We start from the raw sequence: 71147 nt of genomic DNA, 5'->3' as shown, positions 1-71147 counted from the left end.
TTTTTTTTAAAGTGTGTCTTGGGATAAACCGATACTGAAATGCTGATGAATTTTCATGAGGACATGGCCGGAAAATTGCAAGCTGCTACAGAAATAAATTTAAGAATGCAGGGAAAGAGAAATGGGGACAAGCCAGAACATACAGATTTGCACATCCCAAAATTATACCTGATGGTTCTTTATTAGTAGCCCACATTGCTTATGGGTTGATTGCATTTATTTCCCAACTTTTTTCTCCAAGGAGCTCAAGGTGGCAACAAAAACCCTGTGAGGTGGGTCATGCTGAGAAGCCATGACTGGCCCAAGGCCGTTCAGTCGGCTGTAGAGATTTGAACCCTGGTCTCCCAGGTCTTACTCTGATGCTGTCACGACTGTGCCACACTGTCTCTTGCCAACCCACTTTGCCCAAAATGGCCAGGTGCATATTAGATGCATTTCCAGTACCTACAATACATGAGCACGCATACAAAGTGTGGTCCTCTGCCCACATAACACCGGGCTTGAAAGACCTACATTGGCTCCCAGTACGTTTCCGAGCACAATTCAAAGCGTTGGTGCTGACCTTTAAAGCCCTAAAAGGCCTCGGTCCAGCATACCTGAAGGAGCGTCTCCACCCCCATCGTTCTGCCGGACACTGAGGTCCAGTGCTGAGGGCTTTCTGGCGGTTCCCTCGCTGCGAGAAGCCAAGTTACAGGGAACCAGGAGGAGGGCCTTCTCGGTAGTGGCACCCGCCCTGTGGAACGCCCTCCCACCAGATGTCAAAGAGAAAAACGACTACCACACTTTTGGAAGACATCTGAAGGCAGCCCTGTTTAGGGAAGCTTTTAATGTTTAATAGATTATTGTATTTTAATATTCTGTTGGAAGCCGCCCAGAGTGGGCGGAGTATAAATTTATTATTATTATTATTATTATTATTATTATTATTATTATTATTATTATTATTTCCCACAGAGATTGCAAGGCCCCATAGCTCAATGGAGAAGCATCTGCTATGCTTGAAGAAAGTTTCAATCCCCAATGGCTGCCTGGAACCCTGGAGAGCTGCTACCAGTCAGTGCAGACAATACTGAATGAGGTGGGGCAACCTTCTAACTCTGCACAAGGCAGCCTCCAAAGCCCGATGTGTCTGCGTGCCTTAATTTCCAGTAACCAAAAGCTCCTCTTCCTTTCCCCCTTCTTCTTTTTAAAGCTTTGGACACGACTGAATAAGCAACCTTTGCCTGGGCCCGGTGCCTGGCGGGTTAAGAAGCGGCGTAGCTATTAAGGGCTCCCCGGTGGTTGCGGTGCAGCCACGTGACTCAGGGAGCACCATGTTGTTGCCTGTTCCCTGACCCCAGGCATGTAAACACAACCGCATTCTCGCAAGATGCTGAATGTCCCTGATTATGTAGAAGTTCTGGGCCAGCTGCCAGCCGGGAAGACCCTGGTCTTCTGCTTCCCTTGGCAAGGCGCCCAGGTCTGCGCTAACACGCCCGAGGTGGCAGGGGAGACGCACAGCAGGGGCAACAGCAGAGCCCTGTAAGGGATTCCTCCCGCCTCCCCTCCCTCTCTCCAGTCCCAGCAGGCAGGAGCAGCAGATGTGTAAAAGCCGCTGGTCTCTGCATCCCTGCAAAGGATGGAGCGTTGCATGGCCTGTCCCCAGAGGCTGCCACATTCCAGCACAAGGCTGAGACTTCGCCAGGAACGGAGGCTGTGTCCCCACCGGTCAAGCAGGTCCGGCACATTCCAAGCAACTTCCCTTCCTTTTAATAACGGGGAGCAACAGAACAGCCCCAAGCACATCTGCATATACGTCTTTCTGTTTTTACCTGCCGGGCAACATCCAGGCAGGTATTGTGAATGGGTAGCAGATGGTCAAGTTTTTCAGGCCACATTTAAAGTGCGGCAATGCCACCTGAACACTCACGGCTTCCCCTAAAGAATGATTGCTACTTATTAAACTTACTAGGGACGCGGGTGGCGCTGTGGGTTAAACCACAGAGCCTAGGGCTTGCCGATCACAAGGTTGGCGGTTTGAATCCCCACGACGGGGTGAGCTCCCGTTGCTCGGTCCCAGCTCCTGCCAACCTAGCAGTTCAAGAGCACGTCAAAAGTGCAAGTAGATAAATAGGTACTGCTCCGGCGGGAAGGTAAACGGCGTTTCCGTGCGCTGCTCTGGTTCGCCAGAAGCGGTTTAGTCATGCTGGCCACATGACCCAGAAGCTGTACGCCGGCTCCCTCGGCCAGTAAAGCGAGATGAGCGCCGCAACCCCAGAGTCGTCCGTGGCTGGACCTAATGGTCAGGGGTCTCTTTATCTATTAAACTTACTAGTCACTATTTATTTTTTAGTATTTTTATTTTTTGGCACTTGCAACATTTTGCAACACATTTATTTGGTTGTGTGTTTTGTGGGCTCTGTATCCAATCTTCCTCTCCAAGGAGCTCAAGGTGGCTGGCGTGCACAGGAGACCCTCCAAGTGTCTATATTTTCGAGGGATGTCCCAGAGTGGCTGGCGAAACCCAGCCAGATGGGTGGGGTATAAATAATAAAGAATTATTATGATTATGATTTAGAGAAGCCATCCCGGTTTCTGATTTGATCCTGGAATGCCCCACTTTTCCTTAGGATGTCCCTATTTTCACCCGAGAAACGTTGGAGGGTATGGAGTTATCCGTCCCCCAAGCCGTCTGAAGGCAATCCTGTATAGGGAAGTTTTTTTAAAAAAATGTGCAATGTTTTATTATGTTTTTATATATGTTGGAAGCTGCCCCGAGTGGCTGGGGCAACCCAGTCAGATGTGTGGGGTATAAATAGTAAAATTATCAGTTTGAAATGGGGCGTTTCTTAATTGGAGAAATGTTGGAGGGTATGACATGGTTCTCCCTGTTCCTTGTTTAATCCCCACAACAAACCCTTAGACTAGCTCTGCTTTTTTCTGGTTAAAAGGTTAAAGGTTTAAAACTATTTTTAAGCATGTGTCAGAATCCCTCATGACAATTTTGGAAGACGTGACCCCAAACTCATGGAAACGTGAAATGCAATCTGCTGGCCTGAGGTTGGGACTCTCTGCCTCCTTCCTTGTGATGCAGGATTTTGAGAGAGCTAAAGAATTAATACTCCAAAGGCTTAATTAAAGACACCGAGATGCAATCAGAAACTGCTGATATCAAGATCTGCCAATTGAACAAATTGTATGGTTGTTGTTTTTTTATTCCATTGCATCCATCCCTGCCAAGATACCTGGTAGACTTGCCAAATGTTAAAATGAGGGTAGCTTTTACTCAGGCAAGGCTAAATGTCCTTCCCTGGGCAGGCTGCAGGTTGTCCTCTTATATACCTGCTGGGATTGACAAGGCATCTGACCCTCACCTGAATCTCATAGCTCTCCTGACAAGTGCTTTGGTTCCCTTTTCAATTAAGTATCCCATTCTCAATTAAGTAATCAATTTAGAATTTAAATTATCAAAACTTTCTTATTTGTTAATTTGAGCAAGTAAACTACTGCTCTCGCTTCATTACAAACAGTATTTCTACCTGAAACACACTCGCAATTAACCAACTAGAAGGATTACTTTTAATAGCACCAGCTTTCCTATAACTTGATATTGCTGTGAGCTTTCGTGTGCATGGACATGAAAGCTCATACCAAGAACTAACTTAGTTGGTCTCTAAGGTGCTACTGGAAGGAATTTTTATTTTTTTATTTTGTTTTGACTATGGCAGACCAACACGGCTACCTACCTGTAATTGATATTGCTGGATAGTTTTGATGAACTGCAAAAGCATTTTTAGTTTGCTTTCTGTTGCCACCCTGGAACTTTTCTTTATTAGTGCCACTTTGTTTTGTATGATTCCTTGCAAATGAAGGAAAACAACTTTTCTGCTTGTATATGTTGATAATATAATTTTGGTTACTGAGGACAAACAAGATTGTACAAAAACAAGATTGGGTGCAGGCCTGGCCAGGACATAGGCGCCCTGACTGTGACAAAGGTGCAGGGGCGGAGGGAGCCAATCTGCAGCCTGGGGCGGCAAACTTGAAAGGCACCCCACCCCGCGTGCGCGTCGTGACGTCACGACGCATGCTGTCATGGGTCGTAGATCATAGCTGTCATGGGCTGTAGCCATTGACAACCCTCTCCTTCATAAATTTGGCTGTTCCTCTTTTAAGTTGATGGTCACCACTGCTTCCTGCGGGAATGAGTTCCATAGTTTAACCAGGTGTTGCACGAAGTTCTTTTTAAAAATCACCTGTGCTGAATCCACTGGCAGAGGAAGGGGGGTGCAGTGGGTGCAGTCCACCCCTGGTGTCATCCCTGAGGGGGGTGACATCACCCCCTCCCCCCTGAGATGCTCGCTCTGGGACGCTCGCCACTCAACCTGCCCCCACAGGCGGCTAGCCCCACCCCCGGGTGCACAGCATGTGCGCCACTCCGGGTCATAGCTGTCAACTTTTCCCTTTTTTTAAGGGAAATTCCCTTATTCCGAATAGGATTCCTCGCAAGAAAAGGGAAACATTGACAGCTATGCTCCAGGTGCCGGAGCAGCTAGCTCCGCCTCTGCTTGAATCTTCAAACATCTGGCTTCATTGGGTGTCCATGAGCACGAGAAGGCATTCAGATAAGTGGGGCACTGGCCCACCAACCTCAGGCCGCCTCCGCGAGCCCCCACCTGCCTCCCCTCTTAGGTGCACCCATTCCAGAGGCGGCGGCTGCTTCTCAGCTTCATCCTCAACCTCAGAATTGCCCTTGTAGAACTTAGTAGAGAGGAGGATAGGGAGAGAACTAGAATTAATTGGCTCTGCCTGTCATGGGCTCTGGTGCCCTCTACTGTTGGCATTTCTGTCTCCTGCCCTACCAGCTGCCACTGCATACGATGCCAAGCTACCCTCAGCAAGCCCCAGAGAGAGACACACTCCAATTTCAGGGAGCCCAGGTGAGGCAGAGAAGTGGGGGTGGAGGTAGCTGGCTAGCTGACTGCTGCAGATGTGAGCCAGGCATGGCAGTGAGTGACTGGAAGACAGGTTGGACTGATGGGGGGCCCTTCTGTATCCTGGGATCCTTGGCCAGTGCCCAAGTCATGGTTTGTAAACCTACTTCAAACTATTTTTTTTTTGTCGTAGCTAGCTGGTACCAAACCATGGTTTACCAGCTCAGACACGATGCTGAGCCATAAATAAGCCTCCTACAACCATGGTTTGCTGCGAGGTTTGAATTGGGCCGGAATAGTAGGCAGATCCTGAAGTTGAGGCTCCAGTACTTTGGCCACCTCATGAGAAGAGAAGACTCCCTAGAAAAAGACCCTGATGTTGGGAAAGATGGAGAGCACAAGGAGAAGGGGACGACAGAGGATGAGATGGTTGGACAGTGTCCTCAAAGCTACTAACATGAGTTTGGCCAAACTGCGAGAGGCAGTGGAAGACAGGATTGCCTGGCATGCTCTGGTCCATGGGGTCACGAAGAGTCGGACACGACTGAACAACAACAAAAGTAGGCAGAAGAGAAAGTCATTTGAATATTGAATGCTTTCGAACCTTCCTCCAGCCGTGGGTTTCCTGCTGAACTGCGGTGGTTTCCTTTGGAGGGGAGAACATTGAAATCCTGAAGAATGTCGCCGTTGGAAACCGCCACTAACGGAACGGCACCAAACCACCTCTCTAAAAACTAGGGTGGGTACCAGAAAAGAAGGGGGTTGTCCTTGGTAAATCGGGAAGTTTGGTGCATCCCAGATGAGTTGCCACTTCCAGGAAGCTTTCAACTTCCCAGTGAAATACCAACTGCAAGTCCTGGATTCCCTCTGCCACAAAATGTAACTCCTTCTGTAAACTCCCAACGAGCACTCATTTCCTTTCCACCATTCTCTCTCCTTGCTGGACAAACACCTTTTTGTATATTCTTGAGTAAGAGAGAGAGAGGTTTCAGCTTTTACAGAAGAACTGTCCCATAAATATACCTAGTGTATAATTACATGTATTTTAGATTTCTTGCTTTATTTCGACAGCTGTCATTATAGCATGTAATTGCACTATTCAAAAGAGAGGGCAAATTACAGCCCCATTTTATGCCCTCCATAAATGAAACGAGATCTGGAACACCCTCGTCCTTGCATCCGTTTAACATCAGTGACGGGGAGCCTTTGCCTGGTGGGGGGGGCAATGCAGCTGTCTATCCACCCCCCTCCTCTGGACTCTCCCCCAAGCCACACCCCTCACAGGCCCTACTTTGCACCCTCCTTGGGTGGCTTTGCCTGGCTGGAATATGCCCTTTAACACTGGCCATGCCTCTTGCTTGTCTGAGTGGAGGATGGAGAAGGGCGTGTGAAATGTATTTCTTTGTATTTGTATTTGACCTATTAAAAAAGGGGACCCTGGTGGCACTGTGGTCTAAATCACAGAGCCTCTTGGGCTTGCTGGTCAGAAAGTTGGAGGTTCGAATCCCTGCGACGGGGTGAGCTCCCATTGCTCTGTCCCAGCTCCTGCCAACCTAGCAGTCTGAAAGCATGCCAGTGCAAGTAGATAAATAGGTACTGCTGCAGCGGGAAGGTAAACGGCGTTTCCTTGCATTCTGGTTTCCATCACGGTGTCCTGTTGCGCCAGAAGTGGTTTAGTCCTGCTGGCCACATGACCCGTAGAGCTGTCTGTGGACAAACGCTGGCTCCCTTGACCTGAAAGCGAGAGGAGCACCACAACCCCATAGTCACATTTGACTGAACTACCTGATAAAAAATTTATCAGCAGCAATTATCCCCCCACAAGGAAAGTTATTGTTGAGTTCTGAGGAACAAGAGAGCCTCTGATACAATAAAGGACCATAACAGATTTCATAGCAACATCAAAAAACTGCTTTAAAGGTAAAGGTAAAGGGACCCCTGACCATTAGGTCCAGTCGTGTCTGATTCTGGGGTTGCGGTGCTCATCTCGCTTTACTGGCTGAGGGAACCAGTGTGCAGCTTCTGGGTCATGTGGCCAGCATGACTAAGCCATTTCTGGCGAATCAGAGCAGCGCACGGAAACGCCGTTTACCTTCCCACCAGAGCGGTACCTATTTATCTACTTGCACTTTGTGTGCTTTCGAACTGCTAGATGGGCAGGAGCTGGGACCGAACAATGGGAGCTCACCCCCTCGCGGGTATTCAAACCGCCGACCTTCTGATCGTCAAGCCCTAGGCTCTGTGGTTTAGACCACAGCACCACCCGCATCTCTCTGGGTCAAACCATGGGTAAACTTCTAATGCATCACTGGCGGGTTGGGGTTTTCCAGAGTTTTCTGCAGAGGATGTTCCCAGCCATAGGAGCTGGCTCCTAGGGGCCGAGGTCTCCCATAAAATATTTGAGGGGACTGGGCCACCCCCAAAGTTTACGGGCATTTCCATTCATACAATGTGTGTGTGCCGCGTCTTGGAATCAAGTATGTGGGGTCGGGCTTACCTGACCCCCCCCACCTCCAATATTTTATTCAAGTTGGCACCCCAGTTCCCAGCCTTTCCTGGAGATGCTAAGGACCTGCTAGGGACCTTCTGCATGCAAAGCAAATGCTCTATCACTGAGCTATGTGACCCTCCCTTTTCACTAGCTTGTGACAAGCTAAGCATGCATCCCTGTGGGAAAATTTGTGCTTGGCTGAAGCCCGTTGCGATTTGGCCCCGATCCGCTACGGTGGTGCATATCTCCAGACACACCACCACTGGAAACCAAGTAATAATATAAATACGATGTCACAGATGTGCTGGTGGACTGTTCTGCCTAGGTTAGACTGACAGCGTGAAGTTTGTTTCAGTGGATTCCTTTGGTTTTACCGCCATCTAGTGGTGTACTCCAGCATTGCTTAAATAAATAAATAAACAAGTTATTTTAGACACCACTTCTTATGAAGAGTGTGAGATTGTAGTTGGGGAGTGGGGAGGTTTGTATTTTGACCAGCAATTAAATCAAAGGAATTTACGTGCACACTTAAATCTCATAATCCAGCAGACAAAGGGGAAGGCATGGTTGGAATGATTTGTATTTCACCGGATCTGGCCAAGCAGTCTGTTCCCCAAGGATCACTATTCATGGATCACAAACTAGGACACATGAAGCTTCCACAATTTATGCAATGGCTCAAAACGAGTCCCTAAATATAGAGTCAGTGGACAGAAAGGGCTGCTTAGTACATGATCTTGCAGCTTGCAGCATCCCTGGCAGATGGTCACCTAGGCCCCGTTGGCGATATAGCGTAGTTTTCCATGTATAAGACTAGGTTTATCCCCCCCAAAAAACACGTAAAAAACAGGTCTTATAAATGGGTGCAAACTGCGAGCAGGCAGACGATTGGTGGCTTTGGCAATCGCACATGTCGGTCTGGTGGGTAATTGCACTATCCCCCCCAAAAAAGCTCAACAACTCTGCGAAATTTTTCCTCATTTTCTTTTATTTGAGTCCCCAGAAACAGGGGGCATGTTATACATGGAAAAATACGGTAAATATAAAGGTAAAGGTAAAGGGAAGGGGAAGGCAGCCCTTCCGCGCGCATGGAAGGGACAGAAAAGGGCTGCCGGGCAGTGGCTTGGGAGTCGCACTCACGGGGGGGCGGCTGGGCGGTGGCTTGGGAGTCTGGGCGAACTATGCATGTCTGCAGCAGCACGGGCTGCGCTCCATAGCGCATGCGTCATGACACACACACTACAGAGTGAGGCCCCGTCCCCGGGGATGCCGCTTGGCTTGCCGCCCCTGGCAGCCAAGCGGCTCGGTACGCCTCTGGTAATGTGCAATATACAAATGTGACACTGGATAGCAAAATCGAGCTATGGAAGATTCAATGTATTTTCCGAAACTTTTTTTTTAAGCACTTGCACAGCGTTTTTTTATGCATGTGTAGATTCCGCCCTGGAGTGATGGATTTTGCAAAGCGGTCCCAAATGGCACAGTGTCCCGCTGCATGCAGCTCTGCCTTTAGGGGGCGCTCCCAGCCCACGCGCAGCTCCACCTCCTCATCCTCCTAGCTGCTGCCGATGCCGCAGTTGCTGCTCCTGTTGCTCCTCCCAGCTGGGGCGGAGCTTGTCAGGCAACAGCAGCAGACTCTGCCTTGCTCCTCAGCGTTCCTGGGGGCTCAAGGGCCAGCAGCTCCCATCAGCCAGTCCCAGGAAGGATGCAAGGGGTCAGCGTGGGCAGGCAAACAGAGCGCATGCCCAGAGGAAGGGCTCAACTTACGCCACTTCTTTCTGTGGGTCTGTGGCAGCAGCTGGGAACATGTTTTATTACATGTTCATGATGTTCCCCTGTTAACTTCTACATTTTTATAGATAGGTTAAAAATGTAAAGTGATAGAGAAATGAAATGAATTGTATATATGATTCAATACATCTCTGTACAACTTTATATTTTTAAGTGGGAGGGGGTTAAAAGGTAAAGATTCGAACTGCCAACCTTCTGATCGGCAAGCCCTAGGCTCTGTGGTTTAACCTACACGCCACCCGCTACATTAAACTGCATTAAATAATAAAACAAAACATTCCAAAATAAAACACTGCAGAAGAAAACCAAATATAAAACATACATTTAAAGCACATGAGCATAGCCAGGATTTTTGTTGTTGCGGGTGTGTGTGTGTGTGTAGCCAAAGTTGTTGAGTTTTTTTAGAAAATAAAGTTGAGAAATCACAACGGGGGTGGGGGGACGCAGGCTTCTTCTGAGAGGGGCGGAACCTCAAATAATTGAGTACTTTCAATGCTTTTCAATAATGTTTGTGGATCGGGGGGCGGGGCAACCCTTGGCTATGCCCATGACAAAGCAGAATAATTAACAGGAAACCTAGAACGGTTTAAAAATAAAACAGATATAGAATACACATTTAAAAGAGCATAATTGGTGAGAGAATAAGGTATTGTGAAACATATAATACGTGCTGCTGTTGCTGTCAGTGGGGGTTCATGTGGAAGCTCAGACTCGATGACCTTGGTTGTAGGCAGAGAGCATTAAAAAATACAAGTGGTCCATGCAGCATTGCACATTTTGGATATGTCATGTGACAGCTCAGATACAATGTGGAACTGAACAGTTGGGGGAAGTTGTACAAAAATGGAGTAAACTGCAATATGAATACAGCCTGTCTTTTGGCCACGGCGGCAGAGACCTGGGTTTTGGATCTGGTTGGCCACTGTGAGAACAGGATTAGATGACTTCTGAAAAGAAAATGTCAATGTATAACAAACATAAACACACCCCTTGACTCTACAGATAGCACCCCAGATGGATAGCAACCAGAGTGCTAAAGATACACACAAATGTTACTAAAACCGTATAATAATAAGATTTTTTTTATCTCGGTAGTGGCGCCCGCCCTGTGGAACTCCCTCCCTTCAGATGTCAAAGAGACAGACAACTACCAGACATTTAGAGGACATCTGAAGGCAGCCCTGTTTAGGGAAGCTTTTAATGTGTGATATTTTAATGTATTTGATTTTTTTTTTAGAAGCCGCCCAGAGTGGCTGGGGAAATCCAGCCAGATGGGCAGGGTACAAATAATAATAATAATAATAATAATAATAATAATAATAATAATAATAATAATAACAACAACAACAACAACAACAACAATAATAATAATATTTAAGTGTACATGAAAGCAACAGTGATCAAATGCCAAACAGTGGCCCCATGATCAATGCAAATGTAAGTTGTGCTTTAAAAAATCAGGGTGAGACTGCACAAGGATTCTCTTCACTTTAGCCTTTCATGATTCTGTTCACATCCTGTTCAAAACCAAATTTGTACTCTGGTGCCACTCAAACCACTTCCCCTTTCTCTCACTTTCCAGATAAGCTGGCTTTATGAAATGCAGTTATTTTCTGTGTGCATTTAAATCTGCATTCATTAAAGATAACCAGCAGAGGGCACCACTTCCAGTGGGTGACAAACCAATGCTAATTTTCAGCAATTGAATTTGAAATACTAAACAGCTGAATCAATATTCTCTAAAGTGTGTTGAACACATTTTCTGGTTACCTGAATTAATATTCTTTAGCCCATTCCATCCCCAGGCCAGCTCCAATAGCGCCATGTCACAGCGTAAGTTTGAACCCCTTGCAATGCCCTCCAACTTAGGTAAATAAGAAAAATCCAATTTCAAAGGGGCACTTTTGTCATCGTATTTGTTATTAATACAATTATCGTTGTTGTTACTAATATCACAAGGACTGAAACACAACCCCTGCCTTCAAGCTTGCAATCAGACAAAGCACAAAAGGGGGGTGGGGTGGAGAGAGACTGGTATTGGATGGTGACGTTTTATCTCCATGCTGAATATTTGTTGCCCGAAAGTTACAAAGGATGAAATAACGGTGTCAGACCTGAGTTAAAAAGAAAGTTCTGCATGTAACAGTTTCTTCATCTCTGAATTAAAGCTTATCTTTTGGTAAGTACCAGTGAATTTGATGCATAGGTTTTCAAATGTAATTCCTAATACGTAAATGAATAATATCCCAGCCCACAGTAAAGTAAAGATAAAGGGACCCCTGACCGTTAGGTCCAGTTGCGGACGACTCTGGGGTTGCGGCGCTCATCTCGCTTTACTGGCCAGTATGACTAAGCCACTTCTGGTGAACCAGAGCAGCACACGGAAACGCCGTTTACCTTTCCGCTGGAGTGGTACCTATTTATCTACTTGCACTTGACGTGCTTTTGAACTGCTAGGTTGGCAGGAGCAGGGACTGAGCAACGGGAGCTCACCCTGTCACGGGGATTCGAACTGCCGACCTTGTGATTGGCAAGCCCTAGGCTCTGTGGTTTAACCCACAGCGCCACCCGTGTCCCACGGTACATATGTTCAAAAGAGCACAGCCTCCATTTCTCCTTTTTCTGAAAGAAGCTTTGGGTGCCCTGCATTCCTCACATCAGAAAGCGGTGTGTGCTTTTTATTTAAAACTACAAATACTAGTATTTATTTAATACTGTTTGCACAAATTTGTAAACTGCTTAACATAAATAAATACCCAAAAGGGCAAAGAATATAAAATCATGGAAATTACACTAAATGCAAAACAAACATCAGAATAATAAGTTCAAATATCAATGGTACATGTTTGGGTCAGAGTTCAGGTGAAGCCTGTTTAAACACAAAACTTTTTCAGCTTTGAAAACTTTTCACTGTTGATTATAACAAAACTTTTTCTTTTTCTTTTTAATGAATCTTTATTTGTGTCAGCCATCGGCCATAGCAATAAAACAGCAATACGATATACAAAGAATAGAAATAAAAAGTCAATTATATAAAATACATTTTAGGGTTTTGAATCAATAGTCAAATAGTGGATCTTATTCTGATTGCCCCAGCTAAAAACCTTGCAACCTTTGCTATCACCTGCTCATCTTGATCTGCCAAGAGAAAGGACACTGTGGCAGTGGCTGGGTGACCCGGAATGGACAATAAAAGAAGGGTGATAATCTCATTCCTCAAGTCTTTATAAAGAGTGTAAGCCAGAAGGGCATGTGCCACCAATTCAGTACTGCCATTTCCACAGGGACGTAAACGTTTTTCGTGTGGAATCTGTTGGAATCGTCCCTCAAGTACAGCCGAGGGCAATACATTCAATCTTGCGAGGGTAAAAGCGTGTCTATATTTTGGTTACAGGTGGGTAGCCGTGTTGGTCTGCCATAGTCGAAACAAAATAGAAAATTCTTTCCAGTAGCACCTTAGAGACCAACTGAGTTTGTTCTTGGTATGAGCTTTCGTGTGCATGCACACTTCTTCAGATACACTGAAACAGAAGTCACCAGATCCTTAAATATAGTGAGGGAGTGGGGAGGGGTATTATTCAGAAGGGTGGTGGGAATGGGTGATCAGCTGATAGGTGTGGAAAACCTGTTGACAACTCTTAACGGCTGCAATTAGTCTTGCAGGGAAAGGCAAGGGGTGAGGTGGCTAAAGATAGCTTTGTTATGTATAATGAGATAAGAATCCAATGTCTTTGTTCAGACCAGGTTTCTCCATGGTTTTAAGTTTGGTGATTAGTTGCAATTCAGCCACTTCTCTTTCCAGTCTATTTCTGAAATTTCTTTGTATTAAGACAGCTACTTTGAGATCTTTTATAGAATGTCCTGGGAGATTGAAGTGTTCTCCTACTGGTTTCTCTGTCTTGTGATTCCTGATATCAGATTTATGTCCATTTATCCTTTGGCGTAGGGTTTGGCCTGTTTGTCCAATATAGAGAGCTGAAGGGCACTGTTGGCATTTGATTGCATACACAATGTTGGAAGATGAGCAATTAAATACTTATATACTTGAGTATAAGCCTAGTTTTTCAGCACATTTTTTGTGCTGAAAAAGCTGCCCTCGGCTTATACTTGAGTGAGGCGGGCGGTGGGGGGAAGCCCTTTCTCTCCGCTCGTGCCGCCACCTGCTCTCCTCAGTCAACCATTCCTTAAGAAGCGTACAAGAACGGTGGTTCTTTACTCTCCCCAGGCAGCTTGTTCCATTCCTGAACTGCTCGCATAAATGCAAACTTGGCAAAGGAGGAAGAGGAAGGAGCAGCCCAAAGGGCTGCTCGTTCTTCCTCCTCCTCCACAGCGGCAAAGGTGAACCGGCTTATACTCAAGTCAATAAGCTTTCCCAGGTTTTTGTAGGAAAATTAGGTGCCTCGGTTTATATTCGGGTCGGCTTATATTCGGGTATATACGGGTGAGATGGTATGTTTGATGTTGTTAGGACCAGTAATGGTGTAGTCCGGGTTTATGTGGCAGCAAAGTTGGCATCTGGGTTTATTGCAGGCTCTGGTACCAGTGTCGATGGACTTTTGGAACGGATTCCATTTGACCTCCGAAGTATGACTGTATTTATTTGCTCAATAAAACGTCTACACTGCTTGTTAAAAAAGGGAAATCCTCAAAAGCAGTTTGCAAAACTGGGGGGGGGGGGAGATATCGCAGCCATGCTTTGAAACATACAAAACGTTTTGAGAATTATAGGGACAGAACTACACAAACAGTATAGAAATTTATTCATGTATGCTACTACAGCGGCAAGAATGTTACTTGCCCAAAAATGGAAAGAAGTCCCAGTGAAAGAAGAACGGATACCAAAACTTATGGAATATGCAGAAATGGCGAAACTTACCGGAAAAAAAGAAATCAATATAACTTTTTTTAATAAATAAAAGAATGGAAACGGTTTATTGAGTATTTACAAACTGTAAACAGATAAGAACATCTGCGGGATTATTGCAATAACCTGCAGTTTTATAAGAGGATACATTTAAAGTAGACGAATCCCTGAGAAATTAAGTTGATTTGGATTCCATGTGTGTGATGTCAAATGATATGTTGTTAGTGTTTAGTTGTTATGAGGGTATGGTATTGCTTTGTTTTATGTAGTACGTTTTTTATGTAGTATGTAAATTGTACCGCAATAAAGCTTTAATAAAATTTTTTAAAAAACGACTGTAAAATTATGGAAACGTATAAAATTGAAAATCACGAATAAAATTATGATGAGGATGATGAAACATACATAAAGTTGAAATTCCCCAAACTGGAAATTCCAAAATCATGTGCGTGCGTTGTCTATCGGCAGGAGGTGCCTGCCCCCATTATAACCCCATAGCGGAGCGCGGTGGGGTGTGTGGGGGGGCGGCTCCCCCCACCCCAAATGACGCCTCCCCCCCCCCCGCGCGCCGCCGCCGCCGCCGCCGCCGCCGCCTCCTCCTCCCTCCCTCCCTCCTTCCCGCCCGGCGCGTGTCAACTCCAGGAAGCGCAGGGTCTATGTAGCCGCCTCGTCCGCAGCCGCCGCCGCCATGCATTGTGGGGCAGCGGCAGCAGATCCAAGATGGCGGCCAGCAGGAGGCTGATGAAGGTAACATCCGAGAGCTCGCCCGCCGGGCAGGGCCGGGGCGGGGTGGGGAGCGGCGGGAGGCGCTGCGCGGGCCGGGCCGGGTCGAGCGGCGGAGGAGAGTGGTCCCTTCCCGGCTTCCGAAGGCGCCGCTGTCCCGTTTTCCCCTTTCCCCCCCGCCCCGGCTCGGGCCGCCGGAGCCGCTTCCGCTTCGCTCTTTTCTCTCTCTCTTCTTTTCGCCTCCTCCGCCGGCGCCTGAGGGAAGCGTAGGCCTCGGCTCTCGAGAGCGCCTCGGGAAGGGGCTGGGGGCCGGCGGCGGCGGCGTCTTCCCCTCCGCCTCTCCCCTCCTCACGCCGGCGGCCCTGGCCCGAGAAGGGGCTCCCGCGGTGACTAAGCAAAGGGCGGGATGGCGGCGGCGGCGCCAGTGGCCTCCTCCTCCTCGCCGCTCCGGGCAACCCGCGTCCATTGGGGCGTCTCCGGGTTGGGGGAGCTCGGGGGGCCCCTCCGTCCCAGCAAACCCACCCCGCTCGCCGGATTCGGGGAGGAGGGAAGGCGGCGAGCCGATACCCCGCTTCGGATTCGGGGCGGAGTGTCGCCGGGAGTGGGAGGAGGTGGGTGGTGGCTTCCGACGCTACAAAAGAGGAGACTCTTTCGAAGTCGGTCCTTTGTGGGAACTGTGGGGGGGGGGGGAGGGAAAGAAATAAAAAATAAATTGTTATTTTTGCTCAAGTAGGCCGTGTGGGGTGGATGTCTCTTTCCCTTTTTATAATAATAATAAATAAAAAAATCCACGTTTCTCGCCATCTGAGTAAGCTGAAAACGGGTTCAAAAGTCACTTCAGGTGGGGATGGCTTTGCTGCCGCCTTCCTTTTTTTTTTTCTTTCCCCGCGGCCTTCTTTCAAAAAGCCTTCAGATCTTCCAAAGTTACTTCTTCAGGCACGGGATTAAAGCGCTGGCTTTTTATTCAGTTCTGGGGTTATGTAAGGAAGGAGATCCCCCCCCCCCCACCGGCAAGGATGGGCAACAAAAGAGGCTGGGTGGGAGCTTTGAAAAACATGTGCCACAATAACGGCGGCGCGGATCTTGTTGGCGTATACTTGGGAGTAAATGTGACTTCGTTCAGTGAATTTGCAGCCCAAATCGGTTAGGCGTTTTAAGATGACACATATCCTGTGAATTAGTTTCGTTTTGCCCAACAACGGATTAACACTGTACAGTACTAGTCCAGAGGAGGCTGTGTTACTCCCCTGGAGTGATACAGTCATATCTAGGATGAGAGAGTGACGTTTGCTCCACAGCCTTCATAAACACAGATTAAAAGCTGTTCTGCATATGCATCATCAGTTTTTGCATCACTGTTAGCGCATTCCTTTCGCTAACTCGTATAGTTTACATACAGATATGGCTTTTGCAGCTGCTGTAGCATGACAGATTGTATTATAATTGCGCGACAGTATTTGATGGAAAAGGTGCCCCTGATGAATTTATCACAAGTTCATCAAATTCCCGTTAGTGGCAAGCTTCATCATAGAAGAGGCATTTCTCATTTTGTTTTTCACAAGAGGGAATGCCTCTTCTAAGATACCTGTCATGAATAAAAGTTGGTTTTGTTTTGCTTAAGAGATTCTTAATCATAAACCCGAAGGAGCGTATCCACCCCCATCGTTCAACCCAGACACTGAGGTCCAGCACTGAGGGCCTTCTGGCGGTTCCCTCACTGCAAGAAGCGAAGTTACAGGGAACCAGGCAGAGGGCCTTTCTCAGTAGTGGCGCCTGCCCTGTGGAACGCCCTGCCATCAGATGTCAAGGAAATAAACAACTATCTGACGTTTAGAAGACATCTGAAGGCAGCCCTGTTTAGGGAAGTTTTTAATGACTGATGTTTTAATGTATTTTAAATATTTTGTTGGATGCCGCCCAGAGTAGCTGGGGAAACCCAGCCAGATGGGCGGGGTATAAATAATAAATTGTTGTTATTATACTGTGCATATGTAATGTAATTAGTTACACAGCATTTAGTCAATGAACTATGTTTATAATTGGGTACAGGCATAGTAAGGTTGCTTTCTAATTTATTTGGTGAGTAAAGTTTACTGTCCAGAACTTGGGAAATGCATGGACAATTGAATAAATTGTGTCATTGAAATTGTTTTAATTCTTCTTAGGTGCTGACTGGGAACAGATTTCGCTTGGGAAGCTCTTACAACTGTATATAAATCCTACCATTTGTGTTTTCCCATTTGTGTAGTCAGTTTTTACTGTCAGCAAGGCTTTAAGCAGGGGTCCCCAAACTAAGGCCCAGGGGCTGGATGCGGCTCAATCGCCTTCTAAATGCGGCCCATGGACGGTCTGGGAATCAGCATCTTTTTACATGAGTAGAATGTGTCCTTTTATTTAAAATGCATCTCTGGGTTATTTGTGGGGCATAGGAATTCATTCATATTTCCCCCCCCCAAAAAAAATATATAGTCCGGCCCCCCACAAGGTCTGAGGGACAGTGGACCTGCCCATGGCTGAAAAAGTTTGCTGACCCCTGCTTTAAGCTTATGTGTAAAGCAAAAATTGGGGTGGGTTCTTGTTTCAAGAAATAACCTGTCCTTTTAATTTTTTAAAAAATACTTAAATCCACTTTCTCTGTATTGATATGCCAGAAATAATAGTCTTGTACTTTCAAAGGAAGAGTGAACCACCCTGAGATATATGGGTCTAGGGTGGTATACAAGTTCAACAAATAATTATAACAAGAGTAACTATTTTTCCTTGTCGTCCCACCCGCACCACCCATCTGTCCTTAAACCTAGTATCCAGTCATTTGCATGTTTTTGACTAATAGTAAGCAGTTCCTAAAAAGTTTAAGAGGCAAATATATGAATAGTGACCAATCTGCACAGGAGAGAGTGCAGGGCTTTCAGTGTATTTTCTGAACCCATACCTATGCTGGTAGGATTTACACACATAATTACAATATCAGTGTTTTAGACCTGTAGAGATTGTAACTAGAGCTGTAGTTCTCAAGCCGTTTGCTGCATATGGTAAACAAGTAATTTTGGACGAAATATAACATGCAGCTCTCCTGATGCTGTCTACCAGGATGGGCAAATTCTTGCCCTAGGACTGCTTGCAGCCTTTGCACGCTTGTAGGTGTGTGATGAACCTGGAAAGAGATGTGGAAACTGGGGTGGGGATATTCTTAAATGAATGGAGCAATGAAAGGAGAGAGGGGGAAATCTCTCGTCAGTGATTATTTCAGGCCTCTTGCAAAAGAGATCTCCTCTTAACCCCTCCTCTTACCTGGTAGCACACTCTAGATGGAGAGGGAAAGGAGGAGAGAGAAGGGTGTGGCAGAAAGATGGAATAACATTGCCTTGCTGAAAACTGGTGTGGCTCTTCACACTCCTGAAAGGTGGCCCTCAGTGGATTACCCCTAAGGGAACATGGCCTTTGACAGTTAAAATAAAGGTACTCTACCCTTGGTGTAAGCCTGAGCTACTGATGTTAATAATACAGATGTACAGAATGCTGCCACAGCATGTATATACATTTGGGTGTTAATCTTCCCTCACCGCCCATGCATATCTGTTTGCTATAGCGAAGGTGGTGTAGTCAGCATTTCCTTCTGAAGAAGGCCAAGAAAGGACATTATTCTTTATTGAAAAGGAAAGTGAAACTTTCATATTGTACTTACATCTGAAATGTTCCCCTCCGGGGTCTGTTCTTTGCTTAGTCTACTTCTCAGTTTAATAATATTTGCTGAATGAAGTACATATTAAAAACGTAGTTTTAATCTAAGTTGCTTTTAATCTATATACTCTATTAGAAGTTATTAGTAAATTGCCAATTATATTCCTCACTGGTTTTAAAACATAAACACGGCTCATTTTATGTTGATTTCAGTGAGAGCTTCACAGAATAATAATTATCAGGTACCGTATTTTGTATCTGAGCCATGAACCACTTGGTCCATAAGGAACCCCTCCTTTATGTTTATTTAATTCTACTTGTATTTACCACAACTAGTCTGATACTAGGTTTTGATCTAAAATAATGCTTCCTTAAGATGAGATAGCATCATGGCAGCGTAAAGCAGTAGAAATTTTGGGGGCTGTGTGTCCTTTTATTGAATGGCTTCTGTCATTTGTCATTCCCTCTTTTTTTTAACTTGGTGGGCTACAGGTTCCACAACCCTGAATTAGATATGGGCATATAGATGAGAATTAGGATATTACAAAAGTAAATGCTGAATCTGAAAGAAAAGACTATTTTAATATTGTAATAAACTTCCTTTCTGTTACAAGGGTTATCTTATATACACTCGTTTATATAGTATTTTGAAACAGACATAGCGCTTACAGTTACTGATGAACTACTAAGAACTATCTACGGAAACTGAAATAACTGGAATTTATTGGAAAGCAGAGGTTCTCAAGCTTTGTCATAGTATATATAACCTTTCCTCATGGTAAAATATTTTAAAGATAATTTAAATAGGGTGATTGCATATTCAGACAGTTAGGTGATTGACAGAAATAAGTAAATGGAATATAAACATTAAGAATTGCCTTTTAGAGCATTTCCAGAATATATTTTAGTAGAAGGGGTGGGGAAACTGGTACCCCAGATGTTGTTGGTCCCCAGCTTCCATCATTCTTTGCCATTGGTCATTCTGGCTGGAGTTAATGCTGCCCGGGTACCGGTAATACTCCTGCTTTAAACAGTGAATGGACATCTGATACCTGGTTTTACATGGAATGTAGAGATCTTTCCTCAAGTTTGTACTTGTGTTTAGAATTTAATTCATTTTCTGAACACTAAAGGGAAGTGGAGTCATCATTTCCCACCCTACCCTAGAGTAAGCTCATCCATTGCTATTTCAATAGCTGCATGGCAGGTGATTGTCATAAGTGCAGCGTTGGAAGTGGTCTGTAACTGGTGGTAAGCCAGGCACACTTCTGAAGTTTTGAATGTTTTTAGTGTTTAATTTTCTTGGAGCTGTTGCTCATGCCAAACTAGGCTGCCACTCAGCAGCAATCCTCTACCATAGTTTTTTATTTTTCGTGTATGTTTTTTGCCGATGAGGCTGTTCTGTTCAGTGTTCGAAATTAGCCAGGCACAAGGTGCATTTTGCACCTAGCTATCAGACTCTTTTGACCAAGTAAAGATGCCTGGAGGTGCATGCCTGGGGATCATTGGATCTGGACTAATACCACATCCTGTATAATTCTATCAGTTATATTTAATCTGCACAATTGGAATCAATTTCTGGAATCAAAATGCTTTTTTGCGCAGCCTGAGCAGGAGCGGTCACCAATAAGAAAAAGAGGAAGGAATAGGCCAAGATATATGTGAACTGTCCCTGGATCAAGAGACTTTGCTTCTTCAAGTTCTCAAAGCTCTTAACCTAGCTCAAGGATGTCATCTGAACTAGCCAGATGTTTAACTGAGACTCAATCACACTCAGTCCATCATTTGAAGAATAAGACTTTAGAGCTCTTTTGCCCCAAAATGGCAGCTAGACATCCCATTTTGGCAACTGTAACTTTGGTTTCAGGACCAATTGGCGCCTAGCTTATATATCTGAGTTTCCAACACTGGTTCTGTTAAGTAATAGCATCTTTTCACATGTGGATTGGGAAACCATTTTTGCCACAACTTTATTTAAATGCTTTAATACTCACCCCACTCCCACCTTAGCTCTGAAGGCAATGTACTTACGCTCACTCCTGGTGTGCTGTCTCTGATTTAAAATAAACTAAAAATGATAGGCTATCTTGACTATTATCTGAGGACTAGATGCCATGTGATTGCTTTTGACTAACAAAAGTGTAGTTGGGTCATGTACTCCCTGATCTGTCTGTATGAACTCTTAATTCTCATACAATATATGAAGTGTTTTACAAATAATAATGCCTTTTCTTGTATTATGGATTTAACTAGTAATTTATATCTCAATACCAATAGAATGTTGATGACTTGCATCTAGAGCATGGGTTCAGATAGAGGCTAACTAAAGCTATGACAAAATACTGACCTTTCTGTTTTCAATGCGGCTGCCTCTTTGGTTGATTCTGTTCTAGTACTGGAGAACAATCTTACCACAGGAGGCTTTTACAAGAAATAGAGTGAGTGGAGAGCAGAGTATGACCAAATGTGGCCTCCGGTGTCCCAGTCAAAACAGCTGCCAAAGCAGCCCCAAACTCCTGTTGCTAATACAACATAGTAAGAAGTATCCACCTTTACATTTGGGGGCAAATGGGCCAGCACGGTTCAGCTTTGACAAATGGTATCTTCTCCCAGAAATGACAGAGGTAGGATAATGCATATAGAAAATTTATTTGTTAATACTTCAATGTAAGAGCAGGAAAAGCAGCAACATACCCAATGTTTTACTATACATTTCTTCAAACTATTTATTTATTTATTTAGTATGCAACCATTTGCCCATAAAATTGTTTGAAGTGCACCTTAGACCATCTGCACAAGAGTGTGGTGGTGTTGCTACAAGATCCTTGTTCAGTAAACATAAGTTGCCCATGTAAAAGGGCTGGTAGGTAAAGGTAAAAGGACCCCTGACCATCAGGTCCAGTCGTGTCCGACTCTGGGGTTGCGGCGCTCATCTCGCTCTATAGGCCAAGGGAGCCGGTGTTTGTCCGCAGACAGCTTCCGGGTCATGTGGCCAGCATGACAAAGCTGCTTCTGGCGAACCAGAGCAGCGCACGGAAACACTGTTTACCTTCCCGCTGGAGCAGTCCCTATTTATCTACTTGCACTTTGACGTGCTTTCGAACTGCTAGGTGGGCAGGAGCTGGCACCAAGCAATGGGAGCTCACTCCGTGGCAGGGATTCGAACTGCCGACCTTCTGATCAGCAAGCCCTAGACTCTGTGGTTTAACCCACAGCTTGTTCAGTAAACATAAGTTGCCCATGTAAAAGGCCTGGTAGTTGCCCTGTTCCATTCCTTAAGAAGCTGTACTGTGCTGAAGGTTGTGGGCAAGTCCCAGCATAGCAGCATTGCTCAGCCAATGTTTTGCTATTTTGTCCAATTCTGCGAGCCACTGTCTCAGTGCTGTGTGTACTGATACCATATTGTGTCATTAGCATATTAAAATCTGTACATTGTCCTAGTTCGGGCATGCAGCAGCCCCCATTGGTGGTGTGGGGCTAATGCAGGGCTGCTGCAGAGCTCATAAGAAGGTACTGTTTGCGTTTTCTGTGCATAAACGCCCAAATTCCTTTAAAGTGCTGCCACCATCTTGGGAGTTGAGATTACCCCTACAGAGCACCTCCTTGAGAACCCAGTGGCCTTGTATGAGGGCTGCCACATGTCTGACCCATGCCATAAAATGTCCTTTTTGTTTTTGTTTCTCATGGAAATGAAATGGACCACTTTCTGTTGATGGAAGATACAAATTTATAGAAGATTCTTGGCTATATGAAACCATGTAAAGTGGTAACTCGGTTTAAGAACAGCCCTGTTTACGAACTCTGCAAAACCGGAAGTTGTGTCCCGGTTTGCGAATTTCACCTCAGTCTAAGAACGGAAGCCGAATGGTGGAAGGACACCAGTGGCGGGAGGCCTCAATAGGGAAAGCGCGCCTTGGTTTAAGAATGGTTTTGGTTTAAGAACGGACTTCCGGAATGGATTAAGTTTGTACCACTGTATATTATCTCTACCAGTTAAGGTTGGGGAAATAAAAGGAACTGCCCCATGTTTACAGCAAATCATTTTGTGGCATTAAAATGACACCAGCTCCTTAGGGAAATAAGTGGGCACTGAAGTGCAAGCATAGATGACTTAATAGGATTTTTTTAAAAAAAACCCAAATTGTGATTTTCACTTTTTAAATTTGGAGGGTTCAGAAACATTGAAATGTTAACACAGCTGTGTTCAAATTTGTGCCTGAAAGGCAAGGAAATAGCAAGCAGGTTGATTTTTAAAAGTTTTTGCTTGAACAGCTACATAGTCAAACATTTACTCAGCTGAATTCCTGCGTAAACTAACAGTGGCAAGCACTCCTATGAAACTAACTTGGAGCATTTGTATTCAGATCTTTTGTAAATGAGCTGTTGACTCATCAAGCAATTTATGTTTTTGTTAGTAACTTTTTCCTGGTTTTGTTTTTTTAAAAATCTGATATGTGTGTATTTTGTTCGATACTCTGATGTGGTGGCACTGCACTAAGCAACGGGGCACAAGGTCACTAATATAAATATATAATAGTATGTTCAATTGTTTTTTAACGATTCCCCCCATGTTTTTATGTGTTCTTATTTTCATATGTAAGCTGCCTTGTGTTCCTGTCAGGGGAAAAGGCGGGAGACACATATGCTGGGACACATTTGGGTAAAAATAATGAGTTTAAAATTTAGTAGATTAGATTGAGAGTGGTGGTCCGTATATTCTTTTCTAACTTTTCTTTTCAGCTAAATTCTCACTGCCAGATACACCACTGAACACATTATTTGAAAGCAAATAATAGAATTGCATGTACTGCGGAGTTTCAACAAGTCATTGTTTGCTGTGACCCCCCCTCCCTAGTTCATCATTTTAGTCCAGCCTTAACATTAGCTAATGTGCTATTTTTAAATATGCATGCCAGCACGAATTAACATTCAAATTTATGCAAAGTTAGATGGGCATAGTAATATATGACTGTGTCTCATTTGAAAATGCATTTGCATGGTTACTGCCACTGGGGGGCTCTGGACATAACAGCGATGTCATTGTTCTGAATACTCTCATCAATATCAGACAGTATCCTGACATTATAGTTCCAAGATTGGGATTTGGGATTATATGCCTAGTTAGGAAGCTGCCTAATACCGAGTCAGACCCACTGATCCATCTAGCTTAGTGTTGTCTACACTGACTGGCAGTGGTTCTTCAGGGCTTCAGACAGGGAGTCCATACAATATTCAGAACAGGGAATAGAATTCCTCCCCTCCCCACCAATAGATGAAAGGATCTTTTCTCAAATTTTAATTATAATAACTTGAGACTTAACTCCTTTTGTGGAGAGGGAGATGATATTCTGAATCTCTTCTTCTTGGGAGTGGCAACATATGGCCTCCAAGCTGCATGAAGTTTCCAGTCAATTCCTTGTCTCTTCTTAGAATCTCACTTTTTTCTCTTTCTTTATTTCTTTGTTTGATGAAAGAGTCTTGTTAGAGTGAAGGCTGAGATTATGATTGATTTGTGTATTTAAGGTTTAGAAGCAAGAATGCAAAGCTAGAGCTTCCAGTGTGTTTTAAATCTAAATGTGTGCTATCATTTTGAATATGTGAGCATAGTAATACTAGTTGGTGGGCGGAGATTCATTCTCTGATATATGTCACAGGATTTGTCTCCTGAAAAGGAAATGATGGGCAAAGTGCAGAGTGAAAGGTACACGAGTGATTTCAGCAAAGGAGGTTGAAATGCTTTTATGGTAAAGATTACAAGCAATTCTATATGCTGATTCCCGTCATGTTGTCACTCAGCATTGCTGAACTTCTGCTTCTCTTTTAAAAATTGCACCATTTCCTCAAAAGGTTAGCATCCATTGCTAGCTAGCTGGTTCCTTCTGATTTGTGACATATTTTCCACATGAAACTTCCAGAAGAGCATGTTGCTGATGCTGGAATCTTGCCAGCAACAGACAACATTGCAGGTGGTGTAGGAATGGTTAACAAACAGAAATAAATGTGGTGGTGTGTTGTTGTTTGTTTTAAAACCCACCAACTATCGAAAATTCAGTATAAAGCCGGAGAGACAATAATATGTGATGCCTGTTGCCATTATTCAGAAGTCGGGGGGCTTTGAAATGAAATGAAATAATGAATTTCAAAATGGAGATTAAGCAAATAAAAATGGGTTACTGGACGAAACTTGACAGAGGCCTGGGTTCCACACCCCCAGTTTATTACATGTGGGTAGGTGGGAATCACTGGTGCTATGGAGGTGCCAACTTCTAAACAAAACAAAACTTTGCTATGGAATCCCAGTACCACCCTTCCTCATCCTGCCTGCCAAAATCCCTTCACCATTCCCAGTGTTTCCTCTTTGAATCTGAGCATCTTCCCCAGACCTTTCCACTCCCCATCATGTGGACTCCTCTTTGAACACCCTCTTACATGCCAAAGCAGCTGTTTCCCCAAATCCTGACTGCTGCCCCAGATTTCACTGCTATATCCCAATCTCATTCTTCATTGTTGCCGCCGCCGATTCTATGCTCCTTTCTGTTTTACAGAAATGCGAGCAAATGGGACACTTTATACAGTTATTGTGGCTTGTGCTACTAATTTGTATCAGAAAGGGGAAAGGGTGGTGCCCTAATTGCCATTAGTAGATCAGCCCCTTTTATGCTACTGAAGGCATTGCTTACCATCTCTGAAGAGGGTTCAGTAAGGTGTGGGAACTCTGTTGTCTGCCTTTGGGATACCATGGGTGAGCTCCTGTTGCTCTGTCCCAGCTCCTGCCAACCTAGCAGTTTGAAAGCATGCCAGTGCAAGTAGATAAATAGGTACCACTGCGGCGGGAAGGTAAACGCCGTTTCCATGCGCTTTGGTTTCTGTCATATTGTTCTGTTGCACCAGAAGTGGTTTAGTCATGCTGGCCACATGACCTGGAAAACTATCTGCAGATAAACGCCAGCTCCCTCAGCCTGAAAGCGAGATGAGTGCCTCAACCCTATAGTCACCTTTGACTGGACTTAACTGTCCAGGGGTCCTTTATCTTTAATCTTCCCCAATATGGCCTCCCTGGCTTGGGTTAAATAGGAGTTTTAATCCAAAACATCTGGAGGGCATCAGGTTGTGAGAGACCAGGCCTACAGATTGCTTTCTGACAACCAGGAGTCCCCTTTTGCTGTTCATTTTCAGTGTTTTTAAATATATATACATGCATAGCCCAGGTGCTGAGTGAGCTTTTAGTAGCCATGTGTGAACAACTGAGCAGATACCATATCTGAAGACCCTCCTGATTTCCTTTACAAACAGCTGGGCTGCCTTTTTTGGTGCCTTTATGTGTCTTATTGAGACCCTCTTATTGTCTGCACTAGTTTGTTAACTGCCAGGCCAGAGGCCTTGCAATGTTACATATCTTGACAGTGTTCTGTACATAGTCATAACTATATTGATAAGCTATCAAAATACATAATGTTAAATGTGTGCACTATAATGTTTCATTCACATTAAATAGTAGTATGGAAGCACATCACCTTAAATATCATTTTTTGTTAGCTTTTTCTAATCTGTTCCAATTAGGAAGACTTTTTGATTCAGAATGGCTAATTGGTTTAGGATTAGGGAGGTGGAGACTGTATTTGAGTTTCAGCTATAAGAAGCTATTCTCTTAAAGTAACCTCTTAAAACTGAACCAATTGCTTTTTCTTACAAAGAACTGTGGGGAAAACATCTTTGTTGATCCCTGCCATGGCACAATAGATTGTGTACTTACTTTATAGCTTGTTACTAAGGGCCAGGGGCTGGGCAGACTGCCACAGGTGTCATCCACTGACAGATCTGGGTGACTTTGACTCATTTTTTGTGCATAATAGCAGTCTGATCTCTTCAGTTGGTTCTGTCAGTACTGTAAACTAGCACTGGCCAACCTGTGGTCTCGCAAATGTTGAAGGTTTTTAATCCCAGCCTGTGGCCAGGGATAATGAGAGTTGTAATCAAACATCTGGTAGGCTTTAGGTTCCCTAACCCTGCTGTAAGCATTTGACCATTTCATTGGCCTTTACCTTCAGCCTCATAGAGAACACTGCTGAGTAAGGATTACCAGACCTTTCTTCTGGTTGAGATTTTGTACTTCCTTGTGGGGTAAGAGTCAGGTAGAAAAGGGCAGTTGTATAAGAAAGGAGACAGGTAGACCAAAACAGAAAGGAAACCTGAAAAGGAGCGTATCCTTTGAGTATTCCAGCTAGCATCTGACTGCAAAAGCCTACCATATTTTTATGATTGCAGCAATCAATTAGTATTTATTTCGAAGTATACGATCAGCAAATAGGCTTCTTCGAAGAAATCCGTGATTACAATCTGGCATTTTTTTTTTTTTTTTTGGTGATTTGAATTAACCTTGATACTAACAGAGTAGCTAGTTTCTGTACTAAGGGAAGTGATTAGTCACACTAAAGGAGAAACTCAACAAAAACCTGTTGCCTAAGTTTCACATTCCATTGGTTGTTTCCTGCTTGTTTTATGTTTATATCCGTACAATAAGCTGTTTGCAGAGTGCCATGTCAGATTGGATTTAGCTTTGCACACTTTTAGCAGTTTACTGAGACATTTTTAAAATAACTATACATTGAGCCTTACAATGGACTTCCATCAGAGTACCGGTACTTTTTCATTTCATGGCAATGCAGCAAAAGTTGCAGTTGTTTGTTGTTGTTGTTGTTGTTTATTGTGTGGGTACATCATGACAGTGGACACCAGTGGTAAATCCAGGTGGACTTGGCTTTTTTTCTTTTAGTCCTAGTCACTCACCTTATATCTGCCAGTGATTGGCTTTGTTGTAAACACATCAGGAGGACCATAGCTCAGTACCAGAGCCTAATGCTTGCATGTAAGTTTTTGGTTCAATCCTTGCCATCTCCAAGGATTTCCCTTTGCCTAACACCTGATAGAGCTGTTGCAAATTTGAGTAAGCTATTCCTTCCGAATCTGGTAAAGGTAAAGGGGACCCCTGACCGTTAGGTCCAGTTGCGGACGACTCTGGGGTTGCGGCGCTCATCTCACTTTATTGGCCGAGGGAGCCTGTGTACAGCTTCCAGTTCATGTGGCCAGCATGACTAAGCCACTTCTGGCAAACCAGAGCAGCGCACGGAAACGCCGTTTACCTTCCCGCCGGAGCAGTACCTATTTATTTACTTGCACTTTGACGTGCTTTCGAACTGCTAGGTTGGCAGGAGCTGGGACCGAGCAACGGGAGCTCACCCTGTTGCGGGGATTTGAACCGCAGATCTTCTGATCAGCAAGCCCTAGGCTCAGTGGTTTAGACCACAGTGCCATCTGTGTCCCCCCTCTGAATCTGGTACCTTCCAGCTATTTTGGACTACAATTCATGTCAGCACCAGCCTGCATAGCCAATAATCAGGGATGATGGTAATTGTAGTCTTAACTTGCCTGGAGGACATCAGGTTGAGGAGGCTGGAGTAGACAATAATAGACTAGATGGTATATAGTCAGGGAGCTAGAGTTTAAAAATGGAATGATATTTACCTTCCCCCCCTCATAGCCCTTGTCCCTAGTAAAATTACCAGTCACAATGTCCATTAGTAATTAGTAGCTGTCCCTGAATTTTTTTTTAATCATGTAAAAATAGAAGCCAAAAGTACATAGTATATATTTTAGCTCTATGGGTGATACCTAAGTACTAAATAATCAGATTAGGCCCCTAATAAAGCAGCTTGGTTATATCATTTACACCAGGCTACAGAGACTGACAGATCCCCTGTCTTTAGTTCCACCTCAGCTATCATCTAGTGGCAGCCATTTCCACCAGGTTACCGGAACTGTTTCCTTGTCATTTCTGTAACAGCAGAAATGTGAAGAATTGGCACCTGAGTATGTGTGTGTTTTCTTCTAATCTCCTCCTCCTTTCTCTTTGTGTGTCACGCTCTTCAGTTTGTAAGTCTGAAGGCGAGGACTGTGTTACTACTGATCATTGTAAGCTGTTCCGAGAGCCTTTTCAGTTAAAAGAGTGTGGTAAAATGCATTAAATAAAAGGAACAGGTTCTCACGACTTTCAGGTAGGCTATTGCTATAGATGTCTGGCCAGTTTTCAAGGGAAAGAAATTCTCCTTGACTACACAAGCAGTATCTCCTTAGGGAAGTCAGTGGAGCACATGCTTTTGCTTCTGTAGAATCAATCTGAATCCTTTCTGCATGGGATCTTTTGTCCTTCCCATGAGTGCTGCCAGGTGAATAGTTTATTTTGGGAAGGCTTGTTATGATGAAGTTTGAGAATCTTTTTCAGTGCTCTTCGTGCCCTTTGTTCATATAAGTTTGGATAGCATGTCTTTCCATTATGCCAGTTGACACTTCCATTATGCCAATCTATATTTATATACGATCATTGTTTGCTGGCATCTTTGGGTTTTGACAATATAGCCACTGTTTGCCTTTGCTGTTCCTATGTGTTCTACTTGTGATCTGTGGAGAAACACCATACCAGGTCTGTTTACCTTGAGCTTTCAGCAAGTTTACAAGAAGTAAAGTATTACTGGGTGGCGCTGTGGGTTAAACCAAAGAGCCTAGGGCTTGCTGATCAGAAGGTCAGCGGTTCGAATCCCCGCGACAGTGAGCTCCCGTTGCTCGGTCCCAGCTCCTGCCCACCTAGCAGTTAATAAATAGATAAATAGGTATCGCTCTGGCGAGAAGGTAAACGGCGTTTCCGTGCGCTGCTCTGGTTTGCCAAAAGCGGCTTTGTCATGCTGGCCACATGACCCAGAAGCTGTATGCCGGCTCCCTCGGCCAGCAATGCGAGATGAGCGCCGCAACCCCAGAGTCGGACTGTCCGACTCGGACACAACTGGACCTAATGGTCAGGGGTCCCTTTACCTTCACCTTTATGGCAATAGCAGTGAACTACCATAGCTAAGTTTGCACCTGTCTCTTCATGATGAAACTTAACAGTCAGTGTACCTGCTACTAGATCAGGGGTCAGCAAGGTTTATCTTGCCTGGGCTGGATCGGTCCCACAAAGATCCCTCCATGGGCCAGATTGTGTGAGCACCCGCGCCCACGTTTTTCTGCGTCTGCGCAGATGCGATTTTCGGTGCCATGGAAGCGGGTTCCTGCAGCATGCTGCGCCGGTTTAGCGCAGCACATGGGCGGCTTGGTTTGGGGGCGGCTCGTGGGCTGGTCAAACAACCTCTGCAGGCCACTTCCGGCCCATGGGGCTTAGGTTGCTGACCCCTGTTACTAGATTATGGCATGACACCATAAGTAAGCAGGCACACTGGGGCAACTTAAATATGACGGCATTTCAAAATTTCTTCAACCCAGTCCAGAGGACCTGTGCTCTCAAGCAGTGTTAGAAACTGATATATGAAAGCTAGGAGTTAAATGGCACCTTAAGCCTAGGTTATGGGCACAACAACAGAATGTCTAGGTGTGCTTTTTATAACAAGAATAGAAAGCTGAAAATGAATGAACTGCAGCTAAAATCTTCTGTTCATTTTTCACATTGTCTAGTCCTCATCTGAAGACTGCAAAAAAACAAAGCCATGCTTCCCTTGCCCCCCACCCCCATATTATTAAGAGGGTCTCTTCAGAGAGTGACTGGAAGTGGGGAGGCAGAAAAAGGCCCTCCTTTCCTTCCACTGTGCAGTTTTAATCTGGAATCTTAGGTGCAGTACTGCGCCCAGAGCTCAAACTGCTCGCACTAATGAAATTCCCTGTCACAAAATGCACCTGGAGCAATGGGAGTTTCGAACGCTGTTCTCAAGATCCGAACATGCAGGGGATAACATTGGAGAACGTAATTGCAGTGCTGCTTTGTAAGAATGTTGGTATTGCTGTGTAACACTCTTGTGCAGTACCTCTGGATTAAACATTTTTTGAAAAACAAATGCAAATGAATGTTGCCTCCCTCCCCAACCATAAATGGCCTTGTTGCCCAGCAGCATCCCTGACTGGGCTGAATGAGGTGGTCTCTGGGGTATTGTTGGAGGGTGCCAGGATGATATTCCTAGGGGACTTCAATATCCACACAGAAGATACTGAGCCAGCTAGAGACTTCATGGCCTCCATGACAGTTATGGGTCTCTCTAAAATGCTCATTGGTCCAACACATCAGGCAGGACACGCCTTTGATGTAGTCTTTGCCCCAAGTGATATGAGGATGGAACCTGATGTGTTCTCTGGGGTTTTTATTTTTTTTCTCTTGGTGTGTTAAAATCATGATTTTATTTTTTTACTTTTTTAACAAACACTGTCCCCCTTTTCATTACCAAAAACAAATCCAAAAGTTGGTTACAATTGCAATAGGTTAAATTATTTATTTATTTAATAAATGCATTGGTTTAAAACAGTCAAACCTGCTCAATAGGTAATCTTCATCTCTTGGCTTTGGCCTTAAGGCAATATACTGCAGTATGCTGATAGAATTCTGACATATGTTTGGTTCTTCTATGGGTTACTGCATTTGGGGTATGTGAAACACTTTCAAGTCTCAGTAATTTTAGTGCGAGTACCTGCTGTAGTCTTTCTCATTGAAAATAGTGGGACTGAAAGTACATTATTTTTATCAGTAGTGGTATTTATTTTATTACCGTGTTTCTCCTAAAATAAGACACCGTCTTATATTTTTTTCCGCTCAACAAAACACAGTATGGCTTATTTTCAGGGGATGTCTTATTTTAACCGGGTCGCATCGGTACGCTGCATAGCCACGCCTCTCCAGGCTGTTTTAATGGGAGGTACCACGTCACTATGGCTTATTTTCAGGGTATGGCTTATTTTTGGGGAACGGCTTATATTTTGCAAATGCATAGAAATCCTGCTATGGCTTATTTTGTGGCTATGTCTTATTTTAGGAGAAACAGGGTATATGTCTGGCACAAATTAGAGAAACGTAAACAAAACTTACTCTCAGCATAGCCATGAAATGTAACCTGCCCCAAAGTAAGAAGAGTGATGTTTAGCAGTTGATTCATTTTTGAATCCCCATCCACTTAATACGAAAGGAAAAAAGTATTGTGTGTTTTCCTAAACTGTTAAATGTTTTCTGGCTTTTCTAACATTCTTTTTTTGTTATTCTTGATTTGTAGGAGCTTGAAGAAATCCGCAAATGTGGAATGAAGAACTTCCGTAATATCCAAGTTGATGAAGCTAACTTATTGACTTGGCAAGGGCTTATTGTTCCTGTGAGTGTGAAAGCAGCTTCTTTTGGTTCCAAAAGCGCTACTCAGGTCATTTGTACCTGGTGATAATAATAAAAAATAATAATTTTATTATTTATACCCCGCCCATCTAGCTGGGTTTCTCCAGCCACTCTAGGCAGCCCTCAGCATATATAAGAACATAGTAAAACATCAAACATTAAAAACTTCCCGATACAGGGCTGCCTTCAGGTGTCTTATAAAAGTCAGATAGTTGTTTATTTCCTTGACATCTGAAGGGAGGGTGTTCCACAGGGAGGGCGCCACTACCGAGAAGGCCCTATGCCTGGTTCCCTGTAACCTCACTTCTTGCAGTGAGGGAACCAGCAGAGGACCTTCAGAGCTGGACCTCAGTGTCCAGGCTGAATGATGGGGGGTGGAGATGCTCCTTCAGGTATACTGGGCCAAGGCCATTTGGGCTTTAAAGGTCAGCACCATCACTTTGAATTGTGCTTGGAAGCGTACTGGGAGCCAATGAAGATCCTTTAGGACTTGTGTTATAGGGTCCTGGCAGCCACTTCCAGTCACCAGTCTAGCTGCCACATTCTGGATTAGTTGTAGTTTTTGGGTCGCCTTCAAAGGCAGTCCCACATAGTCAGTAGTCAAAGCGGGAGATAACCAGAGGATGTCGTGACAGTCTACAGGCCGGTAAGGTTTCAACTGGCGTACCGGCTGGAGCTGGTAGACCGCTGCCCTGGACACAGAATTGACCTGCACCTCCATGGACACCTGTCAGTCCAAAATGACTCTCAGGCTGTGTACCTGGTCCTTCAAGGGCATAATTACTCCATTCATGACCAGGGAGTCCCCCACACCTGCCCACCCTCTGTCCCCCCAAAACAGTACTTCTGTCTTGTCAGGAGTCAACCTCAATCTGTTAGCCACCATCTATCCATCTTCCAACCACCTCCAGACACTCACACAGGACCTTCACTGGTTCAGATTTGAAGGAGAGGTAGAACTGGGTATCATCTGCATACTGGTGAACGCCCAGTCCAAACCCCCTGATCTCTCCCAGCAGCTTCATATAGATGTTAAAAAGCATGGGGGTGGACCGAGCCCACAAGTGAGATCCCAGGGGTCTGAACACTCTCCCCCACAACACCACTTTCTGGACAGCCCAGGAGGAAGGAGAGTGCTCCCAACTCCTCTAGACGGTCCAGAATGATGTTGTGATCAATGGTGTCTGAGGCTGCTGAGAGAACCAGCAGGACCAGGAAACAGCTTTCACCTCAGTCCCTGGCCCACCAGAGATCATCGACCAGCGCAACCGCAGTTTCAGTCCCAAGATAAGGCTTGAATCCCGATTGAAAGGGATCCAAGTAGTCCACATCCTCCAGGCACGCCTGGAGTTGTTCAGTGGCTCAATCACCTTGCCCAAGAATGGACGATTTGAGACTGGGCAATAGTTGGCCATATTGGCTGGGTCCAAATATTTTTTTAAAAGAAGCGGTTTAATAACCACTTCTTTAATTAGATCTAGGAAGATTTCCTCACGGAGGGAGGCATTCACCACCCCATGGAGCCCATCACCTAGCCCTTTCCGGCTCGCTTTGAGGAGCCAGGATGAGCAATGATCAAGGAGACAGGCGGTCGGTTTGACTCGTCCAAGCAGCCTGTCCACGTCCTCAGAGGTAACAGACTGGAATTGATCCCAATTGACCAGATAGGACTCTAGCACTCTCCCGCCCTGACCCCACTACCACAGTGGAACCTACCTCTTTCCAAATCTGAGTGACTTTTATCTGCAAAAAACTTTGCAGAATCATTGCAAGAGATCTTGAGTTCTTCACCACACCCCAGTGATGAGGGTGGTTCTGTAAGATTGCGGACCACCTAAAGTAGTCTCTTGCTGTTTTCTGCAGATGCAAAAGAGGTGGCGAAGACCGCCGCTTTCACCACTTAGTAGGCTTGACGTTGAGCTCTAACCTGTGTTGGGTCCAATTGGATAGTTGCTCAATGAAAGCAACAACAAACGACTGTTCCCACTTAAAATTAGGCTGCCAAAATGAAGAAAGCTAACCAGGAAAGGACAAGTGGGGGATGAGCGGCGAGCTCAATCTCATCCTGCTGCTAAAAACACCCCTAAGCTTTGTGTATCTTTGAAGGCATCCTGTTCTTCTGCCTGCCCATCTTTTGCATTGATAAACTTGATGTCTGTGCACTCTTACCTTAGAGGCAGGATGGCTAGAATTTTAAAGGTTACTGAATCTATGAGCACACTGTTGGTATGGATCCAAAAGAGGTGGAATTTTCCAAGATGTTTTCCTTTGTGCAGTAAGCCTCCCTCCATCCCTTGGTTTCAGTTGTGATTTGCCATGTGGCGTTCTCAGTCAGCAAACAGAAGCAGCTAAGCCTCTTGGGTGGTGCAGGGCTTTCCGAGTGCTGGCCATTGGATTCGCCTCCCTGAAGAGATGTTCCTGCGTAATTTTTTAATCCCTCCCCTCCCTTTTTAAAATTATCTCAAACTGTGTTTCCTTCTGGTTCCTTGCAGCCACTGTTTCCATGGATTCATTAGCTCATTTGTTCTTTTAACTGGTGTTGCTCTTGAATGCAGGTTTCCTTACTGAATTTTAAACTTCAGCTTTAGGGAAAGTTTGGTTTTTAACACGATGTTTCATACCAGTGAGGGCCAAAAATGGCAGCCGGCTTTTGTGTCTATTGAGTGCCACGCAGCCTAGGCACCCAGCTCTTTCCCTGATGCTTTTATTTCCTGGTAGAGAGAACGCTGTTATTGCAGCAGCGTCAGGCAGAGAGCATGAGCTAGGAGTGATCAACAGGGAGAGAAGCAGGAGGGGAGAGGAGTAGAAAGAGCCAGGAGGCATATATTGAGTGAGCCAGAGGGACAGCATGGTGTGGGTGTACTATGAGCAGGGTGAAGGCTTAGAGCAAAGGAGGGTAGGGTGCACTAGAGGGATACTCACTACACAAACCACACATCATAGAATGTAAGCATGTGGAATTGTGCCCTTCGTTGTTGTTTTAACTGCAAGGGTATTCCGTACTCGAAGTTGGATTTGTGGGGTGCTGCTGCAGAATTAGTCCTGTTCCCACTCACCGCAGAACTAGCCTTTGAAGGAAAGGGTATTTGGCCTGTCCTGTAGCGGCACCCCAGAAATCAGATCTATGGAATATCCTCCTTGAAGGCTTGACAGGGAGTGACTACCTTTTAGACACCAAGCAAAAGCTGTTCCAATCCCCAGGTCATTTAATGGATAATTGGGGACTCCTCGTTGCTGCTGTTGGAATTTTGCTGTTTTTTGTTTATTGTTCCCATCCTCGCTGCTATTATATTTTTATTATGTATTTGTATGTTATTGAAAATGCGGTTTTATCATGGTAAGCCAGTGGGGGAAATAAATGTGTCCTTGGGTGAGGAGAGAGCTTCAGTGATAGCCAGGAAGGCAAGTCTAAAAGTGGGTCAAGCTACACGTGACGGAATAGAGGGGCATGGAAATTCTCCATTCCCACAGTTAAAGCTTTCCTTGGAGGGAGGCAGCGGCGGTGTTTTTCTACTGACAGCAAGTTGCTTTGAAAAGCCTTTCTCTTGACCCCCCCCCCCCCGGCCTGCGGTTCTGTTGCTGGTGTTGTTTTTTTTAGCAAGCCACAGCTTTTAGAGTTCACTACAAATCTCCCAAGTTCCAGTTCATTCTGCAAAACGCTGTCCTGCATATTGCTTCTACTAGCCGACTTCATCACTAGACTCCTCCTTATCAGCCTGTGGCATCTTTTCTGTGACACATAACACAACTCCTGGTATATTGATTTTGAATCATTCATATATTTATATTTATGTTTATATGAATGAAAACATTATAGCCACAGTTCTGAAGCCAGCATTTTGTGGGTGATTCCTCTGAAATCTACCCGTCCCATATTGAACTGTTCTTAATATCTTCTCATTCCAGGACAATCCTCCGTACGACAAGGGTGCGTTCAGAATCGAAATCAACTTTCCAGCAGAGTATCCATTCAAACCTCCCAAGATTACATTTAAAACAAAGATCTATCACCCTAACATTGATGAAAAGGGGCAGGTTTGTTTGCCAGTAATTAGTGCTGAAAACTGGAAGCCAGCCACCAAAACTGATCAAGGTAAGACTTCCAGCAGATGGCCATGGTTTCTCTTGAGACTAATTTGTATTTTTAGTGGGAATTTAAGTAGAGTTAACTGTAAAAGGTTTTGTTTAATGAGGGTTTTAGTTCTTAACTGCAGGGGGTGGGATGCAGGCTCCACAAGGGATGGCGTACAACATCTGACTGTAAACCCTCATAAAACATTGACACCCTTGGCTGTACCATGGTTAGACTCTGACAGCAGCAGTTCTGTACAAACTCTCTATTGAAAGCTGGGAGAAAGAATAAGGCAACCCTTTTGGATGCAATAACACCAGCTGAGAAAGCCCAGAATGATTGTCGAGTTCACTCCCTCCTCCCTTTGTATGCCAGCTTCAACCCATCGGTGCTTAGAGTTGCAGTTTGAAACTTCTTGTGGGTTTTAATAGCTTTGTTTATGTGGTATTGGTAGCACCCTTAGCTGGAGGCCATGGGCGATTGAAAACAGCTGCTTGTTTAAAAAAACCAGTAGGCTTGGGTGTATCAAAATACTTTCACCCCCCCAGCCCCCCTCTCACACATCAATACTGACATCTTCCGTGCTTTCTTTTGGCAGTAATCCAGTCCCTCATAGCACTGGTGAACGACCCCCAGCCCGAGCACCCACTTCGGGCCGACCTAGCCGAAGAATACTCTAAGGACCGTAAAAAATTCTGTAAGAACGCTGAAGAGTTTACAAAGAAATATGGTGAAAAGCGACCAGTGGACTAAAAACAAAAAAACAAAACAAAAAAACCTGACAGAGTTGATGTCAGCCATGTGTGATAGAAGATCTGGAGCAGTGCATTTCAGACACACCACAAAGCAGGACTCTATGGGAAATTGACAAGTGCCACCTCTCGGTGTTAACTTGTGGCTGTTACTAACTTTCTACAGTTTCTTAATCAAAAGTGGGCTAGGTAACCTGTAAAGAAAGGATTAAAAATTTAAGATGTTCTAGTTCTGCTTTCTTTGTTTAAAATCACTGCTTCAATATACTTTTAAAGGATGCTGTTTCTCTTTTTTTTTCCTTGTCAGAATTTATCAAAAATATCGTAGACTTATAATCTGCCCTTAAAAGTTCAAAAGGTTGTGGCTGTTATTTCTTATTTTCCTTACAATTCCTTCCTCCCACATTTAAGTCCCCCCCCTTATCCTTCCCTCCCCCCCCAAAAAAAACTCCCACCTCAAACAAACAAAACCCCACCATCGCACTGATGTCTTAGCAAAATTATCTCGTCCTGGCAAAAGAAAAGAAAAGAAAGAGTTGAATGTTTGGCAGTTTTGCTTTCTTTATCCCTCTTTAAAATGTTGCACTGTGCTTTGTGGAACTTGGACTCAAGTTTCTCTTAACTCCAGTTTGTAACATAATAAAATCTACCACATGTACTCCGTAAAATAATCAGAACCGAGCCTAGATCTCGTGTAAATTCGGCTGATGTGACTACAATAATGTTTATTAAATGGGGAACTCCAAGCTTTGTGTTCATGAGTGAATTACAGTATGACCTAAGTCCTGTTTCTGAGAAATTTTTGATACAGGATTTTCTGTAGCAAAAATGAATAGTGGGATGTGGTGATTTTTATTTTTATTTTAGATTTATTTTACACTTTTATTCTTAGTATCTATGCAGACTATTAGAAGATTTAATTATTTGGAACAGCATTGCAATGGGGAAATTTGCAAATTAGGGACCAAGAGGTACCAAAATGGAGGGGAGGAAAACAAAGTCCCCCCCAGCCAACCTCCGCTTTTTCGGGAGGGTTACAGAAGAAAAACGTCATGCATTATTAATTTCAGAAAACAAATTGCTAGTCATTGAACACAGTTGCCATCTAATTACCCCTCTCCTGTGGAATTTACCTTCCCATAATGATGGATTGTCTGATTGTTACTGGAAACACAAGAAATTTCTGTTCAGCAGTAAGTGGCCAGTGTACTGCCATTCATAAAATTCTTCTGCGAAATTTGCCGTTCTAAAATTGAGTTGTAATCATTTTCAGGGGTCAGCCAAACTTCTTTCTTTTTTTTAATCCCAGGCATTTCTTCTCAAGTAAGGTGAAGTTCTACCCCTTTGAGAACTTGAAACAATACCCTCTCGGTTTCATTTTTAGTGTTTTAAAGTTTAGGATACCATAAGAAGCGATCTAGCCATGTGACCAAAAGTGGCTTCTGAGCTGCTGAGTTTTAAAACGCCTGGTTCAAGTGAGCATATGGACCCCCACCCCTGTGGAAACTTAGTAGAGCGCAAGTAGAACATATCATATTCTGTTTTGCAGGAACTTGCATTAGTAAACCTTTCCATACCCAGGTGGGTAATTGTAAGGAGTTTGGAAGTAGGGCTTCGCCTTCGCTACATTTTAGGGCTAATGTACGTCACGGGAGCAGTAGAGTAACCTTTTGGATTTTTAATGTTTTGTGTATACCCCTCTCTTCCCTCCTCCTCCCCCGCTCCCAACTTTTGATTTCAAACCGTAAAAGATTGACAGCCAAGTACCTCTGTTGAAAAGTAAAAAAAAAAAAAGTTTTTTCTTTTATAAGTTGGGGTATGAAGCATCTCTGTTTTAAGTGTTCTTAGACAAATTCTTTGGTAGGCGATTAAAGTAAAACAAAAAACAAACAAAAAAACAACTACCTTTTACTTAATGGACACTTGCATTTCCTTAAGTGTGTGTGTTCAGGCTTGGTGACCAGCACTGTCTATTTACCAAAATTTCCACAATTTTTTTGTGTCTTCATTTGCAGAAAGTTGGTACTGACATTGTTTCATTCACGCTCACGCAGATTCAAAATAAACAAAAAATGCCAAATTTCATCTGTCAAGCTGAAGTGTATGTAAATCCTGCATCGCCAGCGCTTCTCACTTGAGCCCCGTTGGGTTTTCACTGCCAGTTGCATCCGTTAGCATGGTTAGCCCCCCCCCCCCTAGTTCCGTACACACACAGCTCTCATTTTATCTGTCACTCTTGTTAACGTTGCTAGTGAGAATATATAGCTTTTCAATTGTAAACTTCTCAGGTCAAAACTGCCTATATGTGAACTGGTGCTCTCTGAAAAGGGCCTGTGTCGTTCAAGGAACCACTGTTGAGAATCCCCACCCTTGTGCTGTTCTGGTGTTGCTTCCTATTACACCTAGGAATGGAGGCATGCCTGTTTTTAACCTCTCGTCTTGAGATGGGGCAGTGTATAACAGTTCTTGGTTTGAGAGGCTAGTTCGCATGCTAGAAATGGATCTGTCCTGGGAGATGCATCAGTGCAGAGAATGTTTAACACACGACCCAGAACCCCTGCAGGCACAGGCATTGTCTTACGACAGCAGTTTCTGCAGTCACAGCAATGCACATTTTACTTTAGGTTCCCCAGTTACGGAAATTGTTTCTGCAACTGCATCAATGGCTTGCTCTCTCAGGCAAGGCTTTCCACTCTCCCCTAGAACAGCTGAGCCGCATCCGATGGAAGAAAATTCAAAACACGTGAGAACCGGAAGGCTTCAGATGCTGCTGCTACTTCTTTTAGTTACAAATTATCCCGCTGGCCTTTAGCTGTGCCTCTCAAAAGATCCCACAAACTCCTGCCAATCAGCAAGGAAGAGTTTTCGTAGGTGCATGAAGCGGATGGTTAGGTGGGCCTCTTGCAAAGGGGTGTCCCATTTTAACCAGTTCTCCTAAGAGGAGGGCCTCAGAGTCCAGAGATTCTTCCCTTCCCACTCGACCCCAGTCCCTGAAAGCCGAGAAATGGTCTTCTTACTCCTGGATATTAAGAGGTTCACTTCTATGCATAACGACAGGAGTTAGAGGGAAGTGGCAGCCTGCAAATCCAATGCCCATTTCTTTTACACACAGTTGTGGGGTGGGGGTTGCACTGGCCAAAACAAGACTGCCTCCCCCCCATGCACCTTAGAGCAGTGTAATTTGAGGTATGCATGACAGAAGAGTACTATGGCGATGCAATGTCAACTCAGGCGTTCACACTTTTTTCTTCTGGTTCTGTCTGGTTCTTCAAAGCTGAATTCTAAACTTGTCGTTTTGAGATCCAAGTCTACACCACCTTTTCTTGTATTGGTCTAGGCTTTCTTGCAATTCCATTCTGCTACCCTGAATAAAAATGCTCTCAAAGGCTTTGTGGCATGGCTTACTTCCCTTGCATTTATTATCATTGTTTTTAACAGGCTTTTCGGTCCTGGTGTTAGGTTTGTTAAAACTTTTCCACCAAGCAAACATTAAGCTAAAGCTCTGTAGACAAGAGTCCTTCTATTTCCTCTCCTCCCTGTGCAAAGATTCAATGTTAAAATCCGTTCAAAGGTGTATGAAGAGGATGGGGGGGGGGGAATACCCTGTCTGGGTTAAATTCTCATGCCCTCCATCCCATTGTCATGCGATGTTTCGTTTTGTAACATGAATATCTGCGTAAATGCCACAAATATTCCTGTAGCACCTTTTAAGACCATTACAAGACAAATGCTCATGAGCAAGAAGATAGCACGTCATCAGATAGAGGAAAGGCTATAGCTCAGTGACTGAGCACCTTCTTCTAAATAATGATTATTATTTGCATGTAGACAGTCTCAGGAGACTTTCTAAAACCCTGGAGAGGTACTGCCAGTAGGTGTAGGCAATATTGAGCAAGATGGACCAATGGTCTGACTCAATAAAGACCAGCTTCACATGCTTCTAGATGTGGGAAGAGTTAATCTCAGTTGACAAGTTCATCCACAGAGGCATGGTTGAAAAGGAAGGGGGAAATATCTTTGTAAACTGGGTTATGCTGGGGCTTTTGATGACTACCGTGTCCACAACAAGCAAAAACTGGCTACCTGTTCCCTAACATGAATTTTACTATTTATTTTTATTTCTCAGAGGAGCTTGAAACTGTGTAGATGGGTCTCTTCCCCTTCCTTCTCACAGCATCTTTGTAATGCAGGGAGGGATAGAGTCCCAGAAAGCTTTCTAATTAGGACAACAAGCAGCTCATGTGACCTAGCCGAAGGATCTTTGGCTTCCTGCACCTCTGTGATGTCAGGGTAGTTCTGCCAATCACCGGGGGCTTCATCAGCACCAAGGCCCTTAGTTTTGCTGCAGTTAGTGAAGATGCATGTAAGGGAAAGCAGTAATGAGGAAGACAAGAACTTGTAAATTCATGCTGTAATTCAAAAGTATATTACCTCGAGTATCAAAGACAGTATGTCTCAATAATCCCTGTTCCTGAGGACGCAAGGACAGAGCATGACTGCACCCAGGTACTGTTTGTGGACTTCCTGGAGGCATGACAGGACTTTGGCCTGATTCAGCAGGGCTCTTGATGTTCTGAGAATACTGAGCCAGATAGACCAGTTGTCTGACTGCATAAGGCAGCTTCCTTTGTTCCAGCAGTGAGATTTACTTCTGAGTGGGCATACGTAGGATTGCAATGTACAATCCTTAGGGCTCTTACAGAAAACCTGTTATCAACTTAGTAGATTCAGTGAGTCTTGGGTTCTTTCTGTTCTTTGCCCCCCAACCTTTCAGCCCAGCAATAATCCACAATTGGGAATGTTGAAAAAGAATAAGGAAATACAAATTTATTGCGACACTGATGTTGGAACTGCAGTGGCGACCTCAGCAGAATGTGACATGCCTGGTCCGAAGTAATTTTAGTGGGTCAAAACTATCATTGTGCCTGTTGCCGGTATCCATCTGTAGTGCGAGTGGGCCTCTCCTAGGTGAATTAGAGGTTGCTAAGTATAATAAAAGCGGCATCTTGAGAATGTGAGCCTGCTTGCCGTGCCTGGCGCTCCCTTTAAAGATAAACTTTCCCCTCTTACCCTTCTTAAGGGGCTATCTAGCCAAACCAAGATTTACGCTAATTGGTGTCCTTGCCCAGCTGGGAGGGAGAGTTAAAGATCAAACAGTGACCATTAGAGAAAAGCAGCGAGGCTGGGAAAATTGGGGAGTATACAGACACCCGGAGCCGCTGTTAAATAACATGCATACAGCTGCGTTAACTACCTGACACTTGTGAATTATGCCTGAGGTCCTTAGGGATTGGAGGATGTATATTCAAGCTTAAATCGGGTTGGATAATTATCGGGATACCACGGGGGATTATTATGTATATTAATCCCGCGTTTAGAGATGCTAATTGTCAGAGACCGGTGGCTGGTTTTGACCAGGAGGCTGTAACTCTCAGCTGGGGGCAAGCGGTTAGCTGCCCCGGGAAAACTCACTCTGTGTTCGTGCTGGATAGCCGAGAACAACTGTCTGTTACTTTAACCAAGCCTTGTGTGAGTATGTTTAGTTAGTTATATTTTACAACGTTCTTATTTTCTGTTTGTACTCTTTTCTAAGAAACGTGTAACCTTGTTTTAACTTCTTTGCTTTTAAATAAACTTTTGAACTTTAGTTCTGTTGCCTTGTTTTGCCTTTGGTTAATAGTGAAGCTGAGTCCAGCGTCTGACCATTCGGACCCTACCAGGTTCTTGAGTATCCTTTGGCTACACCGTAAAGTGGGCCAAGGTGTGAAGCCTGTGTAATTAAGGTGGAGGTGTGACTCCCTGACACCTCTATCGGCTTCACAGCAAGGGAGTGGTGGCAGCGTACCTGTACGTGTTTGGTGATGCTTTTTTGGGTTCCCGCAGACCTTCCCCCGCCTAGCTAATAGCTCTACGGGGCTCAGAGGCAGATAATAGCCGAGAGGAGGAGGAGGGGCTGTGAGAAATCCACTACATGTTGGCAAGCGGTGGGATTTCGACTTCGCTGATCAAAGGCAAACTAAGAAACACTAATTGTGTAGGCACGTATTTCTTGTGAAGAGTACAAACGTTTTCTAATTGGATTAGTAAGTTAGGGATGGCAGGAGTGTCAGACCCGACCGAGACGTTGCAGACTCTGGACCGATGGGGGTCGAGAGAAAGTCTCAGTCCCCCGCCTTATGGGACAGAGTCGCCAAGGAGACCAACTTCAAAGGGAGCGGAGGCTTCGTTGTTCTCAGATGACGACTCGGAGGGGGAGGAAGCTCACCGTTCCGGAGGGCCTCTAGCAGAAGCCAGGGAAGAGGTGCAGCAGCAATTCCAAACTTGTTGGGAGGAAGAGGTTCGTGCAGCCAAGGTGCACTTAGAGGGAAGATATTCCACAACTTCCGAGCCGACAGTACGCCCTAAGCAGACGGTGTGTGTGCCAGGTCGAGGCTGGGGTTCAGGCAGCCTTATGGACGTCCAGAGAGCGCGTCAGCGTCACCCTGCTGCAGCCGGACCAGCTAGCGTGGGGGAGCGGATTCAGCAGGAGCTGCCGAGATGCTTCAAGGAGGGCCGTGCCAGGGATGTGGATGACTACCGCGAGCCGGGACATCAGCCCAGGGGCCGTGCCAAAGACGTGAGTGACTATCAGGGTTTGAGACCACAGTTTAGAGGGCAGACCACGGATGTGGGGGACTATAGAGGGGCTCGCAGAGCCACTGCCCAGCGGGAAGAGGAGATGGGGCACCCTGTTTATCGAGAGGGTAGCCCTGGGAGAGCATATTCGCCGGATGGACAGAGGGGACCCAGGGGGCTGCCTCAATGGACTGAGCAGGGGGAAGTCTATCTGCCACGCCCAAGGAACCGGCAGGACTACTGGGAAGAACAGGCAGAGCGTCCGGAGGGACGTAGGGCGTATTACCCCCCTCCTCGAGAATACAGCCAGGGAGAGCGTCCCCGGGTTGCCCCAAGACGATCACCAGGCGAGGTGGCGTTGCAAGACATTAATTTGAAGCTCTTTCCTACTTACAAGCCACCCAATGATGTGTTAAGTTTTTTAACACTGTTCGAACTGACTTGCAAAGAAGTGGGTGTGCCTGAGCGTCTGTATATGACTGTTTTGCGATCTTTAGTCACAGCAGAGCTGGCTGATTTGTTGGGCCAGATGCCAGCGCAACAATTCTTAAATTATCGTCTTTATAAAGAGCTTGTGCTTCAACGTTATGGCCGCCAGCCGGAGTGCTATAGACGCGCCTTTCGAAAGGTGGACAAGTCAGCGTCCGCAGAGAACTTTCCTCTTGTTGCAGCAAAAGTTGCGCAGCAGTTTGATTTTTGGTTGTCAGCCGCAGAAGTGGATACCTTTGCGAAGTTAAGACAAACTATGATTTTGGAACAATTTATGCGCTATCTGCCTGCAGAACTGGCTAGCTTAGTGGCAGACCAAAATCCAACTACTTATGAGCAGGCTGCGAAGTATGCAGAATCGTTCCGCTTGAACAGGACTAATTTGGGCAATAAAAGCCAGCCGGCCGGAGGCCGATCTGCTAATTTAGGGTCGGTGGGGAAGGCTGCTTTTCAACCCAGAGAGTGGGAGGAAAAACCTGGAGTGGTGCCTAAGGACTCTGTGTCGGGGGGAGGCGACAAGGCTAAAATTACCCCTGCCTCAGGACTCTGCTTTTATTGCCGGCGCGAGGGCCATGTCAAAGCATTTTGTCCGCTTCTGAAAGAAAAGCGGGGCCCCGTAGCTTCGTCCACTCCGGCGGTCCGTGTGATCCAACTCCCTGAGGAAGACTGGGATGCAGAAATCCAAGCCCAGATGGCAAGGGAGACCACCGACCTGGACGGGAGGGAGCAGGGTTTGAAGCCGCCTGCTGTGGCTCCTAGAAGTATTATGTCTGTTGCCTCTGCTCCTAGTGTGGGACCTGTTGGGACTGGGACAAATGTGGCTGTGGCACCACACATAGATTGGGCGAATATGGAGTATTCTGCACCCATTAGAATTAATCGCATTACAGTTAACTCATTTCGTGACTCTGGAGCTGATATCACCAGCGTGGCAAAGAACTTGGTTCTGCCACAGCAGATCCAGCCAAAGCCTTTGAAAGTGTCCCCATATGGGGTGGACGCTATCTACCGTCCTACTGCGATTGTGCCAGTGTCTTACCAAGGATATGAGGGGGATCATTTCGTAATCCTGCATGATCCTGGGGAATGTAAGACAGCGGCTTTGATTGGGAATGATCTTGGGTACAAAGCCTATCTGCAAACTTTATCAGAGTGTACCCCAAAGACGGAGATTCAACTAGCTGAAATGCCAGAGGGGGAGGAACAGAGCCATTCTTGTCAGCAGCTGGCTGAGAGCCCTCAGGAGGAAGGGGGGCCGCCCTTTCCACCCAGCCAGGCCGCAGTGACTGAGTTTGGGACTCCGGCCGTGCTGGAAAATCTACAAGTGTTTGCAGCTGAGCAGCAATCTGATCCTTCCTTGCAAGATTGTCGGGAGGCAGCAAAGAAACCCTCTCGAGGGGAGAAACGTGTGGGGTTTTCGTATCAGAAAGATCTGTTATATCGACAGTTCTGGCCGAAGAGGAGTGCAGACCAGGACTGTGTTTTGCAATTAGTAGTCCCTATGTCCATGCGTGAGAAAGTCTTAACTCTAGCTCATTCTGATGCTTTAGCTGGACATTTTGGGGTAAAGGGGACTCTTGAACGTGTCTCTCGTTATTTCTATTGGCCTGATGTTCATAAAAGTGTAAAAAATTATGTAAGGTCTTGTGATGTGTGTCAAAGGGTGGGGAATGCTCGAGATGCTAGACCTAACTCCTTGCAGAGTGTCCCTTTGGAGGCCCATGTGTTTGAAAAGTGGGGAATTGATTTATTGGGGCCTTTGCCGAAAGCTAAAGGCGGGAAGATGTACATCTGTTCTGTTTTGGATTATGCTTCTCGTTATTTGTGGGCGGTGCCTCTACCTAATACCTCCGCCCAAAGTTTAGTGAAAGCTTTGATGCAGGCTTTTTGCACTCTGGGTATGCCTAGAGTCATTGTTTCAGACCTGGGTACGAATTTTATGGCAGGACTGACCCAAAAGGTTTTGCAGGTTGCTAAGATTTCCCATCACCCTGCAGTGGCTTTTCAACACCAAGGAAATGGGGCGGTGGAACGGGTACAACGAACCCTGGGCCAGATGTTACGGAAATATGCCTTGGCTCATGGTCCCCATTGGGATCAGAATTTGCCCTTTGTAGTAGCTGCATATAATGACTCTTACCAGAGAAGCCTGGGGTTTGCCCCAAACCAAGTGGTTTTTGGGAGACTTTTGAATTCTCCTCTGTCCATGCTCAGGAGCGAGTGGGAGGGGACCGAAGGAGAAGAAGGCATTAAGTTACCCTCTGTGTCAGAATATTTTGTAAACTTGAGAAAAACTCTGTCTGAGATCTGGGAACTTGCCAAAGAGAATTTAGAAGGGGCACGTGTGACCCAGAAAAGGGATTATGATGTGAAAGCAGTACAAAAGGATTTTGAGGTGGGAGACAAAGTCCTGATCCTGAAACCCGGTCGCCCACATAAACTGGATGTTAAATGGAGTGGACCAGGGGTGGTTACAGCTAAGCTAAGTACTGTGCGCTATTTGGTGGATTGTTCTGAGTTGCACGAGCGCCCAAAGGAGTACCATGCTAATTCCTTAAAACGGTACTTTGAGCCCGGGGTCCCTATCCTAGCCATTTCAGGAGGTTTAGGGGATACCCCTTCTGCACCTATGGATCTTTTGGAAGAATACAAGCAGGCTGGTGCTATTTCAGATGTTTTACGGTTGCCGGGACTGTCAGAACGGCAAGCTGAGGAGCTGTATGAGGCCCTCAAGCCTTTTGAGAATACTTTTAGCACCAAGCCTGGTCGAACCCATTTGGCGCAGCACCACTTTAATACAGGGGATGCTGCTCCTATTGCCTCTCGTCCCTATAGGGTCAGTGAGGCGCATGCCCGCAGTGTGGAGGCGGAGTTGAAAGAAATGTTAGAACTAGATGTCATAGAGCCTAGTAAGAGTGCGTGGTCGTCTCCTATAGTTTTGGTGCCCAAGGCCGGGGGCGGAATTCGCTTTTGTGCAGATTATAGGAGGTTAAACTTGGTGACTACCCCAGATGTTTTTCCCCTGCCCAGGGTTGATACCTTAATTGAGAAACTGGGAGGGGCCAAGTTCATTTCTGTGTTGGATTTGACCAAAGGATACTGGCAGATCCCCCTGACCCCTGAAGCGGCTGAAAAGTCAGCTTTTACCACTCATGTGGGGCTGTTTCAATTCAAAGTTCTCCCGTTTGGACTTCGAAACGCACCTGCCTGTTTCCAAAGGTTAATTAACTCATTAATTCATGATATGAGTGAGTACTGTTGTGCTTATTTGGATGATCTTGCCATTTATTCCAATTCTTGGCAGGAGCACTTGGAGCATGTACAGAAAGTCTTGTCCAGACTAACGGAAGCCAACCTGACGGTCAAGCTTGCTAAGTGCCAGTTTGCTCAGGGGGAGGTTGTATACTTGGGTTTCAAAGCTGGCTCTGGAAACATCAAGGCTTTAGAAGCTAAGATCCAGAGTGTGCAAGAGTGGCCTCGCCCTCAGACCAAGAAGGACGTGCAGAGTTTCATTGGTGTGGTTAATTACTATAAAAGGTTTATTGTCCATTTTTCCACACTGGCCAGTCCTCTGACTGATTTGTGTAAAAAGTCCTTACCCCTTAAGGTGAATTGGACTGATAAGTGTCAACAGGCTTTCCAGTTGCTAAAGCGAGCCCTAGTGAGCTCTCGTGTGATGCTTGCTCCAGACCAAAGTCGCCCCTTCGTGGTTCAGACTGATGCCAGTCAGACAGGATTGGGGGCTGTTTTAATTCAGCAGGATGAAGCGGGGGAGTGGCGCCCAGTGGTTTATTTGAGCAAAAAGCTACTTCCTCGAGAACGCAATCTGGCAGTTATTGAGAAGGAATGCCTTGCTTTGGTGTGGGCTTTGACAAAATTGCGCCCATATTTGTGGGGAAATGTCTTTGAGGTCCAAACTGATCATTCACCTCTGTGTTGGTTAGAGAGGGTGAAAAATACAAATCAAAAACTGTTGAGATGGAGTCTGACACTGCAAGACTACCAATTTACTGTGACCCATCTTCCTGGGAAGAAAAATATTGTTGCTGATGCTCTTTCTCGTATGTATCAAGCTGGAGAGTGATGCTGCTAAACTTAAGGGTGCTTGTCACTCACAGCTTGGCCAGATCTACCTCATTGTGTAAATAGTGCTGAAATTTCGGGACTTCACCCCAAATTTCATCTTAGACGGGAGGGTGTAGTGCGAGTGGGCCTCTCCTAGGTGAATTAGAGGTTGCTAAGTATAATAAAAGCGGCATCTTGAGAATGTGAGCCTGCTTGCCGTGCCTGGCGCTCCCTTTAAAGATAAACTTTCCCCTCTTACCCTTCTTAAGGGGCTATCTAGCCAAACCAAGATTTACGCTAATTGGTGTCCTTGCCCAGCTGGGAGGGAGAGTTAAAGATCAAACAGTGACCATTAGAGAAAAGCAGCGAGGCTGGGAAAATTGGGGAGTATACAGACACCCGGAGCCGCTGTTAAATAACATGCATACAGCTGCGTTAACTACCTGACACTTGTGAATTATGCCTGAGGTCCTTAGGGATTGGAGGATGTATATTCAAGCTTAAATCGGGTTGGATAATTATCGGGATACCACGGGGGATTATTATGTATATTAATCCCGCGTTTAGAGATGCTAATTGTCAGAGACCGGTGGCTGGTTTTGACCAGGAGGCTGTAACTCTCAGCTGGGGGCAAGCGGTTAGCTGCCCCGGGAAAACTCACTCTGTGTTCGTGCTGGATAGCCGAGAACAACTGTCTGTTACTTTAACCAAGCCTTGTGTGAGTCTGTTTAGTTAGTTATATTTTACAACGTTCTTATTTTCTGTTTGTACTCTTTTCTAAGAAACGTGTAACCTTGTTTTAACTTCTTTGCTTTTAAATAAACTTTTGAACTTTAGTTCTGTTGCCTTGTTTTGCCTTTGGTTAATAGTGAAGCTGAGTCCAGCGTCTGACCATTCGGACCCTACCAGGTTCTTGAGTATCCTTTGGCTACACCGTAAAGTGGGCCAAGGTGTGAAGCCTGTGTAATTAAGGTGGAGGTGTGACTCCCTGACACCTCTATCGGCTTCACAGCAAGGGAGTGGTGGCAGCGTACCTGTACGTGTTTGGTGATGCTTTTTTGGGTTCCCGCAGACCTTCCCCCGCCTAGCTAATAGCTCTACGGGGCTCAGAGGCAGATAATAGCCGAGAGGAGGAGGAGGGGCTGTGAGAAATCCACTACACCATCTGTCTCAAGAGACAATGGAGTGAGCCTCTGGGGGGCGAAGGGCAGCACTGAAGTGACCTCCCCGGGGTGCAAGTCTGGTCGGTGTTTACGGAGGTCCTGGGCTGCCCAGGTGACAAGACCCGCCCTCTCGGCCTCGTCAGTGTGGTCCAAACGAAAGCAGAGCAATACGCTTGGCGCCAGCTGGGCTGCAAGAGTTGCCAGAAGGAGGCGTTCAAAACACCATCCAACCCTCTCAGGTGCCTCACACTGAATTTGTGTAGGGTTTACTCCATAGCCTTTTCCTAGGTGGGCTACCTTCCCATCTGCCCCTCAATTCCCTCCACAGCATGTGCGGAAACCACCTTCTTGGCCCCTGGACACATTATTGGTTTCATCCATTCAGTCCACCAGAGCCTGTCTTTGCATGCAGTGGGAAGTCATCAACTCGCCTGCTTTGGCCGGCCAGTCGAAGCTGTTCCTGGGATGTGGCTGCTGTCACATGCTGACAGCTTCCAGGAGCTGCAGGTGAGAGCCTGGTGTAGGGTGGGGACCAAAGGTGGACAAACCATGATGTGTCCCCCACCAGAGGCACTACCCTTCCCCTAGCACACCATAAACTCCATGATTGTGCCTAGGAGGTGGCTACTGGGATAAACAAATGGGAAGTGATGCAGGAGGAGATCAGGGATGTTTCACGGAGCCAGGCATGACTGACCACACCTTTTCTCCCACTTCCTGTACAGCTGGATGTCAGCTGACACAAGGGTATCCCACCCATCTGCATACCCAAGTATAACTCCAAGGAACAGAACCATGTTAAGACAATGGTTGATCTGGTGGCCATCTCAAGGCCAGAACAGACTGGATGCAGATGTTCAGTGACTATAGCATGCACAGTCCTCTTTAAAAATAAATTGGGGCGGATGGAGTTAATATTTTGTTTCCACATCGCCTGCATGTGCTGAAACCTTCATTTAATTTGTGGGTAAACCTAGTTTGCCTCCAAAATGATTGGTACAGGGCCACTCGTTTTAGAATCGTATGCAAAAATGGACCCCTATGGTCTAGGTCTGTGCAAAGAAGTGACTTATCTGTGTATGGCAGCTCCTAACACACAGCCCTAGATCCAGGGACCCCACCGCTCCCCAAGATGGAACCCTTCGGGAATATCTCTGCTATTGTGCCAATAAATCAATTTGTACATTTCATATTCTGTCCGCTATTCTCATGGTGCAAGTAGTGTTTTTCATACACACCAGCTGACAGCATTCTATGCCAACCCAACTGCCCACAACATTCAGCAGCCTGCAAATTTGTTCAACAGCCACATTTCCAAACTTGTGACAGTGAAGCTAGCATTGAACATCAGGACTCTCATGTCCCCTTGCCTCTCCAGAAAAAAGTCAAGTAAATCGTCTGAACTAAGGACACAGATGCCAGCTCCCCATTGTGTATGTGGTCCAGTTCAGCTTTTATTGGCGAGGCAGCCGGCTGACCTTAGTGAAGAGTGTTGATTTAAGTTTTGTGCTGAATTCACATGCTCCCTGCTTTGAATCCCCTGGATAGTGGACTAGACTGATATCTGGAGACCAGGCACAGTTGTTGAGCTTTTTTTTGGGGGGGGGAGGAGTTTCATCAAAGGTTTTTGAGCTTTTTGGGGGAAGAATTGACAAGAGGAGTTGAGCTTTTGGGGGGGAGGATGAGCCAAAGTTTTTGAGCTTTTGGGGGGGGAGAATGGGGGGGGCATCAATCAGGATACCGCGGTTGACCAGGGACACCCTGTGATTGGACATGCCTGCTGTAGATTAATAGTATGTTGAATCAGATCCAAATAGAATGTTGAATTGGCAGGTCCAAATGTGTATTTTTCTATACCAGAGTTCAAATCAGAGGCCCAACCCACAATAACAGACCCATATAGCAATCTTTCCTGCTCCTAGAATCATCTGCTGGTCCTGTTACTGTCCAAGCTTTCCCTCCCTAGGGATACAACTTCTGCTCCCCAGTGAAAATGGGGCACAACCTTTGTCCTTAGCTGCAAAGGGTGGAAGCTCTCCTTGCAAAGGGAGTCTCTGTGCCACACCAAGCAGTCTATTTTTTTTGGGGGGGGGGGTTCTTAACTCTGCACCTCACTCGGCGTCATGCTTGGCCCAGCCCAGCCCAGCCTAGCCCAGCCAGCAACAATTGCATCGTCACATCCCAAGGTCTTTAAATGCACAGAGCTGGATGTTCCTTGTTCTGAAGTGGCTCTGCAACTCTGCTTTCTTGAGCGTCTCAAGTTCGTGCAAGCGTTCCCAGGACTGCGAGAAATCGTCGGGTCCCTCGCCGCAGCCCCCAACTGGCGGGACGCTGGGGTACCCTGGATGCGTCATCAGCTCAATGGTTACAGTTCTGGTTTCTTGATCTGCGTGTGACGGCGAGCCAGGAGGAATGGAGGAGTCTTCTTCCGGCACGTAAGCCGCTGTAGCGTTATCAATGGCCCCCAGGATGTTGGCGATGGACATATTTTTGCCCATGGTGCTCAAGCCTATATATATATCTGGCCACCTGTGAAAGGAAGAAAGATGAGTGTTTAATCGCACAAGCAATTCTGAAGGAGAAGAGTTTGGATTTGATATCCCGCTTTATCACTACCCGAAGGAGTCTCAAAGCGGCTAACAGTCTCCTTTCCCTTCCTCCCCCACAACAAACACTCTGTGAGGTGAGTGGGGCTGCGAGACTTCAGAGAAGTGTGACTAGCCCAAGGTCACCCAGCAGCTGCATGTGGAGGAGTGGAGACACGAACCCAGTTCCCCAGATTACGAGTCTACCACTCTTAACCACTACACCACACTGGCTCTCTAGGAGCAAACATTTTCCACACCCTGTTTTTTTTTTCCCCCAATCATGAAATGCAATCTATTTGAAGCGAAAGATTACCGGTATTGTAATTTTGAGATTGCTGTGGTGCCAGACCCTTCCTGCTCTGTAACATGCTGTGAGGCTTAAAGATCACAATCGGTGAGGGGGGGGGGAGGGGATTCATCTTCCAGCTGTCAGTTGATTAATGGAATCTTGGTTAATTAATCACATCAGTTTTACTTGGCTGATTAGTAGTTCACTGATCATGGCTGCAAGACTCCAGTCTCCTGGGATGGCATTGATGGGGCTACAGTATACATGGGAGTGCCCTCTCAAGATGCCAGGGAGAGTAAAAGGTGGAGAAACTGGTGCCTTCCAGATGTTCTGGCCTACAATTCCCATACTATATACAGTGGTACCTCGGAATAAGAACTTAATTCGTTCCGGAGTTCCGTTCTTAACCTGAAACTGTTCTTAACCTGAAGCACCACTTTAGCTAATGGGGCCTCCCACTGCCACTGCGCCGCCAGAGCACGATTTCTGTTCTTATCCTGAAGCAAAGTTCTTAACCTGAAGCATTATTTCTGGGTTAGCGGAGTATGTAACCTGAAGCGTATGTAACCCAAGGTACCACTGTACATTATTATTATTATTATTATTATTATTATTATTATTATTAAATTAATTGCACATTTATTCAGAATGCAATTAAAACAATTTCATTTAATTGATTCAACAAAACAGATAAACATGATCTAGCGATACCAGCTTTCTTTTCTTTTCTTTTCTACACCTCCAGTGTTCTCCCCCCTCCCCTGCTGCCCGCTTGCCTCTTAGTGCCACCCTAGGTAATCTCACCCACCTCAAGGGGGTGGTGCTGACCATTGTTTTAGAGGAAGAACGCTTTTGTTGTTGCAGAATCTTAGAGAAGGGGAAAGGGAATACCTATCTGGGGATGATGTTTGCCATTTGCAATATTTGAAGAAGAAGAAGAAGAGCTTGGATTTGATACCCCGCTTTATCACTACCCTAAGGAGTCTCAAAGCGGCTAACGTTCTCCTTTCCCTTCCTCCCCCACAACAAACACTCTGTGAGGTGAGTGGGGCTGAGAGACTTCAAAGAAGTGTGACTAGCCCAAGGTCACCCAGCAGCTGCATGTGGAGGAGCGGAGACGCGAACCCGGTTCCCCAGATTACGAGTCTACCGCTCTTAACCACTACACCACACTTTGTAAGAATTTATATTTTGGGGGGGGGGGATGTGTTGTGTAATTAGTCTCGGAACCCTTTCACCCAAACAGAAGGCTCTCTCTATGAGACACACCAAACCTTCTAGAGGCAATATTACTATTCTGCTTATGAAATATTGTGTTTCGGACACATGACTCTTCTTCCCCAGTCTTTCCACTGGATCGCTTTAGTAATAGTTATCATTTGAGTTGTTTTAACTTGCTAGCCAGTGACTCTCTCCTCTCCCTGCTCTTATTCTGGCTTGTTTTTTTTGTTTGTTTTTTTTAAATGATTGTATCTTGCTTTTGTAAAAACCGTATTTTAGCCATTTTTTAAATGCTGGCCTATGGCCGTAATAAACGGAAACTCTCTTTAAGGCACTCGGCGAGCTGGAAACTACGGGAACCGAGAAGAAAGCAAAGCACTGGCAAAAACCAGAGTTGTTTCCGAAGTGCAGGTTGCTCACCTTATTCTGTGTTTCCTAAACACATCCACTGTGTTTAGGGAGTCCTTTTCCACGCCCAGGTAAAAGGCCATTAAGTGCGGGTCTATCCAATCGCAGCGGGGAAGGTCTGGCTCGATGGGGACTCGGGTATAGGTGATCCCATAATCCTCCAGCACCTGTGCAAATACGTTTCTGATCTCTGGAAGAGAAAAGGTTACTAGGAACTCTCTCTCCAAGGAAGTACAGGCCTTTTTAAAAAATAAAAAAGAGAGCATATTTTCTCTCGAGTCCTAGCTGATTCCAGCATCGCAGGCTTTGCTCTCTTGCTACTGGCCAATTCAATTCCCTGGGAAGAAGAGCTGACTGTGAAACCCCTCTGTAGGTCTGTGAGGGGAATGTTGTTGTTCAGTCGTTCAGTCGTGTCCGACTCTTCGTGACCCCATGGACCAGAGCACGCCAGGCACCCCTATCCTCCACTGCCTCCCGCAGTTTGGCCAAACTCATGCCAGTCGCTTCGAGAACACTGTCCAACCATCTCGTCCTCTGTCTTCCCCTTCTCCTTGTGCCCTCCATTTTTCCCAACATCAGGGTCTTTTCCAGGGAGCCTTCTCTTCTCATGAGGTGGCCAAAGTATTGGAGCCTCAACTTCAGGATCTGCCCTTCCAGGGAGCACTCAGGGCTGATTTCTTTAAGGATGGATATGTTTGATCTTTTTGCAGTCCCTGGGACTCTCAAGAGTCTCCTCCAGCACCATAATTCAAAAGCATCAATTCTACGGCCTCCTAACAACTCTCAGCAACCTTAACAAACTACAGCTCCCAGAATTCTCTGGAGGGGGGAAAGCTACAGCTGTTTGTAAACAGCCGTAGCTTTCCCACCAGAGAATTCTGGAAGCTGTAGTCATGCTGCTGTCATGGAGAACCAATGTGGTGCAGTGGTTAGAGCAGGGTAGTCCAATGCATGGCCCAGGGGCCACATGCAGCCCTCAAGACGGCCCTCGGCAACATTTGGCGCCTTGCTCTCCCCCCCCCTGCCCCCAGCAGCCCTCATGCTGCCTTCCCAAAGCCAGGCAAGGAGGTGCTGGGCTCTGGGAAGGAGGGTCCGACAAAGCCTAGTTAGCGCTTTCCCAGTTTAGGGAAGGAGGTGGGTGCTTCCTTCCCAAACCCCTGCCAGCACCCCACAAGAACTGCGGGGTGTGTGTGTGTGTGTCACATTTTGGCCTCACTCCCTCCCCTCCCTGCATGAAGGCAGTGTGTGGTACGAGAAGTTGGGCCATCTCAAAGGACCACGGCTGCGCGGATTCTGTTAGCCCAGAAATGGAAAGATGGTACAACTCAGACCAAACAACACCAGCAGGCAAAATTGATGAACAATATCCCGAGATGGCAAAACTTACAGGAAGAATCAGAAAACAGGAAGAGGAGGTCTTTAATGAAGAATGGGGAAAGTTTATAATTGATTTGAAAAACTATTGCAAACAATTACATACACTGGTAGGATTGAGGGAAAACTTGCAGTAAAAATCTGAACTATGGATTGGCAAAGGGTTTATAAGAATAGAATTATGAAAGAGATGTAGAGGGGGAAATCATTAAATTAAGATCCACAATGGGGAGGGAGGGAAGTCAAAGGGGATTATAGGTCTATGTTTTTAATTGGTTATGTAAAATAGAAAATGCAAAAATAAAATTAGTATTAAAAAAGAAAAGTTGGGCCACCCTCAGAGTGTCGGATTAAGACCTGGGAGAAGAGAATTCAAATCTCCACTCGGCCATGAAGCTCACTGGGCGACCTTGGGCCACAATCTCTGCCTCTCAGCCTAACCTACCTCGCAAGCTTGTTGTGGCAGATTAAATGAGGATGGGGAGAACCGTTTATGCCACCACGAGCTCCCTGGAGAAGAGGGGGGGGGCGGTTATAAATGCAGTAAGACAAATAAATATAAATATATAAAATGGCACTTTAACTCTAGGGACTGAATACGGAACTTACTCGATTTCTCTTACCGGTAGTTTAAGCCTTTACAAGCTGCCAGGTCTCAGTGTTTGGGATCGGAGTATCATTTTGTTTCGTTTTATATAATTTTTTATTAAATTTTCTGTTTTACAATTTAAAATACTAATTTTTACATCCTTAAGATATCAAAGGCTTCCCATCTTCTCTTTCCATGGTTCATTTTACATACCATAAATACCTGCATATTTTACAAAATCTATACCATTCAGTATTCCATTATTGCATCCATCAGGACTTATTTACACCGTTGAACTCATCTTATTGCTGCCAGTGCTTTCAGCTGTACACAATTATTTCCCATATATCCAATGAACGTTTCCCAGTCTTCTTTCAACATATGTTCTTCTTGTACTCTTATTCTATATCAGTTTGTACCATGGCAGAACAGCTTGTAATATTCTGAAGGCAGTGCCCAGGGTCGGAATACAGAGAACCACTGCGGATGAACTGTGGGCTGAGTGGGAACAGAAAGAGCTCCTTTCCGGATGGGTGTGAGTGACATGGAACTGGAACCAAACTCATTCTTAAACCAGCTCCCCAAGCACCGAGACTGCGGCGCTGCCGGGTGCTGCGAGAGACAAGCCTGAGACCTCCCTGCTTTCCGATTGTCACCGGAGCACCTGCTCTTTGAGCTGGCGAAGAAATGAAATAGACTCTAGCCAGGCTTAAGGCAACCTTAGCAGGACAGGTAACCTGACCCGAGGCAGATGCCTGCAAACTGAGAGCTCCAGCTCTGGAGAGGTGCAGGAGGCAAGGGGGCCTCCAGTCCTTCAGTGTCAGAGAGCCCCTATCATCTAAGGCATGGGGGGGGAGGCTGTGTCCTTAGGGCTAGCATGGGAACGGGCCTTGAGTCCAGAAGCTTGTCTATGTGGTCCTTGGCACTCTCTCCCCAAGGCGTGTCTCCTTTCCAAGCCCAAGTGCCCTCTCCCCAGACCACAGCCTTTCTTCCCTGTTTCTGCCCGACTAGGGACACAGGTGTCACTGTGGTCTAAACCACTGAGCTTCTTGGGCTTGCCGATCGGAAGGTTGGCGGTTCGAATCCCATCAACACCACGGGGTGCGCTCCCGTTGCTCAGTCCCAGCTCCTGCCAACCTAGCAGTTCGAAAGCACACCAGTGCAAGTAGATAAATAGGTATCACTGCAGCGGGATGGTAAACAGCATTTCTGTGCACTCTGGTTTCCATCGTGGTGTTCTGTTGCGCCAGAAGCAGTTTAGTCCTGCTGGCCAAATGACCTGGAAAGCTGTCTGTGGACAAAGACCGGCTCCCTTGGCCTGAAAGCAAGATGAGCGCCACAACCCCATAGTCACCTTTGACTGGACTGAACCATCCAGGGGTCCTTTACCTTTTTTTACCTCTGCCTGACTGGAATGTGTCCTGGAACTCGGACCACACCTCTTGCTCCCCTGGGTGGAAGGGAGAGGGTGCGTGCGGAAAGATAAAAATCCCGACATGGGGCCTCGCAGGGTGGAAAAGGTGTCTCATCCTTGCCTAAGGTGTGGATTCGCCTTACCTGGGAGGACGTGAACATGCTGGTGTCCGTCCATGTGTTGAGGCAGGTGACCTGTGAGCTCACGGAACAAGTCAACCTGTGCAGTTAGTTCGTGTTTCACCTAGGAATGTAAAAGGAAAGGAGGACAGGTGAGGAGAGTTGTTGTGTATATGAAGAAGACACCCTTCATTTAGAAAAAAAACCCAAAACAAGTGAGGAAGCAGGGCCAGATGGAGATGTTCAGAGGCCCTAAGCCAGCCTTTCTCAGCCTTGGGTCCCCAGATGTTTTTGGCCTACAACTCCCATCATCCCTAGGTAGCAGGACCAGTGGTCAGGGATGATGGGAGTTGTAGGCCAAAAACATCTGGGGACCCAAGGCTGAGAAAGGCTCCAGCCTAAGCACTGGAAATTTATATAAATTAATAACTTAGTTTTCTTATACGCCACCCATCTGACTGGGTTGCCGCAGCCACTCCGGGCAGCTTCCAACAAAAATACGGGCACAGCAACAAACGTTAAAGCTTTCACCAAACACAAAAACAGGTACAGAAAAATTATATAGTTATTTAACTCTTTTAGATCTGCCGGGAAGGCGTTCCACAGGGAGGGCGCCACTACTAAGAAGGCCCTTGGCCTGGTTCCCTGTAACTTCACTTCTCGCAGTGCGAGAAACACCAGAAGGCCCTCAGTGGTGGACCTGAGGGTCTGGGCTGAACGATGGGGGTGGAGACGCTCCTTCAGGTATAAAGGGCCCCCACCCCTGTAAGTAATTCAAAATAAGAACAATACTAAATAAAATCTTATTTCTTTGAGATGACACAAAACTTCTATGTATGCTGAAATAATAATATAATATAATATAATATAATATAATATAATATAATATAATATAATAATTTTTTATTTATACCCCACCCATCTGGCTGGGCATGCACATGGTCCACCTACCATAGCTGTCAACCTTTTCCTTTTTTTGCAGGAAATTCCCTTATTATAGCATTGGGAAACAGCAGGGAGGGTTGACAGCTATGCCTATCTCACCATGGTTCGACACCAAGGATCTCCCAAACCTGGCCCATCACACCTCTCCACTGTCCTGTGAAGGTGTTTTGGGGTAGCCTTGCCCATCTGCCCCTACACCTGACGTCAGACATAATGTCAGGTGTGGGCAGGTAAGGTCAAAGAATGCTTAAAGTGGGCTTTAGTTATTAACTTTCCGCCTAAGTTTAATGGTGGTCTTGTAAGGTAATAAAAGCATTCTGGGAAATGATATATAATGAGATGAAAAAAAAATGTTTAAATTAACTTTTGCAAACGAAACAAAACAAAACACCAACAGAGGTTTTTTTAAATCAGGAATTATAGTTGCAGATATTCCAAGGGAGCAGAAAATACTTTTTATGTATGCCATGACAGCCGTCTGGGTGTTATTAGCCCAGAGATGGAAAGAAGATAAAGTCCCTACCAGAAAAGAATGGCAAATCAAATTGATGGACTATGCCAAAATGGCAAAACTGACCAGGAAGCTCAGGAATCAAGAAGACCAGAACTTCAACAAAGGATGGGGGGGAAATTATAATTTATCTTGGAGACCACTGTAAGCAGATGAAAACACTAGCAGGATTACAATAACACTTGTAATGTAGCAATGGAGACAATGGAATGATATAAAATATAGGTTATTGGAAAAGATGCAGTGGAAAAGGGTCAGTAATAGGACCCATGGAGGGGAGGTGGGAAGTCCAGAGATTCAGAAGAATCTGCAAATGTGGAAACAAAGGATGGTATTGTTCTAATTTTATACTTGCCAAACCAAATAAAAACTATTTCAAATAATAATGATAATATGCGCCACATGGTTTCTCCCACAGTCGATACCACCAGGGCTAGCAAGCAAAGCCCTGTATGCGTGTCTTCCTACCTCAGACATGTTCAGGAGACCATCGGCTAACGCTCTCCGGATCCCCATCTTTCCGTGGAAAAATCCTTCTTCGTTGAGCAATGTGGACTTGGCTTTCAACGCCGGGCAAACAGGAGAGCCCTCAGAAAGGTTGGCATGGAGCCCTATTGGAATGTGATACCTAAGGGAGGGTGCATTTCAAAGCATCAGTTAACGTCCAGCCTCTCACTAACACACCACGTCCCCGCGACTGATGGGTTTGCAGGGAGAGACTGTGTCGTGTCTTTCAGTGCAGAGGCTCATTAATTCCTAAACATCCTTTTGAGATGGGTAAGAAATACCACTGTTTTCTTCAGAGCTACACTTGACCATAGCTGTCAACCTTCCCTTTTTTTGCAGTGGGAAACGGCGCTGGAATAAGGGAATTTCCCGCCAAAAAAAAGGGAAAGTTGACAGCTATGCACTTGACACTATAGAAAGTGCTTCCCTACATTTAAAACTGAGGTTGATCCAGCAAAAAACAACAACATTGTTTTGGGTATTTTGGACTTCACAACATTTTCACAGGAAGGCACCGTTTAGCACAAGAGGCGTGATGCTGGAAACGCCTCAATATGAACTTGTTGACCCTGGAGAAATCTCTGATACCTGTGGCTGTTTGTGTACTTTTAAACTATAAACCTGTAGCGTTGGGGATTAACAGCAGGACAACAACAAAAAGTCGATTGCGTGAGGCTTTGTGGTGCAGAATGTGCCCTTGGACTCCGATTGTGCTTTCTCGATTGTCTCGATGGAGAACAGAGAGAGGCCTGTGAGTGTGAAGAAATCACCCCACTGTACAAAGGTAACAAGATATGGCTTTGCCCACCTTTGCCTTTGGCTCCACCCAGCACCGGCCCTGGGAAGGTTGCCTAGGATGGAATGTGGCCCCCAGACTGCAAAAGCTTCCCCACCTTGACGACCACCTGGTCCAGTTTATTTTTTTTAATTTTTCAGGCTCTGCTATGGGGCCAAATCGGGCGCTTAAAGGACGGTTTAAAGGACAGCTCAAGATAAAGGGGGGTTATCAGAAGAGGCCTTGCCCTTGGAGAAAAACCAACAGAGTATTTATTTCAAACCAGCCCAGGCTTCTAATTTATGTAATAGGCCAGGGGATGAAGGAAACCCTCCGTAGGTTGCCGATAACCCAGGAATATTTATAGCAGCAAACGCCCACGCGGGGACAATCCTTTTAGTCAGCAGAGACTGTTAAAAGGATTAAGATGCTGGCTTTCAACGACTATATTTATCAGAGGAGTAAGCAAAAAAAGTGTGACCCAGATGTGAGCTGCTCTCTTAAACCGAGGCTATGGGACCCACAGGTGCCCGACGTAACAAGGTTAAGCTCGCATCCACGGTGCGATATCTCGCAGGCGTAAGTGCTGGCAGGAATTGTTAACTGCTCACGCAAAACCTAATTAAGGGGACGCGGGTGGCGCTGTGGGTTAAACCACAGAGCCTAGGGCTTGCCGATCAGAAGGTCGGCGGTTCGAATCCCCACGATGGGGTGAGCTCCCGTTGCTCGGTCCCTGCTCCTGCTCACCTAGCAGTTCGAAAGCACGTCAAAAGTGCAAGTAGATAAATAGGTACCGCTCCAGCGGGAAGGTAAACGGCGTTTCTGTGCCCTGCTCTGGTTCGCCAGAAGCGGCTTAGTCATGCTGGCCACATGACCCGGAAGCTGTACGCCGGCTCCCTCGGCCAGTAAAGCGAGATGAGCGCCACAACCCCAGAGTCGGACACGACTGGACCTAATGGTCAGGGGTCCCTTTACCTTTTTAACCTAATTAAGTGTCCAAGGCAGGATCTGCATATGTTCCCTGGCTCCCTGCATTAGATTCCCAAGGTAGGAAGAACCAAGGGACGTGGCCGGCATGCTAGGAAGGAAAACCAGCCTCCCAGAGTGGCTGAGATAGTGCACAAAAGCTGCCGCCACTCCGAAAGCTCTGACCTGGATTTGAAGAAGCCGTTTCAGACTTGAGTCACGCGGCCTCAAGGGCCGAACTCAGCAGGGCTTGTAATCAGAAACGGGGCCAGGTGTTTTCTATATTTACAAAAAGTGTTCCGGTAAAGGCCGTCGGCTTCGCAGGCTGCTTTTAAAAAGAGGAGAGCATCGAAAAGGCCATGCATGGCACTCACGGTTTCCCCTGCCACGATTCTCCAGCCCTAAAATAGCAGAGCTTTATTAGCTGTTGTTATTTATCATTATTACCCTCATTATTCTTACTTAGGGAAGCTTCATTGCGCCTAGAGGCAAATCTTCTCTCGGTAGAATTATGGATCTGGCGTAGGACACTTAACTATTGGCTTCGCCTAAACTCAAATTCCCCCGATCTAATATCCCTAGTGCTGCAAGATTGTCACAAGAGCGCCTGGACTAAAACTGTCTATAAAACACTCCACTCTTTTGGCTTATCACCACAACAGCTACTCACTTTGGGTTTTAGTAAAGCAAACAGTCTAATTTGCCCGCGCCTAAATGGTATCGAGAGTCAGAACAACTTGGCCACAATAAGGAATTTTTTCCCATGGTATGACTATTTTCCACCTTCCCATTTCGACTCTCTGGCACCCTATCTGCATCACCTAGCAATTCCAAAATATAGACACGCTTTTACCCTCACAAGATTGAATGTATTGCCCTCGGCTGTACTTGAGGGGCGATTCCAACAGATTCCACACGAAAAACGCTTATGTGGAGATGGCAATACCGAATCGGTGGCGCATGCCCTTCTGGCTTGCACTCTTTATAAAGACTTGAGGAATGAGATTATCACCCCTCTTTTATTGTCCATTCCGGGTCACCCAGCCACTGCCACAGTCTCCTTTCTCTTGGCAGATCAAGATGAGCAGGTGACAGCAAAGGCTGCAAGGTTTTTAGCTGGGGCAATCAGAATAAGATCCACTATTTGACTATTGATTCAAAACCCTAAAATGTATTTTATATAATTGGCTTTTTATTTCTATTCTTTGTATATCGTATTGCTGTTTTATTGCTATGGCTGATGGCCGACGCAAATAAAGATTCATTCATTCGTTCATTCTGAAGCCTTTTAACTGGGGATGCCAGGATCTGAGCCCAGGGCCTGCTCTGCACAAAGCCACGGGCTCCACCACCGAGCTAGTGGTCACCCTCGATTTCATGCGTGCCAGGGCTTTATGAAATAGATGCCTGCGTGAGAGCAAGAGACAGATAGCAAGGGTGCTCTCACCTCCTCGCCAGCTGTGCAGCATCGGACGCAGCGCTGCCGTTCACCAGGAGGGACACGTTGGACACACCGCCGGACAGAAAACACTCCACGATGCCTTGGTTTCTTCTTGGGCAGTAGCCAAAGTCATCTCCGGTTACTATGAGTTTCACTGCGGCTTTGGGCATCCTTAGGAGTCAGCCCTGAAAGTGGGGGCAGGGGAAGGGAGAGAGAATGCAAGAGGAAGTCTTGAATAAATCACACAAGAATCAAGCCCGCCCGCCAGCCATCCAGAGTGCCCTCGAGTTTGGAGGGTTACAGGAAATGTAAGGGCAGGTCTGGAGCGGATCGAAGCATGAGTCAGCGTTGGCTACAGCTGTTGCCACAGCACAGAAGTGAACAGTCTAGGTGCAGGTTCCATAATTGCTAGTATCACCTACGTTTGCTCTGCCCATCCACCCGGGAGGTGTAGAAAGCAAGTTTGTTTTGCTATTCGAGGAAGGGCGCGCCTGTATGCAAAGTTACTCAACGGGATTAGCCCGGGCCTCGCTTTCTCACACACAGCCCTCCCTCCAGATTAAAAGGTCAACGGGTTTAAAACTTCCTGCAACAGGGTGAAAGCGATGCAACAGGAGAAAAAGGGTTAGGTGCTTCCTGCTAAAAAAACGAACACCTTCATTGGGATAAAGCAGAAGCATTCCTCTGCCCAGCTCCAACAACAGCCAGTGTGGTGTAGTGGTTGCAGTGTCAGACTGTGACCTGGGAGACCAGAGTTCGAATCCCCACGTGGCCATGAAGCTCACTGGGTGACCTCGGATCAGTCTCTCTCTCTCTCCCTAGCTTACCTTATGGGGTTGTCAGGAGCATAAAACCCAGCGTGCATTCGGCAGAATTCGAACCGTAATACAGGAAGGCGCAATATAAGAAAGGAAAGAAGCAATAGAAATACACAACTGAAAGCCAGTAGTTGCCTGGAGAGCTCAGTTGGTTACAGCACGGTGCTGGATAATGTCAAGGTTGCAGGTTCAATCCCTGTACAGGACAACGGCAAACGATCCTCAGGGTCCCTTCCAATTTTTAAAATTCTATGATTCTGTGAAGGTTAAACTTGCACACTCTGCGTAAGAGGGCTTCGCAGGAATGGGCAAATGGTTCCTGCGAAACGAAACTGATGTGAAGCTGGAGAGTTGGGGCTTGAGGAGAAGATCCCGTCCCACAATAGATAATATTGCACTGGGACTTAAGGAAGCTGCCTTAAAATTTCAGCAGTGGAGCAGAGGTTCCCCTTTTGCTGCATTTCCCTCTCCGGCTTTCAGAATGGCTTAGAGCCCCTGTACTGCCCAGCATTGCGGTGTGTTTGCCCAACGTCTAGGGTGAATACAAAGAAGGCACTGAGACTCCTCCGTTCCATTTGCGGAAGGAATGAGCTGTACTTACGGGCGTCCTGTTGAATCTGCTCAGGAGGCAGAGATGAAGGAGACTGGTTTGTCAGGACCGGCTGAGTGGTTTAACCGCTCAAGAGCGTGTTGCCTAAGATAGAAGATAGACTGTCGAAAGCATAGTCTCGACTTCTGGAGGCGGGGATAGGTGTGGCCCGAGCAAATCTAGGCGCTTCTTTGCACAGTCATCTGGACTCTGTAAGGAAGTAGCTAGAGAAGACTTAACCTTAGCCTTCAAGGCTGATGGGAGATGTAGTTCAAAACATCTAGCTTCTAAGCAAAGTTTTCAAAAGGGCTTACACATAAAAAAAGGAAATGGGTTAATTGACTGCTGGGATAGCTCAGTTGGTAGAGCATGGGACTCCTAATCTCGAGGTCAGGAGTTCGAGTCCCATGCTGGGTAGAAGATTACTGCATTGCAGTGGGTTGGACTAGATGACCCTCATGGTCCCTTCCAACAATTATACCATAGTAAGAGCTTTAAAAATAATAATAATAATCCAGATTTTAAAAACCAAAAGAGTAAAATGCCAGGGAAGGGTAGTAGCTCAGTAACAGAGCATCTGTTTGGAATTGTTTATTAAATTTGTATACTGCCCCTACGTCTGCAGATCTTGGGGCAGTTCACAATAATAAAATTACTGTATAAAAAACACAACATACATAATAAAAATAAGAACAAACCTAAAAATCCCACATCACATTTTAAAAGCGCATTGGATGTCAATCTGCCAAAGGCCTGGTTAAAGAGGAACGTTTTTGCCTGGCGCCTAAAGGTGTATAATGAAGGTGCCAGGTGAACTTTTCTGGGGAGAGCATTCCTCAGATGGGGAGCCACTGCAGAGAAGGCCCTGTTCTTGTGTTGCCAGCTACTGCAGAAAGGGCATGCTGTTGTGTTGCCTCCCTCCGGACGTGTTGTGGAGGAGGCACACAAAGAAGGTCCTCAGACAATGTTCACAGGGTCCGGATAGGTTCATATGGAAAGTGGCGGTCTTTGAGGTCCTGAGCAGTTTAAGGCTTTATAGCCCAAAACCAATACTTTGAATTCGGCTCGAAAACTAATTGGTAGCCAGTGCAATTGGGCCAGGATCAGTGTAATATGCTCAAACCTTCTTGCCCCGGTGGGCAACCTGGCAGCCAAATTTTGCACCAGCTGAAGTTTCTGAAACATCTTCAGACTTGTAACACATTGCAGTAATCTAACCTAGAAGTTACCAGAGCATAGACAACTAAGGCCCGGGGCCCGGATCTGGCCCAATCGCCTTCTAAATGCGGCCCGTGGACAGTCCGGGAATCAGCGTGTTTTTACATGAGTAGAATGTGTCCTTTTATTTAAAATGCATCTCTGGGTTATTTGGGGGGCATAGGAATTCATTCATTATTTTTTTTCAAAATATAGTCCGGCCCCCCACAAGGTCTGAGGGACAGTGGACCGGCCCCCTGCTGAAAAAGTTTGCTGACCCCTGAGATAAGAGGCATAGCTAGTCAACCAGCCGAAGGAGATGGATGGCACTCCGGGCCAATGAGACCACCTGAGCCTCGAGCGACAGCAAAGGATCCACCCCCAAACTATGAACCTGCTCTTTCAAAGGAAGTGTAACCCCATCTAGGCAACCAGGCAACCTTCCATCCCTCTGGTCCAAGGAACCACCCACTAACAGTCTTATCTGGACTGAGTTTCAGTTTGTTGGCTCTCATCCAGTCCATTATCGAGGCAAGACACCGGTCCAGCACTTCCACTGCCTCACCTGCAGATGCAAAGAAGCAGAGCTCTCTGTGTCATCAGCATATTGCTAACAACAACAAACCTAGGTTACGTACAACTACGCATAAACATACAAACCAACGGAACCGGCTGATAAATGATAATTCCAACATCACATAATTTTATAAATGCTAATCACAAAAAACATGCAGATTGACCAAACCAGATGTATGATAAATCAATGTACATGCAATATGTCCATGCTAAAACTCCACAATATGTGCGAAGGTTCATGTATGGAGGTACAAGTGAGGATACAACAAGTCCGGTGCCGTCTACACAAATCAGATCATAGTTCCAAAGGACGATAAAGCATAATCTGGCGATGATGTATATAGTATCATAACAATCCAAAGTATAAACGTGATGTTCCCGTGAAGAATCGGAGCAAACAGAAGGACAAGGATATCCAGATTATTATCCCTGTTTCACCATTTGGCTTCATCAGCAGAATAAATACTAAATAGTATAAGAAACATGAGGTCAATAATCTAACATATATGTCCAACCTACATAAGGATATGAACGCTGGATGACCCCACTCAGAGGTTTCATGTAGATGTTAAATAGCATAGGGGGTAAAACTGAACCCTGAGGAACTCCACATTGAAGTCTCCACGGGGCTGAACAGCCCTCCCCAATCATGACCCTTTGAAAAAGTCTGTGCAAGTAGAACTGGAACCACCACAAAGCGATGCCACCTACTCCTAACTCAGACAAGAATGCCACGGTTGACGGTATCAAAAGCCGCTGAGAGATTGAGGAGAATTAACGGGGACACATTCCCCCCCCCTCAACAGAGGTCATCATACAGGAAAAACCAAAGCAGTTTCTGTGCCAAAACTTGGTTCAAGGGTTAATCTCTAATGGCATCTTCAGCGCAGAGAGGCGACCCTGCCTGAAATCCTGGAGAGATGCTGCCAGTCCGTGTAGAATCATAGAATCCTAGAGTTGGAAGAGACCACAAGGGCCATCCAGTCCAACCCCCTGCCAAGCAGGAAACACCATCAAAGCATTCCTGACAGATGGCTGTCAAGCCTCTGCTTAAAGACCTCCAAAGAAGGAGACTCCACCACACTCCTTGGCAGCAAATTCCACTGCCGAACAGCTCTCACTGTCAGGAAGTTCTTCCTAATGTTTAGTGTAAGCAGTGCTGAGCTAGATGTACCCAACAAGTTGGAGTCAGTGTAAAGCAGTTTCCTATTTTTCTTACAGGAGACAAAAGAAATTGTTTCCTGGCACAATTCAATTTAAGGCCCTAAACCAGGAAGCTGGAAACAAAGACAGCCCTCCCACTTTTTGAAACACACCGTTTCATAATACGAATTCGTAGGATAACAAACAAACTGAGACAAATGGAGTGACTGGAATGAATAGGATGCCATTCAAACCTAGAATGAAAGTGGATCACTAATGTGTGGTTTGTTTGTTTTTTAAAGTGACTTTTTCCCTAAGAAGCTCATGCACTTATTTCAAGAGCTCTTTGGGCCTGCTAAAATCGGTATGTTAACTGTTTTCACTGCTGTCATTTTCCCACCCCCAACAAACACCATGCCTTGAAATATGTCCTATCTCAATTTTAAAAAACAACTTTCCAAGTAAAAGCTTTGAATTTGCTTGACTAATAACACTTGAAGCTCCTTATGTGGGCTTTGTTGATTTGAAATACTCTTTTCGCTACTGGAAAAGCTTCTGAGATTTACACAGCGCATAAAATTCACACGGCGTTAATTTAATTGAACTTTTTGTAGGTTTTATTTACTACATGCAAGTCAAACATCCTAAATCAGGTCTTAATTGATTTAGTTGCAGGGGGCGGGGAATTCTGGAAAATGAACCAGCATCGATTTTATCTCTCTGCAAACTGAGGATAATGCTTTTTTTACCTCTGAGAAACTGGGCTTGGATCCACAAATGTTTTGCCGTAATATAATAATCATTTCGTCTTTAAGGTATTAACAAAAACCTTATTTTACTGTACCAGAAATCTAACACAGCTAACACCGTCTGCGATTTATTCGCTGGGGCGATTCCAGCCCAGCACACCCAATTTCCTTATCATCATTATCAAAAGACGTTTTATATATTTGTATAGAGCTTTAATTCTATCAAAGTTTAATTGTTTTTTAACCGTCATTCTCCCATGTTCGTAGCAGTTCTTATCGAGAGTCCAGTGGGGGGGGGGCATTGTATAAATGAACATATGATAAAAAAATAGCAACCACCAGAAGGTCCGAGGGCAGTTCCCAGCAACACAAAATAAAAGCAGTTTAATTAAAACCAATTGCAATCTCACAACTGATGTGTAATGCCTATGTATACACATAGATCTATAGAGCTCAAGTGTCAAAGCATGATAATTACCTCTCCCAAGTGATGGTAAACAAGGGAAAAGATCAACATCCCTATTTCAGTTGCCCTGCTGGCCCCGATCCTCCCAGGCACTCCTCCTAAGCTCACCGGCCTCTCCACCCGCAAATCTTTCCGCACCCAGCAGCATTCCTCTGCCCCCCAAACGCAGGGCGCCATCGCAGCTCCAGGAGCTTGCAGCAGGCAGGCAAGGAAAGGAGGAGATCCCACCCTCTTCCTTTGCCCCTCAAGGCGATCTGCTTCACCTTCCCACCTCCAGACGATTGCGCCACATATTTCGTAAGCATGGGAAGCCTTTATGTGTCCCCGGCGCGAATTGCTCCCATGATCCCAGCCTAATGCAATCCAGATCGTGCAATCCTGCGCGCTTCAGAGGGAAGGAAGCCCCAATGTTTGCACCCGGGTTATTTTTTTTTATTATTATTATTTTGCAGCACCTCAGAAGGGATCCTGCAAGAAAGCGCAGCTATTTGGCTAGCCCAACCCCGCAGCGACACCCCCCACCCACCCAAGAAGGGCAGGATCTGCAAGCGTGTGTGTGTGTGTGTGCCCTATATATAAGCGTGTGTGTTCCTCGACCGAGGCCAAGGAAGGGCAAGGGAGAAAGAAGGGCCCGCTGGTCTCCTCCCCCCTACCTGGAGATCCGAATCTCCCACGCAGCGGACCCCATAGGGGACTGCAAAACTAGGGCGAGACCCCCCCCCCCACTCCTAATCGCCGCCCACGTATCCCAGGCTAACAGGAAGGGAGATCTTTTTGCACTCACCCATGGTGGAACAATTGCGCCAGCAGCAACAGCATCCATGACCCGCTCCCAGCAGCAGGAAGCTCTTTGCAACCTGGGAGGGGAAAAGAATCGGCTTGGTCGGAGCGGGGCGGCAGCGCACCCTGACGGCACAAAGGGGGAACGCGTTGGGATTTAAGGTGGATTTCCCCCCACCCCCACCCCCGGTGGGGGCAGAGGGAGGCAGCTCGAATTAGTTTAAGGACCCATCTCCAGCGCAGGTTCGGAGTCCATGGCTCCCGCTCGCCGCTAACCCCCAAATAATCCTGGGAACTGTAGTTCGCCCCTGCCAATGTGCTACAGCTCCCAGCACCCTTAGCCAACTAACCCAAATATTTGCTTCCAGTGTGGCATAAGAGCCAACAATTAGGGGCCGAGGTCCTTTCGGCCCCTCCCTAAAATATTTGAGAGGGCTTCCCCCCCAAGTTGACGGGAATTGCCATTCAAATGGTGTGTGTGATTACCTGCCCCCCATATTTTATTCAAGTCGGCACCCCTGCAGTGTGGTGTAGTGGTTAGAGTGTTGGGGGTCAGGTTTCTAGTCCCCATGAAGCCAGCTGGGTGACCCTGGGCCAGGGGGAAGGGGAGATATAAATGTACAAAATACAATAGGAGCTTCCAGGAGTTCTAGAGCTGCCTTTATGGCCTGCTCCTTTCATCACTGTTCACAGAGCCAAAGAATTCTTTGTGGGAAGTCATGTGCACTGACTATACTTTAAATGTGTGGTGTGGATTTGCCTATCTAGTTTATATTTTTATCCTCCTGGCCGTACGTGGTGTAGCTGAGGAAGGGAGCATAGCTCAGCAGTAGATAGACAATAGTGAGCTGGGGGCAGCTGTGGTTTGACTCCATATAAGGCAGCTTCCTATGTTGGTTTAACCCCACATTTAGTTTTCATAACAACCCTGCAAGGTAGGCGAAAGGCAGAGACCAGTCCAGGGGTTCCCCTCCACCTCCACCCCAAATTGCCTGACCTCCTCTGCCCTCTCCATCCAGAGACACAGGATGTGTCTGCACTACACATTTAAAGCAGTATCATACTACTTTAAAACAGTCAAGGCTTCCCCTAAAGCAGGGGTGGCCAACTTCCAAGAGACTGTGATCTACTCACAGAGTTAAAAACTGGCAGTGATCTACCCCCTTTTTGGGGGGGGTTCAGGTCAAAGTTGTTGAGCATTTTTTAGGAAGGAATGCCCTGTTTTGGGGGGTTCACGTAAAAGTTGTTGAGCTTCTTTGGGAAGAGAAAAGCGATGTTGAGCTTTTTTTTTTAGGAAGGAAAGTCATATTTTTGGTGGTTCAGGTCATTTTAGGGGTGCAGGGCAAAGATGCTGAGCTTTTTTTAGGGGAGCCAAAGTTTTTAGCTTCTTTGGAGGAAGCCACTAATCTACTGGTGATCTACCACAGACATCCAGTGATCTACCAGTAGATCACGATCTACCTGTTGGACATGCCTGCCCTAAAGCAGTGTTTTTCAACCTTTTTTGGGCAAAGGCACACTTGTTTCATGAAAAAAAATCACGAGGCACACCACCATTAGAAAATGTTAAAAAAATTAACTCTGTGCCTATATTGACTATATATAAAGTAATTTTTCAATTTTTCCCACGGCACACCAGGCAACATCTCGCGGCACACTAGTGTGCCACGGAACAGTGGTTGAAAAACACTGCCCTAAAGAACCTGGGGATTTGAGTTTGTTTAGGTTACTGACACTTTCTGAGAGAACCCTATTCCTGCACTGATCTACAGTTTTCAACAGGTTTAACAATCAATCGTTCTTCCCAGGGAAGAGGTGCCACCTGTCTCCCTAGAACAGGGGTGCCCTACAGGCACATGTGCCCCCCTGCTAACTTTTATGTGGCCCCCGCCCCAATTTTTTTTGTTGTTGTTTGTTTGTTTGTTTGTTTGTTTGTTTATTCGTTTCATATTGGGGCCACCTGACAAGGTGCTCTCCCCAGCTACATAGAAGAAAAAACACCCCACACATGATAGTTTGAAATGCCACAAGTTCAGAACAATTAAGATTCCATGCCAACTTGGGAGAATGTTTACAGTCCGATCCAACAGTGTTCTGCCTAGAGATACTGAGTATTTAATCTGCAGAAGAGTATTCTACAAAGGTGAGTTGTTGAAGAGGGTGTATGAGGAATATCTGTTTGATAACATGTCAATTTGGCTGTTGGGTGGGTCAGAACAGATGTTGCGCTTGCATGTTCACCTGAGAGGGTACCACCACGATGGCTCAGGTTTACGCCCTGAGAATCGGTGCCCAGGAGTTATGCAATGGAGGGCTTCTTCATGGTGTCTTCGCAATGATTCTCCATCTTGCTGAACACAGCAATCACTCCCCAATTTTTAAAAGTCCTCCACTGCAAATTAATAGTTTGGGCTTCCTGGGAAGAGCAATCTAGCCTTCCTCTGTCTGCCAGCTGGGTGGGGACATGGGCAAAAAAAGGGTGCAGCGCTCATCTCACTTCAGACTGAGGGAGCCGGTGTTTGTCCACAGACAGCTTTCCGGGTCATGTGGCCAGCAGGACTAAACCGCTTCTGGTGCAACAGGACACCGTGACGGAAACCAGAACGCACTGAAACGCCGTTTCCATTCCTGCTGCAGTGGTACCTATTTATCTATTTGCACTGGTGTGCTTTTGAACTGCTAGGTTGGCAGGAGCTGGGACAGAGCAACAGGAGTTCACCCCGTTGTGGGGATTCGAACTGCCGACCTTCCGATCAGCAAGCCCAAGGAGCTCCATGGTTTAGACCACAGCGCCACGAGAGCCACATGAAAGGGAGCATCAGAGAGAAAATGGGACAATAGAAAGAGGGAGGAGAAATGGCCACATCACAACAA

General features: G+C 45.8%; 2 protein-coding genes across 2 annotated transcripts; one reads left to right on the top strand and one right to left on the bottom strand.

Moving 5' to 3' along the window:
- The first annotated feature begins 14672 nt into the window (after positions 1 to 14672).
- Positions 14673 to 39873, top strand: UBE2L3 (ubiquitin conjugating enzyme E2 L3). The gene is made up of 4 exons (XM_033174211.1): positions 14673 to 14806; positions 31540 to 31635; positions 35559 to 35745; positions 36323 to 39873. The coding sequence occupies exons 1-4, from the start codon at positions 14780 to 14782 to the stop codon at positions 36475 to 36477; spliced, it is 465 nt and encodes a 154-aa protein (XP_033030102.1). The 5' UTR covers positions 14673 to 14779; the 3' UTR covers positions 36478 to 39873.
- An 11086-nt stretch (positions 39874 to 50959) lies between these two features.
- Positions 50960 to 68366, bottom strand: YDJC (YdjC chitooligosaccharide deacetylase homolog). Its single transcript, XM_033136034.1, has 6 exons — positions 68278 to 68366; positions 61962 to 62140; positions 58735 to 58894; positions 56835 to 56934; positions 53327 to 53504; positions 50960 to 51337 (listed from the first exon to the last, which is right to left on the bottom strand). Exons 2-6 carry the CDS (start codon positions 62123 to 62125, stop codon positions 50983 to 50985), a joined length of 957 nt encoding a protein of 318 aa, XP_032991925.1. The 5' UTR covers positions 62126 to 62140; positions 68278 to 68366; the 3' UTR covers positions 50960 to 50982.
- Between the last annotated feature and the right edge of the window lie 2781 nt (positions 68367 to 71147).

The sequence above is a fragment of the Lacerta agilis genome, chromosome 17 (assembly GCF_009819535.1).
Source record: "Lacerta agilis isolate rLacAgi1 chromosome 17, rLacAgi1.pri, whole genome shotgun sequence".
NCBI classification, from domain to species: Eukaryota; Metazoa; Chordata; class Lepidosauria; order Squamata; family Lacertidae; genus Lacerta; species Lacerta agilis.
Note: the sequence above shows the minus strand (reverse complement) of the source record. Positions and strands in the feature narration are given on the sequence as shown.

Bases quoted from the DNA above. Each gene is read 5' to 3' on its own strand.
- UBE2L3 (XM_033174211.1), top strand. From the start codon at position 14,780: ATGGCGGCCAGCAGGAGGCTGATGAAG. The intron at 31,636-35,558 runs GTGAGTGTGAAA...TTCTCATTCCAG, and splicing joins GGCAAGGGCTTATTGTTCCT to GACAATCCTCCGTACGACAA. The intron at 35,746-36,322 runs GTAAGACTTCCA...TTCTTTTGGCAG, and splicing joins AGCCACCAAAACTGATCAAG to TAATCCAGTCCCTCATAGCA.
- YDJC (XM_033136034.1), bottom strand. From the start codon at position 62,125: ATGCCCAAAGCCGCAGTGAAACTCATAGTAACCGGAGATGACTTTGGC. The intron at 53,505-56,834 runs GTAAGGCGAATC...TTTCTCTTCCAG, and splicing joins GCATGTTCACGTCCTCCCAG to AGATCAGAAACGTATTTGCA. The intron at 51,338-53,326 runs GTGAGCAACCTG...TTCCTTTCACAG, and splicing joins TTTAGGAAACACAGAATAAG to GTGGCCAGATATATATATAG.